The 72,089-nt window shown below is 44.8% G+C and overlaps 1 protein-coding gene across 2 annotated transcripts; it reads left to right on the top strand.

Moving 5' to 3' along the window:
• The first annotated feature begins 33,448 nt into the window (after positions 1-33,448).
• Positions 33,449-69,296, top strand: LOC136584914 (thiol S-methyltransferase TMT1A-like). Of its 2 annotated transcripts, XM_066584349.1 has the most exons (3): positions 33,449-33,976; positions 44,807-44,844; positions 66,586-69,296. In XM_066584349.1, the coding sequence occupies exons 1-3, from the start codon at positions 33,479-33,481 to the stop codon at positions 66,785-66,787; spliced, it is 738 nt and encodes a 245-aa protein (XP_066440446.1). In that variant the 5' UTR covers positions 33,449-33,478; the 3' UTR covers positions 66,788-69,296. The 2 variants fall into 2 exon arrangements, with proteins under 2 accessions (XP_066440446.1, XP_066440447.1); XM_066584350.1 differs by lacking the exon at positions 66,586-69,296 and having other exon boundaries at positions 44,807-45,124.
• The last annotated feature ends 2,793 nt before the right edge of the window (positions 69,297-72,089 follow it).

Raw genomic sequence — 72,089 nt, 5'->3', positions numbered from 1 at the left:
TTGAAGGAAGGGTCTAAGTTGTAAATACTTGTAAAATTCCTTAAACGGGATATGAAATATGTTGTGTATACGAGTGAATGACATAAGCGTTGAGTTTTCAAATATATCTCCTACTCGATGAATCCCCTTAGCTTGCCATGTAGCCAAGCAAATATCTGCAATTAGTGATTAAATCACTTCCAGAGGTACTTTAAGGATCCGCAGAGGGAGAAGACTATGGTTTGTGGACACTTTTTTCCAGACATATAGAGGAGCAGACATTGTAGGTAATGATTAGAGATGAGCGAGCACCAAAATGCTCGGGTGCTCGTTACTCGAGTCGAACTTCCCGCGATGCTCGAGGGTTCGTTTCGAGTAACGAACCCCATTGAAGTCAATGGGCGACCCGAGCATTTTTGTATATCGCCGATGCTCCGCTAAGGTTTTCATTTGTGAAAATCTGGGAAATTCAAGAAAGTGATGGGAACGACACAGAAACGGATAGGGCAGGCGAGGGGCTACATGTTGGGCTGCATCTCAAGTTCCCAGGTCCCACTATTAAGCCACAATAGCGGCAAGAGTGCCCCCCCCCCAACAATTTTTACTTCTGAAAAACCCTCATTAGCAAGGCATACCTTAGCTAAGCACCCCACTACCTCCAACAAAGCACAATCACTGCCTGCATGACACTCCGCTGCCACTTCTCCTGGGTTACATGCTGCCCAACCCCCCTGCACGACCCAGTGTCCACAGCGCACACCAAAGTGTCCCTGCGCAGCCTTCAGCTGCCCTCATGCCACACGCAAGTGCGTCTGCCATGAGGAGGAACCGGAGGCACACACTGCAGAGGGTTGGCAGGGCCAGGCAGCGACCCTCTTTAAAAGGGGCGGGGCGATAGCTCACAATGCTGTACAGAAGCAATGAGAACTCCAATCCTGTGCCACCTCCGTCAGGAGCTGCAAACGTGGGCATAGCAATGGGGAATCCATGTGCCACACAGTATTCATTCTGTCAAGGTTTCGCATAGCTCAATCCACACTGCAAGGGGAAAGCCATCAGCGCTCTGCCCCCTACCCAAGTCAGTCAGTGCCTTTGTGCCAGACAGGTCAAACACCGCAATGGGAACTAAGTCTGCACCAACAGCATAGGTGGGTCCTAGGAAACCCAAGACATGCACAAAAAAGTGATCTGAGCGGCCAAACATGGCAGACTTGCACCGCGCCCACGGCATAGGCCTCGGCCCACAGATTCAGCAATCCTAGGCTGGAAGCGGACTTTCACTGCACCCAGGACATAGGCCTCTGCACAAACCCTCAGCAATTGCGTGCCTACAGCGGACTCCAATGCTAGCGTGGCTGTGCACGTCTCATTAGCGCTGTATTGCTCCTGTAGTTTGTCTCAATGCACTGCCCCGGATAGTAGAGCTAACGTCAGATTAAATACAGGTGGGCTTCGGCCCACACTGCATGCCCCAGTCAGACTGGGGTTCTTTATAAGTAGACACAGGCAGGTACAACTCCGTGTGGACCGACAGCATGGGTGGGTCCCAGGAAGCCACCGGCGTTACATAAATAAATCCCATTGCATTGCCCAGCACGGCTGAGGTAACGTCAGATTAAACGCAGGTGGGCTTTGGCCCACACTGCATGCCCCAGTCAGACTGGGGTTCTTTATAAGTAGACAGGCAGGCACAACTCCGTGTGGACCCAAAGCATGGGTGGCTCCCTGGAACCCACCGGCGGTACATAAACAAGTCCCATTGCAGTGCCCAGCACAACTGAGGTAACGTCAGATTAAATGCAGGTGGGCTTCGACCCACACTGCATGCCCCAGTCTGACCGGGGTTTTTAATACATAGACACTGGCAGGTACAAATCCGTAATGTGAAGTCCCTGTTGACCCACAGCATGGGTGGCTCCCTGGAACCCATCGGCGGTACATAAATGTATCCCATTGCAGTGCCCTGCTCAGCAGAGCTAACGTCAGATACAATACAGGTGGGCTTCGGCCCACAGTGCATGCCCCAGTCAGACTGGTAATATGTACCTTAACAGTTACCGCGTTGGTGGGAATGTGGTCACGACTGCGGACCTAGTAGCACGGTTTTATTTAGTTGGTTTTCGGAATGTGGCCAGGATTAAGTGGGCCGTGGCGGGGGGATGGTGGGGGGGGCTCTCTTGTTGTGTCGTTAAAGGTGAAATTCTTGGACTGCCACCAGACGGACCAATGCAAAGGTATTTGCCAAGAATGTTTTCATTGTTGGAGGAGGAGGGGGATATTTTTGAGGCACTACATGTCCTCTCCACGTGTCCGTGGTTATATGCACCTTAACAGTAACCGCGTTGGTGGGAAATGGCCTCGCCGCCATCATGTCTTTGGGAAGCCTCCGTTTCCACACCCCAGTGACATTGCATTAGCAGCGGTATAGGCAGAGCCCAGAATTAGTAACATTTCAGCGGTAGCATTAGGGACAGGCCCCAGTAACATATCACTAGCAGCAGTATAGGGGGAGCACAGTATTAGTTCCATTTCAGTAGTAGTAGCAGTCAAGACAGGCCCCAGTAACATATCACTAGCAGCAGTATAGGGGGAACACAGTATTAGTTCCATTTCAGTAATAGTAGCAGTCACGACAGGCCCCAGTAACATATCACTAGCAGCAGTATAGGGGGAGCACAGTATTAGTTCCATTTCAGTAGTAGTAGCAGTCAAGACAGGCCCCAGTAACATATCACTAGCAGCAGTATAGGGGGAACACAGTATTAGTTCCATTTCAGTAATAGTAGCAGTCAAGACAGGCCTCAGTAACATATCACTAGCAGCAGTATAGGGGGAGCACAATATTAGTTCCATTTCAGTAATAGTAGCAGTCAAGACAGGCCCCAGTAACATATCACTAGCAGCAGTATAGGGGGAGCACAGTATTGGTTCCATTTCAGTAATAGTAGCAGTCAAGACAGGCCCCAGTAACATATCACTAGCAGCAGTATAGGGGGAGCACAGTATTAGTTCCATTTTAGTAGTAGTAGCAGTCTGGACAGGCCCCAGTAACATATCACTAGCAGCAGTATAGGGGGAGCACAGTATTAGTTCCATTTCAGTAGTAGTAGCAGTCAAGACACGCCCCAGTAACAATTCCGAAGCAGCAGTATAGGGGGAGCACAGTCTTAGTTCCATTTCAGTAGTAGTAGCAGTCAAGACAGGCCACAGTAACATTCCCGTTGCAGCAGTTTAGGGAGATAACTGTCTCTTTCACATTTCAGTAGTTGCAGTATAGACAAGGCCCCAGTTACATTTATGTAGCAAACGTGTAGGCCAACCCCACACATCTTGCTGTACCATGAGTGCAGGCGAAGCCCATAAAAAGTACTAGGATTACACTGTAGGCGAGGGCCCAAAAAAATTGGTGTACCAACAGTACTAAAGTACCTCAGAAAAATTGCCCATGCTCAACCAAGAGGGCAGGTGAAACCCATTAATCGCTTTGGTTACTGTCGCTTAATTTGTAACTAGGCCGGGAGGCAGCCCAGTTAAAATAAAAATTGGTACAGGTGCAAGTTTCAACGCTTTAATGAGAATTGAAACGTAAAAACATTGTTTACAAAAGTAATATGACTGAGCCTTGTGGGCCTAAGAAAAATTGCCCGTTCGGCGTGATTACGTGAGGTTTCAGGAGGAGGAGCAGGAGGAGGAGGATAAATATAATACACAGATTGATGAAGCTAAAAGGTCCCCGTTTTTTATGGTGATAGAGAACGATGCTTCCATCCGCGGGTGCAGCCTACGTATTGTTTAGGTACCGATTGCTGTCCGCTGGTGGAGAAGAGAAGTCTGGGGAAATCCAGGCTTTGTTCATCTTTATGAGTGTAAGCCTGTCAGCACTGTCAGTTGACAGGCGGGTACGCTTATCTGTGATGATTCCCCCAGCCGCACTAAACACCCTCTCTGACAAGACGCTAGCCGCAGGACAAGCAAGCACCTCCAGGGCATACAGCGCGAGTTCAGGCCACGTGTCCAGCTTCGACACCCAGTAGTTGTAGGGAGCAGAGGCGTCACGAAGAATGGTCATGCGATCGGCTACGTACTCCCTCACCATCCTTTTACAGTGCTCCCGCCGACTCAATCTTGACTGGGGAGCGGTGACACAGTCTTGCTGGGGAGCCATAAAGCTGGCAAAGGCCTTGGAGAGTGTTCCCCTGCCTGCGCTGTACAGGCTGCCTGATCTCCGCACCTCCCCTGCTACCTGGCCCTCGGAACTGTGCCTTCTGCCACTAGCGCTATCGGATAGGAATTTTACCATCAGTTTGTACACCAGGGTCCTGTGGTATAGCATCACTCTCGAACCCCTTTCCTCTTCGGGTATGAGAGTGGAAAGGTTCTCCTTATACCGTGGGTCGAGCAGTGTGTACACACAGTAATCCGTAGTGGCCAGAATGCGTGTAACGCGAGGGTCACGAGAAAGGCATCCTAACATGAAGTCCGCCATGTGTGCCAGGGTACCTGTACGCAACACATGGCTGACCTCACTAGGAAGATCACTTTCAGGATCCTCCTCCTCCTCCTCCTCAGGCCATACACGCTGAAAGGATGACAGGCAAGCAGCATGGGTACCCTCAGCAGTGGGCCAAGCTGTCTCTTCCCCCCTCCTCCTCATGCTCCTCCCCTCCTCCTCCTCCTCCAAAACGCGCTGAGATATAGACATGAGGGTGCTCTGACTATCCAGCGACATACTGTCTTCCCCCGCCTCCGTTTTCGAGCGCAAAGCGTCTGCCTTTATGCTTTGCAGGGAACTTCTCAAGAGGCATAGCAGAGGAATGGTGACGCTAATGATTGCAGCATCGCCTGGCCCACCAAATTAAAGACGTGGGCCAGGCATGGCACGTGCGTGAGGCTGCCGAGCTGCAGAGCCGCCACCAGGTTACGATCGTTGTCACACACGACCATGCCCGGTTGGAGGCTCAGCGGCGAAAGCCAGCGGTTGGTCTGCTCTGTCAGACCCTGCAGCAGTTCATGGGCCGTGTGCCTCTTCTCTCCTAAGCTGAGTAGTTTCAGCACGGCCTGCTGACGCTTGCCCACTGCTGTGCTGCCACGCCGCGCGACACCGACTGCTGGCGACGTGCTGCTGCTGACACATCTTGATTGCGAGACAGAGGTTGCGTAGGAGGAGGAGGAGGGTGGTTTAGTGGAGGGAGCATACACCGCCGCAGATACCACCACCGAGCTGGGGCCCGCAATTCCGGGGGGGGGGGGTAGGATGTGAGCGGTCTCAGGCTCTGACTCGGTCCCAGCCTCCACTAAATTCACCCAATGTGCCGTCAGGTAGATATAGTGGCCCTGCTCGCCTGTGCTTGTCCACGTGTCTGTTGTTAATTGGACCTTGGCAGTAACCGCGTTGGTGAGGGCGCGTACAATGTTGCGGGAGACGTGTTCGTGCAGGGCTGGGTCGGCACATTGGTAAAAGTAGTGGCTACTGGGAACCGAGTAGCGCGGGGCCGCTGCCGCCATCATGTTTTTGAAAGCCTCCGTTTCCACAAGCCTATACGGCAGCATCTCCAGGCTGATCAATTTGGCTATGTGCATGTTTAACGCTTGAGCGTGCGGGTGCGTGGTGGCGTACTTGCGCTTGCGCTCAAACAGTTGCGCTAGCAACGGCTGGACGCTGCGCTGACAGACATTGCTGGATGGGGCCGAGGACAGCGGAGGTGAGCGTGTGGGTGCAGGCCGGGAGACGGTCGTGCCTGTGTCCTGAGAGGGGGGTTGGATCTCAGTGGCAGGTTGGGGCACAGGGGGAGAGGCAGTGGTGCAAACCGGAGGTGGTGAATGGCCTTCGTCCCACCTTGTGGGGTGCTTGGCCATCATATGCCTGCGCATGCTGGTGGTGGTGAGGCTGGTGATGGTGGCTCCCTGGCTGATCTTGGCGCGACAAACCTTGCACACCACAGTTCGCCGGTCGTCTGCACTCTCAGTGAAAAACTGCCACACCTTTGAGCACCTCGGCCTCTGCAGAGTGGCATGGCGCGAGGGGGCGCTTTGGGAAACAGTTGGTGGATTATTCGTTCTGGCCCTGCCTCTACCCCTGGCCACCGCACTGCCTCTTCCAACCTGCCCTGCTGCTGCACTTGCCTCCCCCTCTGAAGACCTGTCCTCAGTAGGCGTAGCAAACTTGGTGGGGTCAGTCACCTCATCGTCCAGCTGCTCTTCCTCCGAATCCTCTGTGCGCTCCTCCCTCGGACTTACTACTACCTCACTGATAGACAACTGTGTCTCATCGTCATCGTCCTCCTCACCCACTGAAAGCTCTTGAGACAGTTGCCGGAGGTCCCCAGTCTCATCCCCCGGACCCCGGGAACTTTCCAAAGGTTGGGCATCGGTCACGACAAACTCCTCCGGTGGGAGAGGAACCATTGCTGCCCAATCTGGGCAGGGGCCCGAGAACAGTTCCTGGGAGTCTGCCTGCTCCTCAGAATGTGTCATTTTCATGGAGTGAGGAGGCTGGGAGGAAGGAGGAGCAGCAGCCAGAGGATTCAGAGTTGCAGCTGTGGACGGCATAGAAGACTGGGTGGTCAATAGATTGCTGGATGCACTTTCTGCCATCCACGACAGGACCTGCTCACACTGCTCAGTTTCTAATAAAGGTCTACCGCGTGGACCCATTAATTGTGAGATGAATCTGGGGACCCCAGAAACTTGCCTCTCTCCTAATCCCGCAGCAGTCGGCTGCGATACACCTGGACCAGGAGCTCGGCCTGTGCCCACACCCTGACTTGGGCCTCCGCGTCCTCGCCCCCGTCCACGTCCTCTAGGCCTACCCTTACCCCTCAGCATGGTGTATTACGAGTAGAGCAGAAACAGAACGCTGTAATTAAATGTGCCGCTTATTGGCCTGTGGTTGGAGGCTCACTTCGCTTACGGAACGCACAGCAGAGCCAGGAAACAATTATGCGCAAGCCTGTAGTGAGACCTAGGTGCGTATGACTGAGCTACTGGAATTCACAGGGCAGAACCAGTCAAGTGGCCAAAGGCCAGTGGTAGGCCTTAAGTATTTTGCTTCAATTTTTTCAAATGGTGAGGTGAAAAACCAGACAGACACCGTTTGCAGCGTATATATGTATACTCTTTCCCTCTGGCGGGATGACGGCGATCATGTAACGGACACAGCAGAGCCAGGAAACAATTATGCGCAAGGCTGGGTATTAATGAGCGACTACTACCCCCAGCACACACGCCGTAAACTGAAGACGGTCACAAGCAGGCCAAATATACTATTTTTTTCCACTTTTTGGGAAAAAGCCCACTGCCTGTGATATAGCCTGTATATGGATTTCCCTGTTGGAGGATGACTGTGGTTATTGAAAGCACAGTGCAGCCAGAAAAAATGATGCGCAAGGCTGGGTATTAATCAGCGACTACTACCCCCAGCACAAACGCCGTAAACTGAAGACGGTGACAGGCAGGCCAAATATAGTACTTTTTTCCACTTTTTGGGAAAAAGCCCACTGCCTGTGATATAGCCTGTATATGGATTTCCCTGTTGGAGGATGACTGTGGTTATTGAAAGCACAGTGCAGCCAGAAAAAATTATGCGCAAGGCTGGCTATTAATTAGCGACTACTACCCCCAGCACACACGCAGTAAACTGAAGATGGTCACAGGCAGCCCAAATATAGTATTTTTTCCCAATTTTTGGGAAAAAGCCCACTGCTGTGATATAGCCTGTATATGGATTTCCCTGTTGGAGGATGACTGTGGTTATTGAAAGCACACTGCAGCTAGAAAAAATTATGCGCAAGGCTGGGTATTAATAAGCGACTACTACCCCCAGCACACACGCCGTAAACTGAAGACGGTCACAGGCAGGCCAAATATAGTATTTTATTCCACTTTTTGGGAAAAAGCCCACTGCCTGTGATATAGCCTGTATATGGATTTCCCTGTTGGAGGATGACTGTGGTTATTGAGAGTACAGTGCAGCCAGAACAAAATTATGTGCAAGGCTGGGTATTAATCAGCGACTACTACCCCCAGCACACAAGCAGTAAACTGAAGATGGTCACAGGCAGCCCAAATATAGTATTTTTTTCCAATTATTTTTAAAAAGCCCACTGCCTATATAGCCAGTATATCTCTTTCCCTGTACCACTGTCCCTGCCTCAGCAGTACTGCCCCTATACTCTGTAAAATGACTGCAGACTGAGGACGCTATGGTCTGCGCGCCCGATATACCAAAAAAAAAATTGTGCACAACTGCTAAAAGCAGCCTCAACAGTACTGCACACGGTCAGATGTGGCCCTAAGATGGACCGTTGAGGTTCTTGAAGACTAAAATAACACCTAACACTTGTGTCTGTGGTGAGCCGTGGGCGGGGCAGATTTAAATACTCGGGTGTCATCTGATCTCCCCAGCCACTCACTGCAGGGGGCACGGATAGGGCTGGAATGTCACAGGAGGAAGTTGTAATGCCTTCCCTGTGTTTCTATTGGCCAGAAAAGCGCGCAAATTTCTCAGGGAAGGAAATGTAATGGAGTCGAGCACCGCGTGGTGCTCGTCTCGAGTAACGAGCATCTCGAACACCCTAATACTCGAACGAGCATCAAGGTCGGACGAGTACGCTCGCTCATCTCTAGTAATGATGCTTTTGGGAATGTCTTAGTTAATTTAAAAATCCATAATAGGTGTGATAAGCTAGGGCAATCTAAAGTACTAGCTTCTATGTCCACCCAGTGCTTAGATGAGTCATCTAGCAACCAGCTTTTTGATTGGTTCTGCTGCTTTTTTAAAGCATCTTGCTGCCCTGTACGTCCCTGTATTAGAGTGAGAGCAGCCCTGAGGGGCTGTGTAGCTGGCAGTGGTGTGATGGCAGGGCATCGGGCTGTGAAGCGCCAGAGCATGATCTCTCCTCACGAGTCTTCATTTCCCAGTCTACGTTCCTGGACTTTTCATGTATCTCCTGATGGCCTCCTGCAGCGTCTTCTCCATCCAGGCCCTCCCTTTGTCCACCAATGATGTCTGGATCTTGGTGATGACGGCTCCCATATTTTGCTGGATCTTCTTCCTTCCCAATTCTTCCTCTAGCCTAGACTCCTGAGTGACTTCCAGGTTCTATTCAGCTCCTCCTCTTCCTTTTTCTTCCTCCTCTGTTGGTCCCTCCTCTCTTCTTCCTCAGTTAACTCCTCCTCACCACTCTCGTTGACCCTGTCATGGACGGCCTCTGCCTATGGCCCTGTGGGCCTCAGCTATAGCCCTTCTATTCATCTTGCAGTATAAATAATGTTATATTTTAATAAACTGGACTTTTAAAGAAGTGGCAATACCAATTATGCTAGTTATTTATTGTAAATTTTTTATGTGTTTACTGCAAAAGGTGGGTTTGAACTTTTAATCTTTTTTTTTTTTTATAACTTTAAAATCAACTTTTTTAAACTTACTTGACCTGTTTTTTAGTCCCCACAGAGGACTTGAATTTCCAATGCAGCCAATATTAAATATTTGTTGACATCATATTAAGAGTATTTATTGATACCTCTAGATGATTACATTCGGGATCTAATGTTTCAAGAATGATTATTTTGAAAGTGTTAAGTTTTTGTTTTTTTTAAGTGTAAAGTTGAACTTGACAAAAAGTGATTTATGAGACATACCTCTTCTAGTGTAGGTCTTTGGACATCTCTATGTGATAAACAAGTTATGTTAATTGGAGGGGGTCAGATTACAGATAGTGCCAGCAGAGGTAAAGTTCACTTACTTACAGCACAACTTTCCCCTACATATTTACCTTTGTTCATTCTGTTGGAGCACAAAGTACATTTTAAACGTTGCTTCACATCCAACCACATTCCACGGCTTTTTCTGCCTATGGTGTAAAATATTAGGGCATTTCCAAATGGATGCTGTTTATTTTAACCATATGTGCATAAAATTTATTGTTCTGGTGCAAAAACAATGCAAAATGTGGTGGTATCACATTTATTAGTATCTTGTAGACCATGTGAGAAGGTACTGCCCAGTTGTCATCATTTGTAGGTGTGTTTTAAGGCGTTTTGTTACCTTCGTCAATCTGATAATATTATTTAATGATAATGAGACGTGAGACAATTGAAGTACTTCTGGGTGCCAGTGTAGAGCTACTGCTTGCCCTACATCAGGTAGATAAAAAGCTAAAGTCCCCTGGTGCAAGCACCGAGTCGTGACTGACTCCTAGGGTGACGTCACATCATGACGTTTTCCTGGCAGATTATTTTTGTGGGTTGATTTTGCAGGCCCACGGAACGATGAGTCAACCTTGAGCCAGCTACCTAACCCAAGTGGGGATTGAACCTGCAACTTTCAGTGAGAGCTGAGGACTGCATACTGATGCTGTAACACTCTGCACCACCAAGGCTCCCAAATGTGGAGTGTCCTTGGGTGGTATATCAGGTAGGAACGTATATGTTCCATCTAACCAGTGTTATTTGTTACTATGCACATATATTGTGGACCGATTTCTACGAACATGGTAAACGTGGGGAGCAATATAGTCCATTTACATATACTTACAGAGTGTTGCAAAAGACATGGCTCATATGCAACCGTGCCCTGTCAGCATACTAAACCATCAAATGTTTCCCCACAATTTGTATCATTATGTGTATAATTTCTACTATCAATCATGGAACCTTAAAATTTGGGTAGTCAATACGGATATGGGTATATAGGTAGACCAAAAATGAAAGTGAGAACTACATACATGCATATAAGGTAAGAAATCCTTATTGTAAAGTATACAAGTTGCCCCATGCAGTAGGTGTCCTGGCATTTCACAGTTTGTGGCCTGGCAGCTACATCATTGGGTTTACCATGCTTAAAAAATATTTCTCCACAGATGCTCATTATTGGTCATTAAGTTAAACTGATATCAAGATATGTTGAAAATATTTAATTTTAGCTTTGCTGCGCAATTTACATTGTTTGGTAGTGTTAGGAGATTTATTAATATATATATTAATAAATCTCCTAACACCACCAAAGACAGTTATTTTAGTCCCCGCTCTCTCTGGTTGGGGTAACTCATCTTTTGGTTCTGCAATTTCTTTCAGGATCTGGTCTAAATCACATGGCTTAAGCTTGTTTCTGTGGACTAGTTTTGTTCCTCCATTTTCTTGGGCTATGCAGTATAAGTCCTTGTCAGGGAATGGTAAGTCCAGAATAGTATACGGTTGATCTTCCCAACCGGTGCCGAGTTGGCCAGTTTTTTGCTCTTTTTTTAACCAAACTTTGGATCCTTTGTGTAGTGGCTTTGCTTTGGCATGATGGTTAAAGTCTGTTTCTTGTTTTTGTTGCACATCCTTTTTGTGATGGTCAACTATTTCTTGGGCTTCCAGCAAACATCTTTGGTGGTCATGATCCTAGTCTGTGGTTGGTAACAGGTAGATATCATCTTTTAGTTCTATTCCCAAAGATAAGTCTGCAGGTAATTTGCCTTGTCTCCTTACCATGAGGTAATAAGGAGTATATCCAGTTCAGCAATGTACTGTATTGTTATAGGTGTATATTAGCTCGGGCAGGATAATAGGCCAATCTGATTTCTTGTGTGCTGTTATGGTTCTGAGAAGCTTTAATATGGTTTGATTCATCTTTTCACACAATTCATTTCCTTGCGGGTGGTAAGCAGTTGTTTTTAATTTTGTACACTGATATAGATTGCATTGTTCATAAAAGAGTTGAGATTCAAAGGTTGGTCCTTAATCTGTTAAAATCTTCTCTGGGAATCCATATGGGAGTAAGACATTTTTCCATAATACATTAGCAGTGGTTTTAGCTGTCAGATCTCTTACTGGGACTGCCACAGTGAGTTTTGTATAATGATCGATTATGGTCAACACGTAGGTACAACCGGTCCTACTTAGCTCAATCCTAAGGTTCACCTAGAGCTATAAGTTCTAGAGGTTGCTTAGTCGCTATTGGATGTAGTAGAGCTTTTTGGTCAGGCTTGTTCAATCTTCCTTTTGTGTACATTTCACATTCTAGGCCCCATATTTCTATATCCTGGCTCCTTCCTATCCAGTAGAACCTTCTGTGAATAGTACATTCTGTTTTATGCACTCTAAAATGTATGGACTGATCATGATACGTTGTTATAATAAAGTGTGCATCTTTTCTAGGGATTAGGACCTGGTGCACTTTGTTTCCTGTCATAGGGTCTATTGGTCCTCAGTATTTAGGGCCTCTCTTTACAAATAACCTCTTCCGTTGTCTCCACAATCTATGGAATTCAGGATCAGTCTTTCCCTTTCTGGTCCTTGAGGAAAGGGTACCATGTACCAGGAATTCATGGGTTTCTCCCATTGTTCTGCTATCCATTTGAACGTCGATCCATTGTTTCTCTTAAACTGGCCGATTGTTGGTGGTGTTGGTGGCTCAGATGGTATTTTGTTGGACATCAGTGGGGCAGAAATTGGGCATTTCAATCTCTTCCCATTTATCTTCTCCTGGAAAAGAATCTGGATAAGGCATCAGCATTTCCATTTTCCTTTTTTCTTGCCTGATCTATATTTAATGGTGAAATTGAAATTGAACAGCCTTGAGGCCCACCTCTGCTCAAGTGGTCCCAACTTAGCAGAATTCAAGTGAGCCAAGGGGCTGTTATCTGTGAAAACCACAAAAGAAGAAGCAGCTAGATAGTCTTTACATTTTTCAGTGATAGCCCATATGAGGGTTAGGAATTCTAGCTGGAAGGAGCTGTATTTTTGTTAATTTCTCTCTGCTCCTTTGAGTGGGTGACTTGTGAAGGTAATGGCACTATTTTTGTCATCTTGTACTTGGCTTAAGACTGCTCCTAATCCCTTTAGGCTTGCATCCTTGTACAGCCGAAAAGGTTTACTATAATCTCGATATCTCAGTTTTGGAGGGCAAATGAGTTTACTCTTGAGTAGCTGAAATGCTTCCTGCTCTTGTTCCCAATTAACATAAATGGCTCTTTTCAAATTCTTTATTTATTTATTTTCACAGTAAAAATACAATTACATATTGTCCAAAGACAGTGCGAAGAACATGCTTCTGGGTTTCCATATACAAGTCTCTGTCAATCGACACGAGCTAATGCAGGTTATCTGATTAAAAGTTGTGCAATTTGAAAAAAAATGTTGAACACATAAGCTAAATTAATATTTATCCCAAGTATCCCATTAATCTTGGGAGTTGTCCTCTGGCTTCCAGAAGTCGTGAGAGAAGGGAATAGGTTATGACAGGAGGGAAGGGTGTAAAATCAAGGATAGATATGAGGGAGGGGGGTGGGAAACACAAAGGGAGAAGACAAAAAAAATCCCAAACCTACCCGCAAAATGTCATTATTTGGCACTAGGTGAAGGTTCTAATGGGCTCATTGAGTACACAGGTTCTTATATTCCTCTGAGTTTTTAAAATCAATCCAGTAGTACCATGTATTAGAGAACTTATCCTGTGTGCCTTTAATGGATGCTGTAAGGTCCTTCATCTCCATAATCTCCCAGATCTTATGTAACCTCATTGAATAGAGGGTGGTGATGATTGACGCCAAAGTTTGGAAATGCATGCCCTTGCTGCGTCCACCAGATGTCTTACCACAGAGCACTTATAGGAATACAAGGGAATCTCACTGAGATGTAGGAGAAAGAATGCAGGTGAATTTAGGAGTGCATACTCCATGAATTTGGAGGAGATACACCATACCTCTGACCAGAAACCTGCTAGCATCGGGTATTCCCAAAATACATGTAATAGGGTCCCTTGGCATGTGCTGAACCTCCAACTGAGAGGGGAAACAGCAGTTATCATTTTATGAAGTCGGGAGGGTGCCCTGTACCAACGTGAGAGGATTTTGAAGCCTGTTTCCTGAGTGTTGCTTGAAATTGAGGATTTATGTGTAAAGGTGTATATTTTATTTTGCTGTTCAGGTGAAAATGATATTGACATGTCCCTTTCCCAGGCAAGAACATACAATAGTGGTGGGGTCTCAGTTTGCATGGTTAATATCTTATATACTTGCGATAGAGTATGTTGAGAATGGCCCAACTCACTACAGAGTTGCTCAAATTGAGTTTTTGCTCTTGCGAACCCTGAGGCAGGGGGTAAAGAGAGAAGGAAATGTCTAATTCATAGGATTTGCCAGTATGTTAGTGTTCTGTAATGTTTGCTAGCACATCAACTGACAACCAATGGCCCTCTGACAGAAAGATCTGGCAGAAATTTCAGGAGAAGGTATAATGGATTATACCGTACTTTATTGCAACGCATTTCGGTGTATACCAACCTTTTTCAAGCAATACAACATGATGACACATAAAACAGAACCAACATATATAGTAAATGTAATGCACTCACACTTTGTGCTCCACGTAACTTCACATTGGAAAGCACGTTGCGGTCCATGGTATCATGTGACCTACGTTTATCCGTCAGTTGACTATCTCCTCCTCTGATGATGCCATGTGCTAATCAGCTTGGCATTCAGCGTGTTCATCAAGAGTGAGTGCATTAAATATATATGTTGGTTCTGTTTTATGCATCATGTTGTATTGCTTGAAAAAGGCGGTTGTTGTTATACGCCAAAACGCGTTGCAATAAAGTACGGTATAATCCATTACACCTTCTCCTGAAATTATTGCCCAACCTTCCTGGACCCGGTGAGCTCGGAGTTTATTTTTTCCAGCTTATATCTCTAATTGTGTTCTGAAGAGATAGCATCTTTAGCTCTCTTCTCAAATCCTCTGTCGCTGCCCCTTCAATAAATTGCTCGTGAAGCTCTTGGTCTACTCCAGCCGCTTCTCTGGGATCTGCTTGGATCACTGCCTTTATGCTTTCCTGTAATGACAGGGCATACTCTCTCAAGGATTCGCCTGCCTTCTGCTTCTTGTTAAGGAATTGTTTCTTCACTCCATTCTGATCTCAAAAATGTTCTGCAATCTCTCAAAGATCTGATCCACTGTTTTTTTCTGGTCAATGGGTCACGATTTCGGACATTTTGTTAGGCACTCACAGATTGACAAGTTTAATTTGCAGAGAAAATGGCAGTTGCAGATTTTTTTTTAAGTTGAAGTGGCAGTTACAAGATCACACAAACTCTATATCCTGTTCGTGATGCTACTTGTAAGAGGTGGCTGCTTGGGTGCTCTGAAGCAACTCATTGTCACGTGCGACAGAGCCACAGCAGCCTCTTTGTGACATTATTGCTATTTTATTTTTTTTAATAATTCGTGACGCCAGTGCTACATTAGCACAAGAATGTTAAATGTGATGTAATTAGGAAATCACAAGAACCAGGGTTTAAGAAAAAAACGTAATAACTTTCTTTTCCATTTCTTTGTTAATGTCAGTAGAGATGATTTATCAGTATACACTGCCTTTCATTAAAAGTGCTTTACCTCTTGTGTCTCGGCCACCTCGCAGGGACTCTCTTGTGACAGGCTGCAACTTGACTCTGGATCCAACAACTCTTCCAGTGGCGTGAACCGTGAGCAGTATACACCTTCATTTTGTCCCCGGTTATGAGGGTATTCCATAGCTCTAGTGTTCGCAATTATAACTCTGTTCTGTATTTGGTGCCCTCTCCTCACAGTAAAATGTATACTTCTGTGTTTTGCCTCTCGTGTCTCAGCCACCTTACAGTGACTCTCCTATGACAAGTCGCAACTCATCCCTGCATCTAACAACTCTTCCGGTAGCTTCCAGCAGCTCCCTGACTGCAATGCTGACAGGGATCTTTCTTCTCCTGGTAATCTTAACTCACTCTCTATACACACTAACACTGTCCATCTCTCTCTGATGGACACCCAAAGATTTTCACTCTCATTTGTCTGACTAACTCCTCTCAACTACACACATGATCACATTTACTAATTACACGATTCACTTCTTTAATAGCCAACTTACTAACAAACTCTCTGTGCACTTTACTGCTCTGATCTGACTGAAATCTCACTGACCGAGTATCTCCCCACTATTACTACGACACAACATGACTCCTCTTTCTCTCTTCACTCTCCAGACCTGCACGATCAACTGCCTCCAAACTGTCACTCCACGGGCTTTCAGTCAATCAGAGTTCAATCTGCCGGCAACCAATGAGAATCAACTGTCCACCTGGCAGATTATTATTAACTCTGTCATACGGCAAATTAAGTAGTGGTTAACCCCTGCTGGTTATACATGAACTGAGTGTAACGCCCCAAAGAACTTACTATAGCACATATGGCCAGAGGCCTAGTTTTGTCACGGTGATGCTAACACTCCATCTGGACTCCCAGGGTGGCATGCCGAAGAAATAACAGAGTTCAGTCCAGTAATAATTTAGAAATCTGGGAGTGTACAGATTTACTAACTTTGGTATTTGAAATACAACTTGAATTACAATACTGTGGATGAGCACTTGCAACAATTACATGCAGATACAGTACTAGGCAGGAAATTGCACACAATGAGAAGATACAGAGATACTGATTTGATAAACACCTGAGTTCAACACTCTTTACTTTCCTTTCTTCCTGAACTGGTTTGGTTAGACAATTTCCCCACTAAGTGTTCTAAATGAAGGATTGATTTGAATTCTAGTGAAGTGTAGATGAAGCAGAGGGACAAGTGGCTGAATGGCTAATCCTGGCTTTGAATTCACCAGGTAGCTATGACTCACTGTTTGATGAAGATGGACCTCAGAAAGGTGGTTCTTTCCTCCGCTGTGAGGTGCCAGGGGAACGGGTTTACACCTTGCTCGACCTTGGAAGAGAACGTGCTGAACTGCTGGCTTGCCCTAGTACTGGTAACTCGTCCTTTCCGACACGACTGAACTACAACCTCTACTCTCTTACACCTGACTGAGTCTGACTAACTGCTCACTGACAAATCTTATTAGTACCCAGTCACCTCTGTTTGCCCTAGATTTAGGAACTATCCATGGGAAAGTGATACTGTACAATATACAGCTCGTGTTACCTTCACACATCCAATTTTGGGTTTGCCGTGTACATACTGTGAGGGTACCTTCTCTCCCAGTTGTTTTAACTAACACTCCTCCTGGTCTCAATACATCTCCTTTCTTTGTTGCCTTTAATATCAGGGTAACCATTACGCTTATTTTACAAAGGATATAACTCCTTCAATGTTTTAGACCACCAGGAGCATAACCATTAACTCCTTCGCTAGTTAAGCATCGTATGGTGGTTAATTTGGGTAACTGAATGGCATAATTGTATAGTCAAGTATTATTTAGTTATCAGTATTACTGTATAGCAGTATTATTCGAGCATAGATTGGTAGTATTGTGTTGGCACTTCAGCACTTTGGGTTTTAATAAGTGTAAAAAGCACATAGATATGTGAAAAACTTAAAAGTCATCCACTGCATGTCAAGTGTAAGCAAGGCTGTCACACAAAGGGGCAATTGCAAGAGGTCCGACATTTGAGGTTCTTTCTGAATTTCAAGAGTCAATTGAAAAGCTACGTAGTTTCCAAAGCATCAATATTTTTGATTACTCCTTCCCAATTTTACATTTCAAAAGGATGTTTCCAACTTCTGGAAGGTACTATATATACAGTGAGACCTCCCAAGGACCACCTCTTTGAAAAGACCACACCCTTATCCAACCCAGGTATCCTATAACAGATTTGCAGTTGCACTATATATTATACATACTGGCCATCTTCTTTAGAAGACTACACCTCCAGAAGAGCTCTTTTCTTTCAACACAATTTTAGGTGGTTATTTCAAAGAGGTGTTACTGCACTCATGTATATCTGCCTATTTAGTCATGGGAAAAACTAAGTACACTCTATTTATATTCTATGGTTTTATGTATTAAGACATAGTAAAAAAAACATGGGTTCCTTAGAAGAATTTAAAATTAGGTAAATACAACCTCTGATTAACAACAATACATTGCATATTACACTATGTCATTATTTGTTTATCAAAAGCTAGACTAAAAATGTAGAAGCAACATGTGAAAAATAAAGTAGAGCCTTAGGGTGGCTTAGCACTGGCAAGGGAATCGCATGATTTCCCAGTACTGTGAGAGATCGCAAAAATATGAAGCCAATGGCTTCCAGTGGCTCCATGCACATTTACGATGTTTTAACACTTGGGATGCAACGTTAAAACTAAATCGCGGCACGTCCATTCTTTATGCGATCTTGGCCATTGTTTCCAATGGGGCCGACGGCAGCAGCGCCAGACCCAATGAAATCAATGGGTGAGGACCGCGATCCTCTATCACTGCTGTGACAGCAGTGGCAGGGGACTCTCCGCGACGAGGATTTTTGGTGGAGGGGGACGGCTTGAAATATAAGCGACCCCCTTCCCCCCGAAAATAATCAATAACTGTAGAAAAATTAAAAAGAAGAATACATCACCTTAGCAACGCTGTCATCTCCGGCGCGTCTGTTTGTAGGTCCCAGCACTCTTGTTCTGCTGCACTTCTGGCCGGGTATTGAAAATCGCCGCCTCCTGAAAACACTGCCTCTGATTGGCTGAGCGCTGTGACCAATAAGAGGCAGCGTTCAGCATTGAATGACAGCTGAGTGCTGTATCTGATTGGTCACAGTGCTCAGCTGAAAAGCCTCATCGCGGAGAGTCCCCTGCCACTGCTTTCACAGCAGTGGCAGAGGATCGCAACCATCACCCATTGATTTCAATGGGGCTGGCATTGCTGCCGCCAGCTGCATAGGAAGCAATGGGAAATGAATAGTAACTCCTACTGTGGCTTTGACAGCCACAGCAGGAGATTTCTTCAGCCCTGCAAGGATAGGAGGCTGTTTTCCTGCAGAAATGCCTCACATCCAGGGCTTTAGAAGGATTGCGAGAGCGATATTGGGACGTCAATCACATCCCGATATCGCTCTCGCCAGTGTGCAGGAACCCTTACTGCTTCCATAGGAATTAAGAGGGTAAATAGTAGACAGGTACTGATATCAAATGCTCTTGATTAATTGATGGCTGGCAAGTGTGATCACCTCTATATAAACAAAAGTTTTGGCAGTTTGCTGACCTGGAGCATTCAGGCATGTGTTAACACAATGCCAAGTAAGAAAGACATCAAAAATGATCTTAGAGAAGCAATTGTTGCTGCCATCAATCTGGGAAAGGTTATAAGGCTATTTCCAAACAATTTGAAGTCCATAACTTTACAGCGGAAAACTTGTCTATAGGGTTGTGACTGATATTGCAGCTCAGATCCATTGATGTGAATGCTCCATTACCATGCACAACCCATAAGCAAGGGTGATGCTATGTTTAGAAGAAAGCAGTCATGTTTTTCTAACCCTGGAGAACCTCTTTAAAACCACTTGTGATGTCACAGCATCTCACCAGACACAAGTACGGTTGTGATGTCACTTGGAGCTTACCTGATTGAAATACCTATGTGATATCACAGTAGTTTACCCAAACTACTGGAAGGAGGAAGACACCAACAAAGAAAGAAACTGGAAAAGTAGTAATACAGTCAAACCTCTAGTTTCGTTGGTAATCCGTCCGAAGGCACTTGGCTAAACTTGAAACCAATGGAACTAGAGGCAATTATTTCCTTAGGAATCAATGTAAATCCAATTCATTTGTTCTAGACATTCAAAAAAAAAAACACACCAAACCACATTTTTTCAATGGGGCTGTTCACACAAGTGTTTTCGGCCCTACATCACCCATTTAAATGAATGGGCACCGGTTTTACTGCTGCCGAAAATGGTACCGCATTTTTGGCAGCGCTAAACACCCTAGCTACATTGCGTGAAAGAAAAAAAGATTCAATACACTCACCTTGCAGGTGCCATCATTGTCCTGAGAGCCGCTCTCCAGGACCTTCGTGCAGGCTGCCAGGCACTAATGAAGCCGGCAGAGCATCTTGCTAGTGATGGAGATTGAAATCGCCTGCCTCCAGCAAGAGATTGGCTGAGTGACAGCCCGCTGAGCCAATCACAGCAAGCGCTGGATGCTCCAATGACAGCCATTCATCCATAAATGGCTGTAATTGGAGCAGTCCATGAATGGCTGTGATTGGACAGCGAGGTCACGTGGGCCAGCAAAACTGGAAGCAGGTGATGAAAGTGGGGGCGAAATCCTGCATTACTGGTGGCTCTCCATGATGAAGGATATCTGTGATTCCATGTCCTCCTGTACCTCCTGCGCCCAGTATAAACCACAGAAACTGAGACCTCCAGGGCTCTTCTGTCCATTACCCATACGTGAGGCTCCATGGCAGCATATTGCCATGGACTTTACCACAAATTTACCTCCATCCAGTGGCTGTACTGTTGTATGGGTAGTAGTGGACCGATTTTTTTAAATGGCCCATTTTGTGCCTCTGCCCGGTTTGCCGTCTGCCAGTCAACTTGCTGAGAAATTCATTGATCACATTTTCTGCCTCCATGGCTTTCCTAAGCATATTGTGTCAGATAGAGAGGTGCAATTTACATCTAAATTTTGGGGATCTCTTTGTAAATTGATGGATATATCATTAGACTTCTCTTCAGCTTATCATCCACAGTCTAATGGGTAGGTGGAGCATATCAACCAGATCCTGACTGGATATCTCCGCCATTTTACCAATGCTCACCAGGATGATTGGGTCAGTCTTCTGTCTGTGCAGAGTTTTCTCATAACCAGCATGTCAGTACCTCCACGAAGACTTCCCTCTTCTTCATAGTATATGGGCATCAACCCAGAGTTCCCCTGCCAGTCTCCACAACTTCTGAAGTTCCAGCAACAGCTTCTTCAGCAGAGAGTTTTGCAAAGATTTGGTAGGAGACCAAGGTTAATCTGGAGAGGTCAATCGCTTCCGTACGGAGGTTTGCTGATTGCAGGCATCAGTCCTCCACACAGTTTGTCCCAGGGAATAAAGTGTGGCTTTCCGCCAAACATATAAGGCTGAAAGTTTCATCTTATAAGCTCACCCCACGATTTTTGGGTCCGTTTGAAGTGTTGGAGTGAATTAATTCTGTTTGTTATAGGTTGCGACTCCCTCCCTGCATATCCCCAGCTCCTTCCATGTCTTTCTCCTCAAACCACTTGTGCTCAATAGATTTTCCAAAAATTCCAGACCAGATGCCACTTGCATTAATTCGGAGAACATCTTCGATTCGAAAAATATTCTTGATGTTAAGAAGGTCAGTAGAGATGAGCGAGTATACTCGTTTCGAGTATTTACTCGATCGAGCACCGCGATTTTCGAGTACTTCAGTACTCGGGTGTAAAGATTCGGCGGGGGGAGCCCTCTCTCTCTCCCTTTCCCCCCCACTCCCCGCTGCAACCTCCCACTCACCCACGGCGCCCCCAGAATCTTTTCGCCCGAGTACGGAAGTACTCGAAAATCGCGGTGCTCGGGTGAAAAAGGGGCGTGGCCGAGTACGCTCGCTCATCTCTAAAGGTCAGGAACAAAACCTTTTACCTAGTGGATTGGAAGGGTTACAGACCGGAGGAGAGGTCATGGGAGCCATCTGGGAACATCAAAGCTCCACGTCAAATTCAGGAATTTCTGCAGAGAACTGACAGGAGGAAGAGGGGGTGTAAGGGAGGAGATACTGTTAGGTGCACTGTTCAGACACAATCTTCTGCTTCTAAGTCTGTCAAATATGGGCATCGTCCCATTCTCTCTGTTCCCTGAGCTTATATTCGCTCTCTTCCAGGACTCTTAGGGTTAATACCTTCTGGCCTCCTGTTCAGCTGATGCTCCTTTTCTAATCACCATCCAATATAGCTGCCATGGGCCTTTCAGACTCTGCTGCAGTGTTGTTGAGAGTTTTGTTCCTATCACGCCCTGTCCAGCCGCTGCTTTGGCAGTTACCTTGCTACCTTGCATTCTGCTTGTGTTCTTTGTTTGGGTACTCTGTAGTCTGTTGTTCCTGTTGTAGGCAGGGGTCTCTCTCTCCTGGCTATCAGTTCAGGGCCAGATACCTTCCCTAGTTTCCATCTGTATATGGGGCTGTTCATCTGGTATCTTACCACCAATGCTGGGGTTGGCTGTCAGCCGTGCTTGATCGGGTCTTCAGCTACCCGGTAGGTTGACACAGTGGTTCCACATCCACAGTCCTTACAGTAATCTTGTAGATATGATACCTTTTAATGGCTAACAAAATACATGATATAGTTGTGAGCTTTTCAACCTCCTCAGGGTTCTTCCTCAGGGATAACGAAATAAATCCAAAGAGGTATGCATATATATTTATACATACTTATGACAAGGCACAGCTGTGTATGTGATTAGTTTGCACTTAACAGGATGCTACAACAGGATGGGTAGAGAAATAAAAACATACTTAAATAGTTTTGTGGTCCCTGAATTAGTGTTAAGGGGTCACCAGGCCAGAGTGTTATCTGTGCTATAGATGTCTCATACTTCCCAGTCACGCATAAATTCTTGAAGAATTTAGCCCTCTATTGAAAGTGTCAAAAGTTGTTATAAATTCATGCCCCCAGATTCTTCTGTGGCTTTGTGATTTGAAATTGCCTTTAAGTATAATAACTTTCATGTGTTCTATGTTGTGTAAATGACTAGAAATGTGCTTCTCAGCAGGGAATTCTGTCTTTCTTTTTTTAATTGTGTGGCGATGAGCTCTCATCCTCGCTTTCAATTTTTGCCCCGCTTCTCCAACATTAAGGCCCCCAACAGGACATTTACTGCACCGGATCAGGTGGACAACATCAGACGTGGAACATGTGAATTTCCCCAAGATCTTATAGTCCTGCTATATGTTGGGGATTTGTATCCTGACCGCGGTCAGTACATGTGAGCAGGTCCTGCAGCTCCTTACATCGCAAGGATAAGTTTCTTTTCGTGTGTCAGAGGGAAATGCACTCCTGATTATAAGGTTCCTCAAATTTCTGGGTTTCCTAACACAGAAGGGAAGGGTCCGGGAATATAGCTTTCAGATGTCATTCTTCAGTGCACAGCTCGAAGCCATATGCATGGGCCCGGAGGGCTCATGCACACGATTGTGATTTTGGCACGTCTTAGGGCCGCGTGACATGCAGTGAATGGAGTCAATGAAAGTAAATGGATTTTCATTGATCTATTCACATTAGCATATAAACACTGCGTGTCGATACGCACAAGAAATAGATTGTAGCATGCTCTATTTCTCGGCACACCACGCAGCGTGGACCCTATACCTTTGTATGGGCACGTATGCAAGCGCTGTCCATATGACATACAGTGCATATGGGTGGTGATTCATACACAACCCTGAATGGAAACAGAGCGGGGAATTAAAAAAAAAAAAGACAGTCACACTGTCTTTTGTGCGTGAGATATGCGGTCATGCACAGTACACTCGCTACCATACACAGTCTCTGCCAGCTCTCTCTCGGCATAGCTGGCATCACACAGACCCGTAAAATGCTTCAGGACACCCGTAGCGTTTTACTCATACGGTCGTGTTAATGAGGCCTTGTACAAAGACACGTTGCAACCCTACACAATGCTGTCACACTTCTTAGCAAAGTATTCCAGTTTAGTGAGACCCCTAGTGGATACATAAAATACTTCTTCAAATTACGAATAGAATTTACCTTTCTGAAATGTTCTTCTCCTGTAAACCTAAGGAAGTACACAAAGTGTTAGGGCTCATTCTCACGAGTGTAATTTCACGAATGGAGTCAATGAAAGTACATTAATTTTCATTGATCCATTAACATTACAGTGCGTGTCGTGCGCACGTGAAAAAAAATGTAGCATGTTCTATTTCACGTGTATTACGCACACACAGCCATGTGTATTATGCACACACAGCCCTATTGTTCTTTATGGGTTGCATGTTCAACACTGTCCATATGTAATAGATTGTGCTCTATGCGACAAAGCGGGGAATTGTGCAGGACAGCTTGCGCACATTCATAGCAATGTGCAGAGATAGCTGTCTCACAACCGGCTCCCCTGGCGGTAAAATGGTGTGCAATCCACATTGCATTTTATACATATGGCCATGCTTATGAGTCCTAAAATTGGTTTCTGGGACGTAAAAAAAAGTCAAATGGACTTTGAAAAAAAAAAGTGAATGCTCACCAGCGCTGCATCCCCGCCACACAGAACTCAGGCGGGTGGTCATATGCCATATACTGTGCGCGTCACCACAACCACTCACAGGCTTCAGCATTGATTCTTCTATGGCCACTGAAGTCTTCAAGTGGCTGAGCGCAGGACTGGACAGAAAGCAACCGGGATAGGTGAGTATTCAAACTTTATTTTAAGGCTATTTAACCTTCTTTCTTCATCCCCCTTAAGCAAACCCCCTTAAGCATGACACCTTATTGGACAGAAGATATAATTAATTAGTAATGTAAATTGATCATTAAGTGGATAGCACTACTATAAAGGCCAAGAAAGACATAGAATCAGTGTATTGTATGCAGCAAAACACATTTATTGAGAGGGGTATTGTGCTGTTCTTGGACTACAGAAAAAGAAAACTTCAGGTAGGTGCGTTTTATTCTTCCTGGACATCATATAGACAGCACATAAAGGGATTGGAAAAGCAGTACTTTAGTGGTGGGGGGAAGACTGGCATCAGCATTTTGTTGCACTGTTTTGCTAAAGGCTGAACCTTCTGCAGTGCGACGTCTTGCCTAGGGTCTTTAAGAGAGGTCAAGGCAGAGGAGTAGCTGCTGCTACCGCCGCTTGACCCACTGAAAACAATGGGCGATATCACAGATTCTTCTTTGCGATGCGAGGTTAGAGTGAAAACATCGCTAACGTGAACGAAACCATTGGTTTCATCATCATGTGTTTTCACTCACTCTCACATCGCAGGGAAGTCAGATTGCCAGTGGGTGTGAGCCCTAAGGCCGAGGTCAGACGAGCATTGTATTTCACCTAAACGGACCCTAAGGCCAGTAGCACACGACTGGATTTGAATTGCGGAAATCAGGATTGTCACCCACGCGGACGATTAGTGGCATTCCGCATCCATTACAAGAATAGAACATTCACATGGCTGCTCACATGAGTAGACAGCGATTGTGATTTCCGCTGGCAGAAACTAAATTGCAGCATGTTCTATTTTTGTCTGGATTCCGCGTAGACGGCTTCCAACCGACCTGCGCTCCATCTGCAATTAACATTGTGGATAGGTCGCGGATACCTGTGTCATCGCCTAATAACGGCGCAGGAAAAAACCATTTGTGGAAAAAAATATATTTGTACTCCGCATGTCCAATGGCAAGCCTTCCGTACCATTCGCAATACAGAAACAAACAAGGCAATTTAATTTAGAGCACTGATCTGTTTCCGTTGCATTCATGAAACACAAAATTCAACTAGATTTTTAATCTATAACAGCCTAATTAAATCACAAATATAAATAGATTTGTTGCTTTTTCCTAAGCATGAACTCTTTTTTTTTCCCTATGACACTGCCACCTGGTGGAGATAAATGGCAGTGTCAGACATAAAAAAAAATCACCCAAAGAAAAAGTGATCATTCATATAATTCAAGATCAAAATAACCATCTGATTATATTATTTTTGAAGCAAAGTAATAGACTTCTGCTTCCACAACCCCTCTGATCCATCTCAACAGCCCACAGAACCAGTTCGGCAGATTATACATCTGATCATAAGAATAGATGAGAGAGATATAACAAGCAAAATGAGCAAGAATTCTGGCACAAATAGTGGTGTACATGGCATCTACAAATATATGTGTTTTAGGCACATTTTGCTTTGGCTCCAACCTCTGTGTATTTTGAACGGAAGTCTCCACGCCGACCTCCCATGTAGTGGCCGGCGCTTATAACTGCAGGCACGGCTCTGATTGATTTCAATGGGAGCTGTACCTGCAGTTACAGGTGCCGGCCACTACACGGAGATCGGTGTGGAGACTTCTGCGTTATTGTGGCACTGACAGCATGAGCCTGCTCAGCTGAATAGTCAAAGCCCCAAGCGGCAGACCCCGAACAATCAACTATTGATGACCTATCCTGATGATAGGTCATCAATAGTATTCTCCCTGAAAAACCCCTTTAATTACTTTATTTGTATCTTGGGACTTCAGTCATGCCTTGTCTGAGTATCGATGCAGTTGATAAAGTTCTGGTTCTGTAAAACTGCTAAACCAGGACACCTTCTGTTATCCAGCATTGTCCAGCCAGCTACCTGCACAGCTCAACTGCTTCATCTTCTTACCTGAAAGGCTCTGCTACATCATCCTGCTACCTGCATGACTCTACATCATCATCATCAAGCCTCGTCTGACCATCTGTGCTGCTAGCCACACTGAGATTTGTAAACTGGAAAGTAAGTGAAGAAGAACTTTTGGAGCTTCCACACAATCACTTTCTTTATATATTGAATACATATTACATAGCACTTGATATTTTGAGTTCCTGTCCCTGTTGGGGCTCTGTAAATACGTATGTCATGGTTTCTGTTATAAATAGAAGGCCCACACAGTGCCAAATCCATTACACGAGTCCATCGCAGCGCTGTTTTTCCTGTCAACGGGAAAACGGAAACTGTGACAGATGTATAGAGTTTTGGATGGACTAAACAGATTCAAAGATTTCCACATTGCAGCCTATAAATATGAATCCGCTGCCCCAGATCATTGAAGGGATAGGGCTGAGCTTCAATAACAGACATGGGCTATGAGCAACGGAGGTGCTGTTTTTAGGAAACGTCTTGTTCCCTCTGTGGACTAAAAAAAAAATGTAAAAATTAATTTTAAAAAGTTTTATTAATTATTGAAATTGAAAGGTAATAAAAGAAGAAAAAAATGCCATTGTTATCAGAGCTTCAAAAGAACTCCGTGGAATGTTCCATTGTCTGGTCCAAATTATATGAGAGAAGTTATGTGCACACAAATCCCTGATACATGACACCAGCTAGTATCATATGACAAAGAAGCTCCTCTGCTCTATTAAAGGGGTTGTCCCGCGCCGAAACGGGTTTTTTTTTTTTTCAACCCCCCCCCCGTTCGGCGCGAGACAACCCCGATGCAGGGAGGTAAAGAAAGCTCACCGGAGCGCTTACCTTAATCCCCGCGCTCCGGTGACTTCTCTACTCACCGCTGAAGATGGCCTCTTCCTCCGTGGACCGCAGCTCTTCTGTGCGGTCCACTGCCGATTCCAGCCTCCTGATTGGCTGGAATCGGCACGTGACGGGGCGGAGCTACACGGAGCTACACGGAGCCCCATAGAAGACTGCAGAAGACCCGGACTGCGCAAGCGCGGCTAATTTGGCCATCGGAGGGCGAAAATTAGTCGGCTCCATGGAGACGAGGACGCCAGCAACGGAGCAGGTAAGTAAAAAACTTTTTATAACTTCTGTATGGCTCATAATTAATGCACAATGTACATTACAAAGTGCATTATTATGGCCATACAGAAGTGTATAGACCCACTTGCTGCCTCGGGACATCTCCTTTAAGAGGCAGACACATGTGTGTGTGTGTGTGTGTATATTTTATTGTTTTACTACATAAGCAAGGTTGAAGTGGTTACGATCTACACGATTGGTATAAGAGAAAAAGGGTGTGTTAGTTAAATGAAAATAAAACTAGTATAGTTCATGCTTTATTCTCCTATTTTCTAAAAACAACCTCTGCAGCTCTTAGGTGTGGTTTAGGGTGCATTCACACGAACGTATATCGGCTCCTCGGTTTTCACGCCGAGCCGATATACGTCATCCTCATGTGCAGGGGGGGCCAGGATGGAAGAGCTAGGAGCAGGAACTGAGCTCCCGCCCCCTCTCTGCCTCCTCTCCGCCCCTCTGCACTATTTGCAATGGGGAGAGGCGGGGCAGGGGGGGCGGGAGCTCAATAATCATGCACAAAGGAATGGCTAGGCTTATATTGGAAGTGTAATCACAAAAAAAGGTGGGGTCAGGACCAGGAGGCAGGAACTAGGTAACTGGGAAATACAGAACAAGGCAAGGTTTCAGCAATGTAACTGTCCAAGTCCTCGACTAGCATGCAAGAGGTAGTGGGTAGATTGTCTCCTGTGAAGTATGAAACAGTATCTTTGTCATATCTACAACAGTCCCTCCTTTTTGTTTCTACTGAACAGGAGGCAACCCTGTGTGACCTCCGAGTACTTCAAACAACTCTAGTACTACACGCCAGAACTTCCTACACGCTTTTACTGGATTCCCTGGAAGTCTTGGTTGTTCCCTATTTATTCAGGGGACTTCATGATGGATTTCAGATCTCCTTCTGAAGCACTAGAGGAATGTTCCTTTCTATAATGCCTGTAACTACTCGTCTGAGCAGTGGCAGGATGCAGTACCCACCAAATATAAGTACACAGAGAACAGTCGCAAAAGTAATAGCAACAGACAAAAGTCATCAGCTCCAATTTCCAAATGTGGAGGTCCACCAATCTCCGAAAGAGTCTTTTATGCCGTTAGTTGCCCATTCTTCAGAAAGACTGGTTAGGCCCTTCAGAGCCTTAGGCCTCCTATAGACGGCCGGGTTGGATCCCGCTGTGAGATTTCTCGCAGTGTAATGCGAGCCGTGCCACTGTAGTGACCACTGCGGCTCACTTGCTCCGCTGTCTCCTCCGCTCTGTTATGTGCCAGCTGCTGTCCAGCTGGCACATGCGCAGAGCGAAGCCGGTACGTCAGCCGTAATGTTTTTGTGCAGGCCTCTGCAAGGCTCGCACAGAAATAGGACATGCAGCGATTTGTTTAACATAGAGTTTTCACGTGGTCAAATCGCGTCGGTCTGCATAGGATTGCATTATCTAATGCAATCCTATGGCAGGGGGCTCGGGCGAATTTCCGTCCGTGTGCATTTAGACACAACGATTATCGTTCAAAATTCGCTCAAAAGCCGTCTTTTGAGCGATAATCGTGTGTAACTGCACTGACATTGTGCAGTTTTCGTTCTCCCGTCGCTCATCATCGTCTTTCAGCGTGCTAAAAGAGAATGATGAGCCTTATCAGGGATTCACAGTGGAATACAGCTGATACTATTGTTTCAGCTGTATCCCGTCCCTGATAACAGGCTGAGTCAAGACACCCCGCTTGTCTTCTGCATCCTCCACTCCGAACGCTCGACTATATAACAGCCGGGCGCTGGAGCGGGGGAACAGCTGTATGCAGAAGACAAGCGGGGACACCCCGCTTGTCTTCTACATCCTCCGCTCGCAGCGCAAGGTGATCGCTCTTCTTGAGCGATCATCTTGCGCTGTAAATGACACAACGATGATCGCTCAAAATTCGCTTGAGCGACATCTTTTGAGCGATTATCATTGTGTCTAAATGGGCCTTTAGTGATGGAACCATCTGGAATTGTATTGTTAGGGATAAAAATACAACAAGAGTCACCAATCATTTTACATGCCCCTCCCTTTTCAGCTAAAAGCATATTTAGTGCTAGTCAATTTTGGAAAGCCATCGTAGAGGTAGGACCAAGCTGTTCACTTGGGCCTTGAACAGCATCACATGTGTAGTTAACAAACCGCTGCTGATTGTAATATATGTAATTTATCCAATCTTCATTTTTGTTAAGAGTGAGCATAGGTATCAGAGACTCCCATCCTGCTGCCACTTGGTTCCTAGCCTTAAATTCATCAGGAACACCCCGAGGGACACCAAAGGAGTCTATGTAAACATGAGGATCAAAAGAGCCTCCAGGGAAGGTATCTCTTTTGTACCTATGCAGGTAGTTTACATGAGTTGATACCTGCTGAATGCCTTTCCAGTTTGTTTCGAACAAATGGAAGGGCAGAAGGATCTTGGTTAAGTCACATTGTTCTTTCCATGACAGGGAAAGGAGAGGATGTAGTTTACCATTCCCAAATAACCACCATATATCAGCCCTAGCCACAGTTTGATGAATTCAAGAAGGATACGTCTAATATCAAATCGGAAGGACGGAACAGGCACCCAAATTCTTGACCCCAGTTGTACCAGAGCTGGAGTGTAAAGACGTATAGTTACAAGGATATACAGCTACTCCAGGGGCTGCTAAGTTTTTATTTTTTATGGGTGGATATGGGTGGATACAATTCATGTATCAAGCGACATTTCATATGTATCCCTCATAAAGAGAAAAGAGACAGTATAGGGCTTCTGGTGGTGTAACATTGTCAATGGTAAATGGCACAGTACCCAAATAGGGCTTAGCCAATGCACATGCAAAACAGTCAGTCTTATTGTAGGTAGCCGCTATATATTTAACCGACTGAACCCAGTAGTTTAAGTCGGTGTAGTCTGTTTCCATGCCAACGACATCTTCATACTTTAATTTAGGAAGATACTGGACATTAGGGAAACTAAAAGCGTAAAGAAGGTTGGTAGACTCTAGAGAGTGATTAGGATGTGTCTTAGAGTCAACTAATCAGATCTGACCTAAATCCACTGACTGATGCTAAGTGGCCTGTCTACCCAAAACATATAAGCCCAGGTCTTTAGGGGATTTTGAATAGTCAACAGGAGGGGTTTGCAGGCTTTTATTTTTTCTTCACAAATTTCGTCACTAACATGCGACTTTATCAAGCACATGTGCTTGATAAAGTCGCATGTTAGCGACAAAACGCATTGCACTTGATAAAGGAGGATATATTTATCCATGGTAACTACTTTGAGGATGGTAGGGTGTGTGGAAAGCTTGTTCAATGCTTAACACCCCTGCCATCTCCTTCATAACCTTCGCAGTAAAAGTGATACCTCAGTCACTCTCAATGGTTTCAGGGATACCAAACTGACACACTACTTCTGAGAGTAATTTTTTAGCTGTATGGTGGGCCATAGCTTTAGCCACAGGAAAAGCCTCTGCCCAACCAAAGAACAGATCTATACAAACAAGGACGTGCTTGTAGGGGCCACTCTTTGGTAGCTGGATGTAGTCAATCTACAATCTCTGGAAAGGGAAAAATGCTTTGGGAGTGTCTTATAGGGGGATTTTCAGTGCAACCTGGATTATTCATGGCACAGATGAGACAGGCTCTGGAGTATGTGTTGGCCACCATAGAGAACCCTGGGGCATTTAATTTTGGGCTTCCAAATCAGTCATGGCTGTCTGGGACACATTGGTAGGTCCATCAGCATAAGAGGCCATGACTAGGTAAAAAGAGCGAGGAAGGCAAAGCTTCGAAGTGTGCTCCAAAAGGCATGTGAGTTCATTGTAGATAGCACCTCGACATTTCCATTTGTTGATCTCATTAGGGGTTACTTGTCATTGTAGGGTGTGCAGCACAGAAAAATCAACCGGTGGGGTCACTGCGGTCTAAGGATAGGGCAACTTCCAGAGTTAAAGATATAGCCACTTTCCTTGTGGTCTGGTCAGCGAGGTGGTTACCCTTAGCTTTTGGGGAGGTACTGGAGGTATGTGCCTTGACCTTTACCACTGCCATGGAGGTGAGCAAAAGTAAGGAGTTCATTAGTTCCATCACCTGCTGATGATGGTGTATTGGTTTACCCTCCTTAGTGAGAAACTGACGGGCTTGCCAGATTGGGCCGCAGTCATGGGCCACTCCGAAGGCATAGCATGAGTCCATATAAATGTTGGCAGTTTTACCTGAGGCAATTTTGCATGCCTCCAAGACAGCAACTAGCTCTGCTTCTTGTGCTGAACAGTGAGGAGAAAAAAAATCACAAAAGACATTGCAAGATAGAGATTTTGCGCAGGACACAGTAGAATCCTAGATTAGAGCATGGTGCAGTGTAAAAACAGTAGAATGCTACATAAACAGTACAAGTCATGAGATAAAACAGATTAACCTTGCAGGCTACTAGCCTAGCTAGGTAAAGGTAAAGTCCCCTGGTGCAAGCACCGAGTCATGACAGACTCCTAGGGTAACGTCACATCATGACATTTTCTAGACAAAATGTTTTTGTGGGGTGGTTTGCCATTGCCTTCCCCAGTCATCTTTTACCCACCCCACCCCCCAGCAAGCTGGGTACTGATTTTACCGACGTCAGAAGGATGGAAGGCTGAACCACATGGGGATTGAATCTGCAATCTCTTAGGTTGTACGTGAGAGCTTAGGAAAGCATTTTTGCTGCCTAAACACTCTGCGCCACACGAAACAACTAGCCTAGCTACTGTACACTAACTTCATCTTTATTAACTTCCCCTGGTATTAACGTAGTTGACTAAAAGATGTTTTTCTCTCTCTAACAAAAGTAGATACAGTCTGTTAAACTATGTATCTAATCCTCCTCTATGTGTTACTAGCTGTAGCTGATAACCAGATACTAGGAATTTAGTAGCAGTTGGAATTCACCCACTAACCCCCCCCCCCCCCCCCCCCCCATCCCTCTCCTCACCCTCTCTACTTCTCTCTTCCCGAAATGTACAAAGTGAAGGTAAACTATACTAATTGCTTCCTTTGTTCGATGTAAAAGATAATAAGCCTGCCTACTCAATATATAAAGCTATGTATGTGATGTAATAGCCACTCAGAGATTTGTGAACAAACGTGTCCCTCTGAGCAAATTGTGTTAACACAAATAAATCTTTGTTCACTTCCTATGTCCCGGGTGTCTTGGCAGATGTTGGATCATACACAAGTTACCTCAGTGAGCAGAAGACATTTGGATCCAGTCTTCATTAATTTTAAGAGATTTTCTTGAGGATGATACTGATAGTTGCTTAAAATGAAGCACGCCATTGTTTTTCAGGTGAAATTCTGTGCCCATATTGCGCTCACCATCCATGTGAAAGCCTGTGGATGCGAGTCGTCTTAATGTGATAACTGCCTCACATCACTTCGGGGATGAAGGGAATCCGCGCCGTGGCTGTCACAGAGTTCTCCCATTGCTTTCAATGCGGCCGGATTCTGTCAGCCCCATTGAAAACATTGGGGCTGCAATACGAGATCTCACAGCTAGATAGTACATGCTGTATTTTGTTTCCTGCATAGCATCACAGTGCCATGCAGGAAAGCATCGCTCATATGTATGACCTTATTCAAAAGAATGGCGTTCATGTTTGTGCGTCTTGCAACGCACAAATCTTGCACGATTTTTACGCCAGTGTGAAGGCAGTCTGTAGCAGGTGCAGAGATCGTTTCCTGGAGGGCATTGATCCTAGTGGAGAATAGTCTTGTATATGAAGCACCTGATGGCAGCACACATTATCTTGCACAGTTTCGTGGTAAAGAGCCATACAGGACTCTGTATCAGTACAGAGAATACCATGCTGCAGAATCTGCTACGGTATTGCATGCTGCTACACCAATCTATTGAAAATTGTAACTGTTGCATCATTATCCATCATTGTGCAGTAAGTTTCTTTTTTGTTTGTTTTAACAATATTGATGTGAAGTTATTGCTAATATTGATGACGTAGTTTTTTTTTTTTTAAGCTGAATCTAACTCGCTTTCCGGATTTCTGCTATTATCACAGCATATCTGTATGTCTATTGTGTGAATGACGGCCACCAAAAAGTCCAACGTTCACGTAGGTTGTGTTGGCTCTGCTGAGTAGAACTTTCTGTAAGCCCTGCATTGTGCAGCCTCCTCCCTCTTTGTAGAGATAGGGGTGGGTCTGGGTCTATGAATACAGAACTGAGCTTCTCTCAATTCACCTTCTCTGCTCATTCCAGGCAACACTTCACTCCAACATGTCTGTGACTATACTTGTGTTGCAGCTTGTAGCTGCTGTCATCATGCTGCCTGCTCACATTCTTAATTATCTTGGCCTTTGGGATCCATTCATTAGGAAAGTCTTTCCTTATTTCATGGCCAGCGTCACTGAAACGTACAACAGACTGATGAATGATCAGAAGAGAAGACTCTTCAGCAATATCTCTAACTTTTCTGGCCCTTCCAAAGAAGTCAGGCTCCTAGAGGTTGGCTGTGGCTCAGGTGCCAACTTCAAGTATTACCCCAGTGGCTGCAAAGTAACCTGCGTGGATGTCAACCCAAATTTTCAAAAATTCCTGAGCAAAAGCCAAGCAGAAAATGACCATCTTGTATACGAGCGCTTCGTGTTGGCTTCTGCTGACAACATGACGTCTGTGGCCGATGACTCTATGGATGTTGTTGTGTGCACCTTACTGGCCTGTTCTGTGCCCAACACGCCAGCGGTACTGAAAGAGGTCAAGAGGATTCTCAGGCCGGTGAGTTTTGGGCTATTTCTAAGGCCTCATGCACATGGGCATATTTGCACGGCGGGATCCGGAGCTCGGATCCTGCAGCAAATACGCTGTCTCTATAAGGGAAGCTGTGAGGGTATTCGGTCATAGGACCACTTGTCTACAGATAGGTTCCACTCTAGGCCCCTCCAGCAGGAAATCCTGTCGACAGGAGATAGAAGGTAATCGTCTTTAGACAAAAGCTTCAATTGTCCACCCAAACAGGGAAAAATCCCTGAAAATGGTAGCTGTCACCAGTAATCTTTAAAAATAAAATAGGGGGTCGAGTGGTCTCTGTCCTGATTTTTCAATAACCACCACTGCTAGTGAGTCTGGTTGGAAAGCACAGGTGACAGGGCACTGTAGGGTTCCTGTCCGGCTTATGTCTGCTCTAAATTCTTAAGCTATAGAGATCTCAGGACATTTTGGGAAACGTTGATTCTAGCTGAAGATATCATTTGTGGAAAACACGTAAAAATATTGTCTGGCAACAGCCTCTTTTAGTTATCACCAGGGGAGCACCAGACACTCCATCTTAAATGTTTATCAAAAAGAATATTCTCCTGGGTGGAGAACTAGATAGAGTCCTTAATGGCTAATCACCTGAAAGGCTATCAGAACATTATTGCAGAGTCGGAAAAGGTTAGATCCAGAGGAATGGTCCCTAAAATTGAAAGTATTCGATCTGCTGACACCTCAATGGGGTGAACCCCAGATAGACCTCTTTGTATCTAAGACAAATTTGAAATGCAAAAAATGTTCTCCTTCAATCCAGCAGACAATTTCCTGGTACAGGATGCACTCTCACAGGAATGGTACATGGATCTGGCATATGCCTTTTCTCCCCTTCCCTTAATTTCTCGGACTCTGCATAAAATCCAGAACTGCCGTACCACATTGCAGAGCGTGGCCAAAGAATGCCCTGGTTCTCATAAGTCTTTTCTAGGTGATACAGACTCCGATTCCACTGCCCCTCAGGCAGGACCTTCTGTCTCAAGGTAAAGTGTTCTGCCAGGAGACCCACTAGATAAAGCTGACAGCCTGGCTACTGAGCAGCAGAGAATGAGAGACCAAGAACAAAATGCTTGGGTGCTCGTTGCTCGAGTCGAGCTTTCCGCAATGCTGGAGAGTTCGTTTCGAGTAACGAACCCCATTGAAGTCAATGGGCAACTCGAGTGTTTTTGTATATCGCCGATGCTCGCTAAGGTTTTCATTTGTGCAAATCTGCAAAACCTACGAAAGTGATGGAAACAACACAGAAACGGATAGGGCAGACGAGGGGCTACATGCAGGGCTGCATTTCAGGTTCCCAGGTCTCACTATTAAGCCACAATAGCAGCAAGAGTGCCCCCCCCCCCAACAATTTTTACCTAGGACAAAACCTCATTAGCAAGTCACACCTTAGCTAAGCACCACACTACCTCCAACCAAGCACAATCACTGCCTGTGGGACACACCGCTGCCTCTTCTCCTGGGTTACATGCAGCCCAACCCCCCCGCACGACTCTGCATCCGCAGCACACACAAAAGTGTCCCTGCGCAGCCTTCAGCTGCCCTCATGCCACACGCTCGCCTCATAGCCACACCACCCTCATGTCTATTTATAAGTGCTTCTGCCATGAGGAGGAACCGGAGGCACACACTGCAGAGGGTTGGCAGAGCCAGGTAGCGACCCTCTTTAAAGGGGGGAGGGCGATAGCCCACAATGCTGTAGAAAATCGATGAGAAATTGACGTTCGATCTTCATTCCAATCCTTTGCCACCTCCGTCAGGAGCTGCAAACGTGGGCATAAAGGGGACTCAGCTGCCAGCCCAGCACTTCTACACATCTCCACAATGCAGCAATACTCGGTGTGGGAAGTATGTGAGCAGGCCCTGGGTCAGCCTCTGTCCCAGCAAACACCTTGTGTGGCCCAAGGTGCTGCGAGTGACATAGCAATATGGACTCCATGTGTCCACACACTACTCATTCTGTTTGGGGGTCGGATATCTCATCGACAACGCAAGGGGTAAACCATCTGCACTCTGCACCCTACCCAAGTCTATCAGTGTTTTGGGGACAGACAGGAAAACACCTCTATGGGAAGTCTGTGTGCACCCGCAGCATGGGTGGCTAGCAGGAACCCACAGACGGTACATAAAGAAATCCCATTGCAGTCCCCTGGATAGCTGAGGTTACGTGAGAGGAAATACATGTTGGCTGCGGCCCACACGCCATGCCCTAGACATTCTGGGTTTTTTTTTTAAAACTGCTAGGCAGGTACAACTCCTCTATGGCAAGTCTGTGTGCACCCGCAGCATGGGTGGCTAGCAGGAACACACAGACGGTACATGAAGAAATCCTATTGCAGTGCCCCGGATAGCTGAGGTTACGTGAGAGGAAATACATGTTGGCTGCAGCCCACACGCCATGCCCTAGACATTCTTGTTTTTTTTTAAACTGCCAGGCAGGTACAACTCCGCTATGGCATGTCTGTGTGCACCCACAGCATGGGTGGCTAGCAGGAACACACAGACGGTACAGAAAGAAATCCCATTGCAGTGCCCCGGATAGCTGAGGTTACGTGAGAGGAAATACATGTTGTCCTCGGCCCACAATCCATGCCGTAGTCAGTCAGGGTTTTTTTGGGGCCAGATAGGGAAGACTTAGTGCACCCATAGTATACACAGACCCCTGTAATATTCCTGTAGCAAAGGTATAAGCTGAACCCAGTAACAATTATGTGGCAGAAGTCTAGGGAGGCCCCAGTAACATTTCTGTAGTAACAGTATAGACAGACCCCAGTAACATTTCATTAGCAGAAGTATAGGCAGACCCCTGTAACCTTTATGTAGCAGCAGTATTGGCAGACCCCTGTAACATTTGTGTAGCAGAAGTATATGCAGACCCCTGTAACATTTCAGTAGCAGCAGTACAGGCAGAGCCCAGTATTTGTAACATTTCAGTAGTAACAGTATAGACAGAGTCTAGTAACATTTCTGTAGTAACAGTATAGGCAGACCCCAGTAACATTTGTGTAGCAGCACTATAGGCAGACCCCTGTAAGATTTCTGTTGCAGCAGTATAAGCAGACCCCTGTAACATTTATGTAGCAGAAGCATAGACAGACCCCAGTACCATTTTTGTAGCAGAAGTTTACGCAGACCCCAGTAACATTATCGTGGCAGAAGTATGGACAGACCCTACTAACATTTCTGTTGTAACGGTATACACAGAGCCGAGTAACATTTCTGTAGTAACAGTATAGGCAGATCCCAGTAACATTTCTGTAGCAGAAGTATAGGCAGACCCCCTGTAAAATTAACGTGGCAGCAGTATTGGCAGACCCCAGTAACATCCTTGTGGCAGCAGTATAGGCGGACCCCAGTAACAACCTTGTGGCAGCAGTATAGGAAGACCCCTGTAACTTTCTTGTAGCAGAAGTATAGGCAGGCAGACCCCAGTAAAATTTCTCTAGTAATAGTATAGGCCAACCTCTGAAACACTGGGATACCATGAGCGTAGGCGAAGGCCGGAAAAATAAGTTGGATAAGAGTGTAGGCGTGGGCCCCAAAAAGTAGTGTACCAAGAGTACAAGTGTACCTCTGAAAAATTTATCAACCGAGAGGGCAGGTGAAACCCATAAACATTTTTTTTAAAGATACAGCTCATTGTTGCTTAATTTGTAACAGAGCCTGGAGGCAGCCCTGTCGAAAAAATTGGTTCATGTTACAGTCTTAATACTTTTGAAACTTACAAAACTTGTTAAAAAAATTGGTAGGTGTAGATGAGCCTTTTGGGCCGCAGAAAAATTGGCCGTTCAGCGAATTGACATGTTGTTTCTGGAGGAGGAGTAGCAGGAGGAGGACTAATGTCAGAGACAGATTGGCAAAGCTAAATGCCCCGTTTTACCGGTGACAGAGAAGAGTGCTTTTATCTGCGGTTGCAGCGAAAAGAACCTTTAGGTTCCACTGCTCTCCGCCGGTGGAGAACAGAAGTCTGGGGAAATCCAGGCTTTGTTCATCTTTATGAGTGTAAGCATATCAGCACTGGCAGTTGACAGGTGGGTACGCTTGTCCGTGATGATTTTCCCAGCTGCACTAAACACCCTCTCTGACAAGACGCTAGCGGCAGGGCAAGCAAGCACCTCCAGGGCATACAGCGCAAGTTCGTGCCACGTGTCCAGCTTTGACACCCAGTAGTTGTATGGAGCAGAGGCATCACGGAAAACGGTGGTACGATCGGCTACGGACTCCCTCACCATCTTTTTACAGTGCTCCCTCCGACTCAGCCTTGACTGGGGAGTGGTGACGGAGTCTTGCTGGGGAGCCATAAAGTTGGCAAAGGCCTTAGACAGTGTTCCCCTGCCTGCGCTGAACATGCTGCCTGATCTCCATGTGTCCCCTGCTACTTGGCCCTCGGAACTGCGCCGCTAGCGCTGTCAGATGGGAAGTTTACCATCACTTTGTCCACCAGGGCCCTGTGGTATTGCATCACTCTCGAACCCCTCTCCTCTTCGGGAATGAGAGTGGAAAGGTTCTCCTTATACCAGGGGTAGAAAAGGGTGTACACCCAGTAATCCGTAGTAGACAGAATGCATCTAATGCGAGGGTCACGAGAAAGGCAGCCTAACATGAAGTCAGCCATGTGTGCCAGGGTACCAGTACACAAGACATGGCTGTCCTCACTAGGAAGATCACTTTCCGGATCCTCCTCCTCCTCGTCCACAGGCCATACACGCTGAACAGATGAGAGGCAAGCAGCATGGGTACCCTCAGCAGTGGGCCCAGCTGTCTCTTCCCCCTCCTCTTCCTGCTCCTCCCCCTCCTCCTCCTCCTCCCTCTCCAAAACGCGCTGAGATATAGACATGAGGGTGCTCTGACTATCAAGCGACATACTCTCTTCTCCCGTCTCCTGTTCCGACCGCAAAGCGTCAGCCTTTATGCTTTGCAGCGAACTTCTCAGCAGGCATAGCAGAGGAATGGTGATGCTAATGATTGCAGCATCGCCGCTCACCATCTGGGTAGACTCCTCAAAGTTTCCGAGGACCTGGCAGATGTCTGCCATCCAGGCCCACTCCTCGGTAAAGAATTGGGGAGGCTGACTCCCACTACGCCGCCTATGTTGGAGTTGGTATTCCACTATTGCTCTACGCTGCTCATACAGCCTGGCCAACATGTGGAGCGTTGAATTCCACCATGTGGGCACGTCGCACAGCAGCCAGTGCTCTGGCAGATTAAACCGATGTTGCAGGGTCCTCAGGGTGGCAGCGTCCGTGGTGGACTTGCGGAAATGTGCGCAGACACGGCGCACCTTCACAAGCAGGTCTGACAAGTGCAAGTAGTTTTTCAGAAACCGCTGAACCACCAGATTGAAGACGTGGGTCAGGCATGGCACGTGTGTGAGGCTGCCAAGCTGCAGAGCCGCCACCAGGTTACAGCCGTTGTCACACACGACCACGCCCGGTTGCAGGCTCAGCGTCGAAAGCCAGAGGTCGGTCTGCTCAGTCAGACCCTGCAACAGCTCGGGGGTCATGTGCCTCTTGTCACCTAGGCTGAGTAGTTTCAGCACGGCCTGCTGACGCTTGCCCATCGCTGTGCTGCCGCACCGCGCCACACCGACTGCTGGCAACACGCTGCTCACATTTCCTAATTGAGAGGTAGAGGTTGAGTAGGAGGAGGAGGGTTTAGAGGAGGTGGCATAGACCGCCGCAGATACCAGAACCGAGGAAGGACCCGCAATTCTGGGTGTGGGTAGGACGTGTGCGGTCCCAGGCTTTTACTCGGTCCCAGCCTCCACCAAATTCACCCAATGTGCCGTCAGGGAGATATAGTGGCCCTGCCCGCCAGTACTTGTCCACGTGTCCGTGGTTAAGTGGACCTTCCCAGTAACCGCGTTGGTGAGGGCACGATTGATTTTGCGGGAGACGTGCTGGTGTAGGGCTGGGACGGCACACCGGGAAAAATAGTGGCGACTGGGGACTGAGTAGCGTGGGACTGCCGCCGCCATCATGTTTTTGAAAGCCTCTGTTTCCACAAGCCTGTACGGCAGCATCTCCAGGCTGATCAATTTGCTGCGCTGAGAGACATTGCTGGATGTGGCCGAGGACAGCGGAGGTGAGGGTGTGGGTGCAGGCCGCGAGGCGCTCGTGCCTGTGTCCTGAGAGGGGGGTTGGATCTCAGTGGCAGGTTGGGGCACAGGGGGAGAGGCAGTGGTGCAAACCGGAGGCGGTGAACGGCCTTCGTCCCACCTTGTGGGGTGCTTGGCCATCATATGCATGCGCATGCTGGTGGTGGTGAGGCTGGTGGCTCCCCGGCTGATCTTGGCGCGACAAACCTTGCAAACCTTGCCTTCCCTGTGTTTCTATTGGCCAGAAAACGGCGCAAACTTTTCTGGGAAGAAAATGGAAGTGACTCGAACACCGCGTGGTGCTCGTCTCGAGTAACGAGCATCTCGAGTACCCTAATACTCGAACGAGCATCAAGCTCGGACGATTACGCTCGCTCATCTCTAATCGCCAAACAGATTGTAGGGAAGAGAGGGCAAAAAGCAAAGTTTCCCTCTCATTAACCATCTTACAGTCAGGCAATCAGAGACTCTGGAAAAATTTATCTGTGAACATTTGTTTATCTGTGTTTTAAAAGACAACTGTGACTAAGAGAATTCTGACTACGTGCCTACAGTACCTTTTTGCAATACTTGGATGGGCGGGCCTCAATTTTTATTTATCTTATTCAAGCATATCTACTTGTTAGTAGTTGTAATAAAAAGATAGATTTTTGCACTCTGGTGTCTAACTTGTATCCAGAACCTGTGTTGCACCACTATTAGCGACACCGGCTAGGATAGAAAGATGTTAGGATGCACAGTCCATTGCAGCTTGCTACATATGAAGTTGAGTAGCCACATACTGGTCACAATGCCCATGCTGACACCTGCAATGGGCATGTGAGCTTCAGGACTGGTCCATGGAGCAATAGAAAGTGGCCTGTTGGTATGAAACAAGTTTTATTTTTCATTTTGTGTACAGCATTTTGTGTCACTTACCAATGTATCCAGGTTTAATGTGACTCTTAATGGATTGTAAAAGTTTAGTACTGTGTTAGCCAGTAAAGCAAAAAGTGTTCTCAGTAAACGAAACCAAGTTATCTTGTAGATATGATACATTTTTAATGGCTAAAGAGGCATTTATATAAATGCATATACACATGATATTTATATAAATGCGTCTTCAGATCTGTTCCATTATGTCTGAGGAAGAACCCTGAGAGGTTCAAAAGCTCGCTATAACATTATGTATTTTTGTTAGCCATTAAAAGGTATCATATCTACAATATTACTTGGTTTCTCTTACTAAGAGCAATCACCTCTTAATGGACTATAGCTGTCTGTGCTAGAATTTATTTGCTGTGCTAAGATGTCTCCAGATGTCAATCTGATGGAGCATCTTCGGAATGTTGTTGAAAATGACCTTCAACCTGTAGAGATCACACCTCGCAATTTGAAGGACTTAAAAGACCTGTTGCTAACGTCTTGATGTCAGAAAACACAGGATACCTTCAGAGGGCTTTTAGAATTCATGCCTTGATGGATCACAGCTATTCTGGTAGAAAAAGGGAGACCTGTACAATATAAGTCAGGTGGTTTTTATTAGTAGTACCAGGTTAGTATTACATAGTCTTACTTTAAATATCACTATGAGTGGCATTTAAAGGAGTATTTCCTCTGCTTTTCACAACCGAGATATAAAACTACTGCTATAGTTACCGGCCATCAAGCTGGTAGTTACAAAAACTGAGTGCTTCAGCCCAGCGCTGTTTCCATAGCCCCATCGAAGTGAATGGGAGCTACGGAAACAGCATAGCACAGAGCGCTACGCTGTTTCCGCAATCCAGGAAGTTATGATACAACACACCGCACTTTGCTACACTGTTTCCATAGCTCTTAATCACTTGAATAAGAGCTACACAAACCGTGCCGTGCAGAAGCTCTCAACTATTTCTAACACGTGGTTAGAAACAGAGGATCGGGTTCTCCCATCTTGGCCATGAAAAGCTGAGATGGAAATACCCCTTTAATTTTACAGAATGCGACCAATAATGATAATGCAATGATAATGACTGTTCTTTTCTGCATTCATGGGGCTGAATTAGACTGTGTTCACACAATGCGGATTAACTGTTGTTGAGGTCTTCCTGCGATGCAATTGGAACTGTGCCAACATAAAGGTCGATGTTAATTTGTAGGTGATTCTAGCTAAAAGCAGTTTGCTTTTTAATGGTCGAGCAGTAAACTGCTGTTTTACTGAATGAACACTAAAAATATTGGATTTAGCTGTAATCAATTTAAAAACCTGTTGATTTGCATGTTGGTGCAGTTACTGCAAAGGTGCGATTGCACACGGCCGGGTCGGATTCTGCATGCATGATCCCGCAGCAGAATCTGACCTGGTGCCCAGCCGGTGACTCCTGCGTATGTTGTGGCTCAGCAGGTCCTACAGAACACTCACAGCAACATCTGTCCTGTCACACCTGTCTATGTGCCGTCCTTGGACATAGAAGGTTCTGTCTGTAGGAGAGATCCTTTTTCTCCCCTTCCTCCTGTAAGCCTAGAGCTTAGTCCTGATGTCAGCTGGTGCCCTATTGGCTGATAGTCAGCTTCAAACTCACTGGTGCAGAGTCCAAGGGCGGGAAAACAGCAATTCAAGTCCCTATGCAGAGTGGGAGGAGTAGAGAAAGTGCAGGAAGGAGAAGAGGAGATATAAGGAGGAGTGGCTTGTCGTGGCTTGTTGATCGTGACAACGTTGTAGCATAGTGGCTTCACCACAGGATAATACCTGTTGCCTTGTTAAGCAGGTCAAGGGTTAATGCACTATGTGCAAAGTCTGCTGGTGCTGTCTGCCTTTGCTGCATGGATGCATGCTGGATTAGCCATGCCTGGGAGTAGGGTGGAGGTGTGGTTTTCTTTTTTCTTTTTGCAGATAAGTAGCTGCGGGTTTCTTTCCAGTTTGTTTTGTGGCTTTTCATTTCTGTTTTTGCTTTCATATAGGGACCATCAGGGCCCAGAAAGAAGACCGTGGGGCTGCCTTTTATCGAGGCGATGACTCTCCTTTAGGCAGGGACCTGCCACCTCCCTGCTAGGTTAGGGCCAGGCTTCCTTCCCTCTCCCTGAAGTGGTGCTACCATCCCACATAATGTGGTGTGTTGCTTTTTCTAACTGTGTACGTTCCCTGTTGCAGTGCTGAGTGTAGTAGTATTGTGTCGCATGGACTTTACATCTGGGCTACGTATTTCAGCGTCCGTGCTGAGCATGGTGCTTGTGAGCCGCACGGATGTGTCATCAGTGAGCAGTTAGGCAGTTGCAGCCAGGAGTGAGAGAGTGGTGGTTGTAGTCATGTGTTGAATGAGAGAGGTTGTGTCAGAAAGGAGGAGGTACTCGTGCCATAGAGAAAGCAGGATCAACACATTCTTCCCAAGGTTGAGCGAAGTCTCATTCCACTCCCTGGGTGATCCACAGCAGAGTTCGGTCTTCCACTAAAACAGTGAGTCTAAAACTACCCGGTAAACTCAAAGCCAGGATTAGTCTAGTGACCACTCTGCTTCATCTACACTTTGTTAAACCTAAATCATCCCTTCAGCTAGAGCAACTAGTGGGTAAATTGTCTTACAAATCAATTTCAGAGAAAGGAAAGGAGAGAGCGTCAAGTCAATATTGCTGTATTCTTCATCATGTTCAAATCACTGCATACTGCTGTATCTATTTGGACCATTAACAAGATTGTATTTTCACCATTGCAAATATTAGCTTAGTAAATCTGAGTACTACCAGATTACTGTCACAAGCCACCGGACTCGTCTCAATTATTTCATCGCCATTCCATCCCGAGGGCCCCGGTTGGAATACTGGCATCACTCGTGACAAAACAGGCCTTCCTGTTAAGCGTACCATGGTACATTCTTTGGGCCACTGCACAGCCCCGAGAAGAGCACCCTTAGTGCCCCTGTTGGGAGGGCCCACAGAGCCACCCGTGACAACCCTTCCAGTGCGTATTGTGCATGAAAATAGCACATATCAAACTTAATTGCCCCATGACATCAATCACAGGTATCAGAGGGCGCAAGGTGTTCCAAAAACATTCCCCACTCCATTACTGCACCTCCACTAGCATGAACTGTTGACACTTCTCAAGAAGGGTTGATTGATTCATGCTGCATTCATTTTTACTCTCCTGTCATATGGTGCAACAGAAATCTGGATTCATCTGATCAGGCAGTGTTTTCCCGCTGCTCAGTGATCCCATTTTTGTGCTCATTTGCCCACTGGAGTTTTGCCTCTTTGTTTTCTCTGACAGCAATATCCTTCAAACTAGTTGTCTGCTGTTATAGCCCATTTGAGCTTATGAATGATGACTGTGTACCGCCTGTCCATCAAAACAATTCTTGAAATCCTTCTCCGACCCCTTTTGTCAACGAGTTGTTTACATCCACAGAATCCCTTTTTGCCGGATGTTTTGCCTCAATCACACCATTCTCATATATTCTCAAAAACCCACAAGGTTTGCAGTTGTGTAAATACTGTCCCCAGCTAGTTTGGTACTATTGACCAGGTCTTGTTAGACTTTGATCAGATTGTTTGTTTGATTTTCTCATTCTAATGTGAAACCGATCCACTAATTTTATGCTGCACTCTGAGATTCTGGGACTAATTTCCATACCATGAAGCTCCAAATGTGAAGGGGCAGGTGTCTAAAAAAAAAGTGGCCATGTACATTGAGTTTGCATTTAATGCCATACGATCTACCATTAAAGTATTTATCTTTTATTTTTTTATTGTAGGGTGGAGCTTACTACTTCATAGAACATGTGGCTGCCGTGAATGAATTCAGTTGGATTAGTTTTTTTCAGATGGTCCTGAATCCCTCCTGGAAGTTGATTTTTGCTGGATGTAGCATGAGAAAGGCCACTTGGAATGACCTGGAAAATGCTAAATTTTCAGAGTTAAACCTTCGCCACATAACAGCCCCTCTGCCTTTAAAGTTCGTTGGTCCTCATATTATTGGATATGCTGTGAAATAAATACATATATTGTATCACTCTAGTGCAAATGTTACTCATTCACAAGATTTCCCCATTGTTAAAAATAAATTTTACTAAAGCCTTCTTTGTATATTGGTATATTTTGTATTCTCCGAGTATTATAGCGGCCATAATGTATAAGGTGATTCAAAAGGGCCACCCACACATGGTATTGCCCATTGGGAAGCATAGCATAAGATATTCCTGTGTTGGTACCTGACACCAGTGAGACTTGCTAAAATGGATAAAGAATCTGTCCCCGAGACTTGCTGGAGGGAATGTGGCACAAAGGGCACATACTTCCCCATGTGGTGCCCATGCCCAATTATTCACTCCTTCTGGAATGTGGTCTTTGATTTTATCTACTTGGGGTCATGTCAATTTGTGTCCTCGGATCCAGTGCTGGCTCTTTGTATTTTAAATACGAATGGAAACCTGTTTAAACCTAATGAAGTGCACTCATTTTTTTCAATATCTAAACCCATTTTTGAGTTGTGGTGATGTCATGTTGAGTATTAGTAAAGTGGTTTTGTTGAATTATGTGGTATGGAAAACGCTAATCTCATGTATTTTCAACTACCGGAAGATGCCGTTAACAAATCAGGACAGAATTGAAATCATCCTGATTGTCGTTAACAGAAGACCTGGAGAACCTGACTCACACCACGTCTCTTGTTGCTTTTCTGTGGACTCTTCGTGAAAACGGCTAGCACAGTTGTTGACACCTGGGGATCGGAAACACTGATCAGATGACCAGTTGTTCATTTGTTCTGAACGCTGAACTTCTGAATCAGTTTCCTGACAGCTCCTGCACTCACTGGCTGTCTTTCTGTGTGTTCTTGAGTGAAATCCTTGGCCACCTGTTGGAAACTTCTGTTACTGACCATCAGGAGGATCTTAATTCTGTTCTGTATTATTAACGGCATCTTCTGGTACCTGAAAAGACATGCAAAGTCAAATGGAATGGAAACAAACAAAATAAATCCCATTGAAATCAATTAGGAATTTAATGGATCTGGGAGTTTTTTTCCCTCTCTTTTTTTGCTCTTGGGACGGAACAGAAAAGCAGAAAGCAAAACACTAAGAACCTGTTCAGATTCATGGCTTCCATTCAGGGGTCCTGTTAAAGTACCCTTAGTGATGGAGCTTGCTTTGGACCTGAGGATGCAATGATTTTTTGGGGAGATTTTCATCACTACTTTTAATCACTTTTTAACTTTTTTTTAATTTTTCTCTCAACATGGCCATATGAGGGCTTGTTTTTAGCGTGGTGAGCTGTAGTTTTTCTTGGTCCCATTTTTTGTGTTCATATAATGTATTGTATAACTTTTGTGCATTGTTTTCTTAGGGCAGGAAGAAAAAAATAAAACACATTCAGCCATTAATTCTAGTTTCAATTTTTACAGCGCCAGGCCACGCTCACACACCATGGGTAAAATGCTGCGTTTCAAACATTTTACCATGGTTTTGAGCTGCATTTTTGGATGCATTGTACAGCGTTCAACAGCGTTTTTTAACACACCTCATCAAGCGCTTAAACACAGGAAAATGCAGCAAACGCTAGTTTGCAAGGCCCCATTGAAATCAATTGAGGCATTGTACAGCATGATAGGGAAATTTCCCTTAGTATGTCATTCGGCGTCCAAATTGAGAAGAAGTAATAAGTACCAATTGGTAGAGAGAAAATCACATACACCCTCTGGCGATAGTCTACAAATTATCTCCGAGTTTAATGCACTTAATACAGCTCTTTTATAAGCATAACACATAATTACAGTGACATTGATTTTGTGCCAAACATTACATACATGTTTACATTTCAGCATTTTCTTGCCGGACATCTGTCAGGTCAAAGTCCATTCTTAATACGTAATTCCTATCATATCAAACATAGTCATTCGATTATCAGCTGTCATTTATTAATATATGAGGTTGTCTTGACCAGTTAGTACAAGATAAGGTCACAGTATCCTACGCCTATCATTATATTAGTTTTACTAGAAATGAACATAATTCTAAAAGACACTAGAAGTTAACTGCATTGTGTGTGAGTGGCCTTAATTATACAGCATAAATGAAATGATAATTATGGGTATATAATATATATTTTGTTTTTGCACAAAAAAAAACTTTGGGGGGGAAAATACTTTTTTTTAGGACCAACTTCAGCTGCCAGAAGGAGCAGAAAACAGCTGACAGAGCAGAAGCGCTCCAAAGGGGCAAGAGCAGGTCCTCTTAAAGAATAAAATGGTTAGGTACCGTGTCATGTAGTAGAACAAAATGTATTGCTCTTGAGAGTTTTAACATCTTAATAAAACATCCCAAACATCATATTAATAATGAAATTATCAACTGCTGTTGGAGAAATGTTATTATTAATAAACATTGAGATGCCAATGCAGCATCCTGTAGGGTAACCCCGGACACATGACATACATTGAGGAGCTGGGAGGGTAAAGTGTTGGCTTGTCACCGCGGCACTTACCAGGCTCCCTACCAGAGGGACACACGTAGCCAAGGCCAGGGCAGCACTGGGCCTCTTCCGGACACTCCCGGCATAGGGATGCCCAATAAACAGGGTAACAGGTGCAGAGACATTTGTCATGTGATGGTACTGTTCCGATACCCGCTGGCATGACCATCGGCGGGGTGAATAAATGAGCCACAGACAATTTAAGTACCTCAGGTGCACGGGAACAGTCAGAGGCTGGAAATAACTTTACTGAAAACTTCTCTTTAGTAGTACAAGGCATAAATTCACAAGATACACTAGTGCAGATAAAACAGGATATTTGTGATCAGGGAGGAAACTCTGGATGATACCAGTCCTGCAGTCCACGTTATCTGTCAGGCAATGCTCCTGGAAGGGGAACAATCCAGAGGAGGAAAGGGGTAGGGTCACTCCATAGACTCTCCAGCAGACAAGTTCCTCCACTCAGCGGGACTCAGACTTCAAGACGTTTGAGTATGCAAACACAGACTAATGAGTACCTTTTCACTAGGCCTTGACCAACTGCACTTGCGCTCTGCTCACTCTCTCTCTTTGGGGCTCACATACAGTTTGAACTGAAGACACACATTCTGGGAAAACCTCTCCTCTTCTTCCATCTTCAACACGTGAGGGCTGAAGGTGCGCCCATGTGCCTCTGTGTTAGGTGGACTCAGTTGGTAGCCAAGATGGAAGACCATTTCCCACTCTCAAGCACTCACATTTATATCTTCACTCATACCACGTGCCAGGATAGAATTGTTACATTCACAGGCAGATAGCTCATATTTTGTAGATATTAATAACCCATTACTCACTGCATCTGTGCAATACACATAACAGAATGAGAAGACAGTTTGCACAGAGCATCAAGACAAGACATTACATGTATGACATTATGGAGAATGCCAGGAAAGCTTCTACTGGGCCACTACACCAATATATGACTGTGGAAAGCCTTTGTTAGGGCTTGCCTGCCATGAATGGGGATTGGGACAGAGATGATGTCACAGCGTCAGCCCTGGCACACGTAATCCTCACGCTGGCACATGCTCATTGTCATTTCAGCACTTGATGGGGACACAGCTCTGCTGGTGTATGGATTGATTGGCTGGCTCCCAGCAAACCAATCGGCCTTACTTTTTGTACATTTATTCTGGCTCCTCCTCATGGTTATTTTTGTAACAATTGTTTTTAACATCTATGTCCCCCATGACGTCATATAAGACTTATGGGGTTCATTTACATTGTCTTTTTTTTTTACTTTAATACTTTTTCACTGTAGTCGAGGCATCCATAGGAGCCCCAGTTACAGTGGAAAACATCCCCCTGTAGTGACAATAGTCACTAACAGAGCTGATCAGGGTGAGCTAGGACCCTGCAGCTCTCCTGTGACAGGTTGCGCCTGGCTTTCTATCTTCACTACATAGCGTTCATGGAGCGCTATGTATCCTGTAAAGGAGAAGGTTTTAACCTACACCATCTAGATACAACTTTTTATTTCATTTTTGGGTCGAGACTAGGTAACCAAAACAGGACAATTCATCTTGCGGTATAAATAATGTTATATTTTAATAAACTGGACTTTTAAAGATGTGGCGATACCAATTATACTAGTTATCTATTGTGTTAAATTTTTTATGTGTTTACTGCGAAAGGTGGGTTTGTAATCTGTTTTTACATTTTTTTTTTAAATACTTAAAGGAGATGTCTCGAGGAAGCAGTTAAATTTTTTTTTTGCCCAGTCCCCCCCATTAAGTACACATTACTAAGCCCCCCTGTAAATGACATTTCTAGCTGGTTCGTACTTACCGTTCCAGCGTTTCAGCAACTTATAAAAGTTTCCTCAAGATGGCCGCCGGCTCTTTCCCCGTCGCTCGCTGCAGCCCGACGTGCGCGCTCCCGAGACGCCGCCAGCTGTGTCTCCATGGCAACCGGACGCATCGCAGCCGCCGACCAGACGCTCCGCAGCCGCCGACCAGACGCCCACCGCCAGGCAGCAGGTAACCGGCGCTAGCCCCCGGCTCCCCAGCGCTAGACCCTCAGCCCAGGTGAAGGCCCCGGAGCCCAGCGCTAGGTTCCGGAGCCCAGCGCTAGTTCCCCCGGCCTAGCGGCAGCCCCCCCCGGCCTAGCGTCAGCCCCCCCATCACAGCGACAGCCCCCCCGGCCTAGCGCTAGTTCCCCCATCACAGCGGCAGCCCCCCCCGGCGCAGCGACAGCCCCCCCGGCGCAGCGGCAGCCCGGCGCAGCGGCAGCCCCCCCCCGGCGCAGCGACAGCCCCCCCCGGCGCAGCCCGGCGCAGCGGCAGCCCCCCCCCCCGACAAATCACTTACCTGGGAGGCTTCTCGGGGCTGCTGGGCTGGGCTGGGCTTCTCCGCTGGGCAGCTCCAGTTTCTGCACCTTCCTCTAACAGAGGAAGGTACAGAATGGCCGCTGTAGCGCGCTCCCGAGCAGTGACAGCTCGTCTGCGCATGCGCAGAAGAGCTGTAGCGGGGAGCACACTGAAGCGGCTCGTGCTGAATGGAGAAGACCGGACTGCGCAAGCGCGTCTAAAAAAGCAAGCTGCCAGCGAATTTAGACGGAACCATGGAGACGAGGACGCTAGCAACGGAGCAGGTAAGTGGAATAACTTCTGTATGGCTCATATTTAATGCACAATGTTCATTACAAAGTGCATTAATATGGCCATACGGAAGTGTATAACCCCACTTGGTTTCGCGAGACCACCCCTTTAAGTCAACTTTATTAAACTTACTTAACCTGTTTTTTAGTCCGCATGGGGGACTTGAATTCCCAATCCAGCCAATATTAGATATTTGTTGGCATCCTATTAAAAGTATTCATTTATACCTCTAGATGATTACATTTGGGATATAATGTTTCAAAAGTGATTATTCTGAAAATGTTACGTTTTTCTAAAACTTTACTGAACATATTTACCTTTGTTCCTTCTGTTGGAGCGCGCAGTACATTTTAAACGTTGCTTCACGGCCGACCAGATGCCACAGCTTGTCCTGCCTATGTTGTAAAATAGTAGAGCATTTCCAAATGGATACTGTTTATTTTAACCATATGTGCATGAAAATTTATTGTTCTGGTGCAAAAACAAGGCAAGTGTGGTGGAATCACATTAGTTAGTATCTTGTACTCATGACCACGTGGGAAGGTATGGCCCAGTTGTCATGGTTAGAAAATGAGAGGGACACCAAACTATCAGGGCAACGTGGGGATGTGACACAAGAGCGCTGCATGTCTAACGAGTTACTGGAAATAGTTTATATTAGGAGTCCTGTTTCTGTCTCTGATTTGGAGCGCAGTAGTGTGACATGCTGAGAAAGCTTAGTATAAGTGTGGTGCATTAGTCTGTGGGCTGGGCTTCAGGGGTCAGTCCTAATGAAGATAACCACATGGAGGAGACATCTGTGGAGATCTCAAGATGTCAGTTGTGCAAACAGAGAAGGAGGGACATAGAGACAATATAAATTTCCACATCAATGCAGGTTGCCATATGGCCATTGTGCAACTTTTCACCAGGTTAGATACCACTTCTGACCACTTTGACCATATGGCTTTGTAATGTTGAAGACTCTGCCTTACTATGTGGCCATATGTCCAGTTTATAAAGTCAATAAAGAACCATATTTTGGAACTTTCCAGGCCTTCATGGTGAGCTTACTCGGGGAAACTCCAGGCACACTCCATTTGTTGAATCAAGTAGACTCTCACAATATTTTATTCTGTCTCTCTCAATTAGTTAAATGTTCCTCTCACCACTCTGGAATAACGGAGTTAAAATTACAAATTATGATGAACCATGCTACTTGACCACACCCCTTTACATTGGATGGTATTTTTGGTGACAAAGGTGGCAATCCTGCTCACTGGCTTACATGGTAGAGAAAGACTCCTTCTGCTCCTGCACTCTCTACAGGCTAATCCCATTGCACTAGTTATCTTCTGGCCACCACAGCCAGGAAATCTATGCAGTCCTGGTCTGATATGCTAAACATCAGGCTACTTTCCACAGGTTCTCCTGCTTAGCTCTATACAGGCGGCCCAACATACATGTGTCCCTGCTCAACCATCCCAAGATTAATTCCTTTATGAGTCCGTCATAGGGTATCGAGGGAATGCCCTTAAGAGGGCATGAATCTCCTGTGGAATATTGATGGGAGGTGAGGCATGAAATTCAGGATCCCCAAGTTGTTTAGATGTAGTTGTCAAACCTAGGTCTCCTTAGGAATGGGTATTGGGGCATATTTTTTCAGTGAGGAAGTAACTTTGGTGCAACAGCTAAAAAAGTTCTACTTTTATTTCTCAGGTCACTCAAAGAAATAGGCTATTACCAACAAGAAGGTCAAGAATTAACAACTAATAACATAGTAACATAGTAAGCTAGGCTGAAAATGACAAATTTCAATCCAGTTCAGCCTGTTTCCACCCCCATCTAATTGATCCAGAGGAAGACAAAAAACCCTAATGAGACAGAAGCCAATTTACTCCATTTGGGGGAAAAAATTCCTTCCCGACTCCATAATAGCAGTCAAAATAATCCCTGGATTAACATTTGAAAACTTTCTACCTGACTCGAAGATTGGCAGTCAGCGGATACCGCTCTGCTGTCTGAGCCTCTTTGGTGCACACACACTGGCCTTAGCCAGCAGATAGCACCGTTGTGTAACAGCAAAAAGAGAAAGCTTTTTAGGACACTCTGAATTCAAATTGGATTGGAAAGGGTTAATGTCTATATCCTGTAATGTCATAGTGCTCTAAAAAGACATCTAGTCCCCTCTTAAACTTCTCCATTGATTTTGCCATAACCACGTCTTCAGGCAGAGAGTTCCATAGTCTCACAGCTCTTACAGTAGAGAGCCCCCTTCTGTGTTGGTGATGAAACCTTCTTTCCTCTAACCATAGGGGAAGCCCTCTTGTTACCATCGCAGTCCTGGGTATAAACAGGGAGAGATCCTTGTATTGCCCCCTAATGTATTTATACATAGTTATTTGGTCGCCCCTTAACCGCCATTTTTCCAGGGTGAATAATCCCAATATTGATAACCTCTCCGGGTATTCCAGTCCTCTCATTCCATTTATTAATTTAGCTGCCCTTCTCTGAACTCCCTCAAGCAATGCAACATCTTTCCTGAGCACCGGAGAACTGTACACAATATTTCATATGAGGCCTGACAAGTGCCTTATATAGTGGAAGAATAATATCTTCGTCCGTCGCCCTTATACCTCTTTTAATGCACCAACAAACTTTACTTGCCCTTGTAGCAGCTGACTGGCATTAATTGCTCCAGTTAAGTCTACAGTTAACTAGTACCCCCAGGTCTTTTTCCATATCACTTTTCCCTAGCAGTACCCCATTTAGTGTATATTGGTGACATCCGTTTCTCCTGCCCATGTGCATAACCTTACATTTATCAATGTTGAACTTAATTTGCCATTTTTCTGCCCAAGCCCCCAGCTTATCTACGTCCATGTGTAGCCGCACATTGTCCTCCGTTGTATTAATTATCTTGTATAATTTTGTGTCATCTGCAAATATTGATATTTTACTGTGCAGTCCCTCTGTCAGGTCATTGATAAATATATTGAATAGAACGGGGCCTAATACTGAACCTTGTAGCACCCCACTAGCAACAGTAGCCCAATCAGACTACAAACCATTTATTACCACCCTCTGCTTTCTATCTCCAAGGCAGTTTTTTAAGAAACTTCACACGTTTTCGCCCAGACCAAGCTGTCTCATGTTATATATTAACTAGAAATGAGCGAACCTACTCGCCACGCCTCTTTTTCGCCCGAGCGCCGCGATTTTCGAGTACTTCCATACTCGGGCGAAAAGATTCGGGGGGCGCCGTGGGTGAGTGGGGGTTTGCAGCGGGAAGTGGGGGGGAAGAGGGAGAGAGGGCTCCCCCCTGTTCCCCGCTGCTACCCTCCGCTCCGCCACGCCTCCCCCCCCCGCCCCCCGGCGCCCCCCGAATCTTTTCACCCGAGTACGGAAGTATTCGAAAATCGCGGTGCTCGATCGAGTAATTACTCGAAACGAGTAGGTTCGCTCATCTCTAATATTAACCTATTATGCTGCACTGTATCAAATGCTTTAGAAATATTTAGATATACAAGATCAATAGACTCTTAGGTTCAGCCTAGAACTTACTTCATTGCAGAAGCTGATAAAATTGTCCGTCACATTCAGTTTGGTGTAATCAGAATGATCTCTCATTCATTTTATCATACAGCAAACCTTTATCATTCTAAATCAAAGGGTGTGCCTATCTTCTTAGACAATAAAAAAAGTGTGCATCTTTTTTACAAAAACGTGCTCATAGAACATTAGTTCTGCTTTTTTATCTTATTTTTCCTATTCGAGCATACGGTATGGCGTCAATCGTTTCTTATCAAGGGTATTTCTACTGACTGTGTCACCACCAAATGAATGTCTAAAGCAGTTATGCTAGACCATGCCCATATCTAGAAACTACTTAAAGGGGTTGTCTCGCGAAATCAAGTGGGTTATACACTTCTGTATGGCCATATTAATGCACTTTGTAATATACATCGTGCATTAAATATGAGCCATACAGAAGTTATTCACTTACCTGCTCCGTTGCTAGCGTCCCCGTCGCCATGGTTCCGTCTAATTTCGGTGTCTTCTTGCTTCTTTAGACACGCTTGCGCAGATCCGTCTTCTCCCTTCGGCTCCGCTCGGCAGCATCGGCGTTTTGTCTCCGCCCCCTTGTACGCATCATCGCGTAGCTCCGCCCCATGACGTGTGCCGGTTCCATCCTCCTGATTGGCTGGAATCGGCACGTGACGGGGCGGAGCTACGCGATGACGCGTACAAGGGGGCGGAGCCAAAACGCTGATGCTGCCGAGCGGAGCCGAAGGGAGAAGACCCATCTGCGCAAGCGCGTTTAAAGAAGCAAGAAGACACTGAAATTAGACGGAACCATGGCGACGGGGACGCCAGCAACGGAGCAGGTAAGTGAATAACTTCTGTATGGCTCATATTTAATGCACGATGTATATTACAAAGTGCATTAATATGGCCATACAGAAGTGTATAACCCCACTTGATTTCGCGAGACAACCCCTTTAATATAAGATATCTATGTGTAGCTGAAATACAAGTTTGTTCATATAAGCACATACAAAGATGGAGTCAGCCCTGTTACATAATTATATATATTCTCTAACATTTCCCCATTTTGTGACTGCTTCTGCTTTGTCTCATTATCCCATGCAAGCTATCTATTCTCCTCCCAAAACCATCTCTGTTCTACAGGGGCAGGTTGCCCTACCTAGCACTGAGAGATGGGTGTAAATGTTCTCCGGGTACTTTTAAAGATGTTCCCACCTCTCCGCCCATACATGTTAGTGATTCATGCGGAATGCACACTTTAGTAAGTGATCATCACTTTCTGCTTTGTTTTATTCAGCTCCATAGAGTATGATATGCATCATGGTGTTTCCTTCTTGGAGACGAAAATGGAGGATTGCCTTTCACTTAGGGGTCTTACAAATTCTGTATGTAAGAAAACAATTCCACAATGTTAAAAAAAACACAAAGTAGAAGTAAAATTAACATAGAATGTAATAGCCAATCCAGCATTTTCTTTGCCGAGGGTGACCATCCTACAAAAATGGTGACCAATATCGGTCTGTATTTTTGTTGCTATGGATATTAGACCTTTTGAAGTTATAATTGTCTGTTTCTCAGTTCAATCAATGTGTGGTTCATCATTTGTAGGTGTTTTCAAGGTGTTTTGTTACCTTCATCAATTTGATAATATTTAATGATAATGAGATGTGAGACAATTGAAATACATCTGGGTGTTGGTGCAGAGCTACTCCTCGCTCTACATCAGGTAGGAACGTATATGTTCCATCTAACCAGTGTAAAAGAGGAACATTTTTAAGACATTCGGAAAAGGGAAGGGTCAAGTCGTACATCTCTGTAGTGTTTGCGTTATTTGTTACTATGCACACATATTGTGGACCGATTTCTACAAACATGGTAAATGCGGGTGGCAATACGGTCCATTTACATATACTTACAGAGTGCTGCAAAAGACATGTCTTGTATGCAACTGTGCCCTGTCTGCATACTAAACCATCCAATGCCTCCTCCCAATTTGCATCATTATGTGTATATTTTCTACTATCAATCAAGGACCCTTAAAATTTGGGTAGGCAATATGGATATGGGTATATAGAAGGAACAAAAAATGTAAGGGAGAACTACTTACTTGCATATAAGGTAGGAATTCCCTATTGCAAAGTATACAAGTTGCAGTAGGTGTCCTGGCATTTCACAGTTTGTGGTTTGGGGGCTACATCGATGGGTTTAACATGTTTAAAAGATATTTCTCCACAGATGCTCATTATTGGTCATTAAGTTAGACTGAGCTTATATTAATAGATCTACTAACACTACCAAACAATTTAAATTGCACAGCAAACCTAAAATTAAATATTTTTAACATATCTTTATCATAGTCCAACATTAAATATTGAGGGGAAAATATATATGGCATCTGCACTGGGCCTTTAGATTTACTGCCTGAGCCAGATCTACTTCTGTCTGAGATACATTATTCTTCATTACCTCCATATCAATGGTGGTGTTGTATATGTAAGAAGTGACTGCTTAGGTGCTCTGAAGCAACTCCCTGTTGTGTGCGGCAGAGCCACAATGGCCTCTTCGTGGCACTATTGCTATTTTTTTTTTCTTTTTAGAATTCGTGACGCCAGTGCTACATTAGCACAAGAATATTAAATGTTATGCAATTAAGAAATCACAAGAACCAGGGTTTAAGAAGAAATTTCTATAACTTTCTTTTCCATCTCCTTGTTGATGTCAGTAGTGATCATATATCAGTGGACACATACAAGCCTTTCAGTAAAAGTCGTTATTCTCTTTACATGTTAGTAGTATCATTACCAGGAATAATGTACATGGGATTCTTCAGGTTACAGACAGAGGTGATGCTCAGGGTAACATACGGCAGTGCTGGTAGTTTTCCTTGGGCCGGTTTAATGGCTCTTCAGTGATGTGGGCTGGGAGCAGTATACACCTTCGTTTTGGCCCAGGTTGGGGGGGTATTCCGTGGCTCAGGTGTCCGCAATTATAACTCTGCTCTGTATTTGAGGCCCTCTCCTCACTGTAAAAAGTTTACTTCTGTGTTTTGCCTATCGTGTCTTAGCCACCTCGCAGGGTCGATAGGGAAACATGGGCTACAAAACAACACAAATTGCGTTAATATTTGCGTTTATATTTAGCAACCCCCATTTTTGTTTTCCATATACATGCGATTTATAGCACTTTTGCATCAAGAAAATCACGCAATTTTGTCGCCCATGTGAAAATGGTCTTAATCCCGCACCATACATTTATTGCCCGGAATTAAAGCCCAGGACCAAGCACCGTATATTTACCACGCTTATTGGATCAGAGACCGTGGCGGACATTGGAAATCTCTGTACCCCCATCACCATGAAGAGGGCACTGAAGTCCATAAATGAGGAATGTACCTCAGCAAAAACAAAGTATGCGCATGCAAACAGACACAGATAAGTAAGCAGGCCTGCTAGGTGACGATTTCTATACATTATTCCTATCATCATTGGGGCTTTGCTGTAAGAGGAACTTTTATCTTTTCTCTTGTTGCGCACAAACTTTTCAGAACCTCTTTGTAAATACAGACCGTGAGAGGAGAGTCGCTGTTTTTTTGGTTGAATCATGCCTTTCCCTAGATACGTTACTTTCCTGTTGTACGGGTATTCTTCTAGATAAGTGTGCACCGACTGTATATTACTTACCATGTATGGCAAATAATGTGATCATTAGATAGCGATAGACCTTATTTCTAAATGTTAAAGGGCTGCATAACAGTTACCTATCTTTCATTTATCTCGTTCAAGCATATCTACTTATTAGTAGTTGTAATAAAAAGATGTATTCCCCTTTAAGTGGCAACAAGAGGCCATAAAGTACTTGGGGGTGCTTGTTCCCACAAATCAATCAAGATTGTATACCCTAAATTATCAGGCACTACTGGAACGCACATTAAAGGACCTCTCTTCATACGCGAAACGAGGCTTATCATGGTTCGAGCGGATAAATGTGCTTAAAATGGATGTGCTGCCCAAGCACTTATATATCTTTCAAACTGTCCCTATAGTACCTCCTACATTTTCTTTTCAAATCACTGTGGTCGGCTATGATTAAATTTGTATAGGGTCGTCAGAGACCAAGGCTGGGGATTCCAAACCTTATTCTGCCCCAAAACAAATGGGGGGGGGGGGGTAGGCCTGCCGAACTTTAGACTCTATCATGCAGCTGCAATTTTAACACACCTGATAGGCTGGCACCATCACGCTGCCCAAAAACAATGGGTGAATATAGAACAGGTAGAGTGCTCAATTCAATTAAAACTTCTCCTCTGAATTAGACCGTGTGACAGGGCCCAGGTCCTCACCCCCAACGACCTTTTGAAGGGGATACTTAGGTTATGGGACTTAAAAATAAGACAGCAGATATTATCACAGGTTAATGGTCCCCTTACACTGTTATTTTCTAACCCAGCATTCCCACCAGGCAATACACGGGAACACTTTTTGGGATGGGAGGCAAGTGAAAACACGCAGGTGCACCAGGTACAGAACGGCTCTCTGTTCCCGTTATTCCAAGAATTAAGGAGTAGATTCAGTGAGTGTGGCCTGTCTTGGTTGAAAATGAAAAGAGAGAAAAATGGCCCCAGCGCTCGCTGGAGAAAAATATTCCAATGTATATGGAAATAACTAGTTTATTTTGCAACGCGTTTCAGCCACTAATCGTGGCCTTTTTCAAGCATAAAAATCATTCATACACAAACAGTAAATATAAGTAAAACAAAACTTACAATCAAGAGGTTCATAGGTGCCTGCTGTCTTGGTTGAAGTTTTACCAATTCCGCTCCTTTCTCACCACTCAGGGGGAGGGAAGTCTGTTTGGGGCAGTGCTCACTCCCTTGAATGTCTGTTTTCATGCCGGACTCAGCCAACACATACAGTATCCCTGGTTTATGGTTTGTTGATAAGTAAGACCTATACCACAAAACCTAGCTTTAAATGGCCCTGGGAACAGGAACTGGGAGCTACAATACTGCAGAAGGACTGGCAGAATGCATTCATCTTTACCCATAAATGATCTATCGCCTGTGCTGCCCAAAAAAAAAACCTACAAGATTATGACGAGATGGTAGAGATACCCAGTCTGCCTTCATGCCATGTTCCCTTTGGTGTCCGAGATGTGTTGGCGCTGTGGAACAGATAGGGGTACCATGGTGCATGTGGGGTGGAGCTGTAACCTGCTGTATCCCTTTTGGGAAAAGGTAATCTATACATACAACAGAGTTAGTCTGCAAAAAATTGCCAATAGCCCCCAAATTGCCCTACTATCAATATTGCCTGGAACAATCGGCTCACGAAAAAGAGCCTACTTTGCTTCTGCCTGGCAGCTGCTAGGACGGTTGTTCCGCACCATTGGCGCTCTACACGAGTCCCCTCCTTATCTGAATGGCATCAGAAGATGTCGCACCTATGTCACATGGAAGAACTTTGCACAGAACACTCAGGGGACAGCGAGAAATTTATATCAGTATTGCAGTCTTGTTTGTCGTTCGAGAGCACTGCAGAGTTTCTGAACACTCTCGTGTAGAGGCCACTGGGTGGGCTACGGGGGTGCATCAGGATCCGGTCGAGTGGAGGAGCCAGATAAATACTACCATTCCCACTATGATTCTAAGGCACAAAATTTCCCTTCTCCTACTTTCCCTTTGTTTACCATGTCCCCCCACCTCCCTTTTTTGTTTTGTACTTCAATTGTCATTATTTGGGTGCCTTTCCCACCCTCCCTTTACTCCCTACTTTGTTTTTCTTTGTTGTCTAGAATTATCTTTTTCTGCATACAAAGACCACTGGGACCTTTTGCAGTGGATCAATTTTATGCTGAAACAGGTATACTACAACATTTTCCATGCTCACAGGTTTTCATAGTTCTCAGCATTGGTAACTAAGAGCACAACCTAATAATCCAACAATTTAAGGAGGTAGGAAGAATAAGAGTTAAAAGTATACTTCGGCTTATTGCCTGTTCAAATTGTTATTGTTTTAGTAATAATAATATAAATGTGTTTCTTAAATAAGTCTATGCAAACATATATATATATATATATATATATATATATTCATATATCCACCTTCATAGAAAACAGCTAGCAGTGAAATGGTTAACTAGTTCAATAATGTACACTATGTGTGTGTTGCATTCTTGTGCTGGTATCTCCAACACACTGCTACACACAGTTCCCAGGACTTGGCACTATCTACAGATGTGTTTCTTTTGAGAAAGACCTGCAATGCCCACCGCTCATAAGAGGGGGTTTGCTCCTTATCCCCTCCCTTTGATTCCTTGGTTGCAGATTGGAATATTAATAAAATCTATGCTACATGGGTATATAGGAATTACATGTTCACATAGCAACATACATCTGGGGGCTAAACATATGTTAATCATCAGCGTCATTACATACTAGGCCAATCATGAGTTGTTATAATGTTGAGAGGGGTATGCATGTAATTGTTGCGTCATATTCAGTATAACTGTATTTTACTTCCTTTCAATAAACCAGAAGGGTATAGGGGTTGATGGACAGCATCTGTGAGTTCGAATACATATATTCATGCATGAAGCTTCTCATTATAACTAGAGATGAGCAAGCATACTCGTTAAAGACAAATACTCGAGCAAGTATTGTCCTTTTCGAGTACCTGCCCGCTAGTGAGAAAAGATTTGGGGGGCGGCGGGGGAGAGCGGGGGGAACGGGGGGGAGATCTCTCTCTCTACCCCCACTCCTTCCTGCTCACTCCCGCAACACAGCGCTCACCGCCGCCGGCACCTGAATCTTTTCTCACGAGCGGGCAGGTACTCGAAAAGGACAATACTCACTCAAGTATTTGTCCTTAACGAGTATACTTGCTCATCTCTAATTATAACCAATCTGAAGCAAACCAGTGAAATCTTCTAGAATATGATTTATTCCCATAACATTATATTTCTGAGTTATATACGTATTATTAGGTCCTGCGTGACCCTTGATGGAGAATTTGTACTGCATTTTTGAAAAAATTGTACCTAATAAAAACAGATTAAACATAAAAAGATAGATTTTTGTAGTCTGGTGTCCAACTCGTATCCAGAACCTGTGTTGCACCACCATCAGCGACACTGGCTAGGATAGAAAGGTGTTAGGATACACAGTCCATTGCAGCTTGCTACATATGAAGTTCTGTAGCCACATACTGGTCACAGTGCCCATGCTGAGATCTACAATGGGCATGTGAGCTTCAGGACTGGTCCATGGAGCAATAGAAAGTGGCCTGTTGGGATGAAACAAGTTTTATTTTTCATCTTGTGTAAAGCAGGGTGCATCTGTATCACTTACCAATGTATCCAGGTATAATGTGCCTCTTAATGGACTGTAAAAGTTTAGTACCGTGTTACCTAGTAGAGCAAAATGTGATTGTTCTCAGTAAAAGAAACCAAGTTATCTTGTAGATATGATACCTGTTTAATGGCTAAAGACGCATTTGTATAAATGCATATACACATAATATTAATATAAATGCTTCTGCAGATCTGTTCCATTATGCCTGAGGAAGAACCCTGAGTAGGTTCGAAAGCTCGCTATAACATCATGAATTTTTGTTTAGCCATTTAAAGGTATCATATCTACAAGATTACTTGGTTTCTCTTACTGAGAGCAATCACCTCTTAATGGACTATAACTGTCTGTGCTACAATTTATTTGCTTATTTATTTTTAATAGCTAAAGATTATTGTCAAAGTTATTACACTCATTAAATCTGGCTGCATTGGTGCCTCGGGAGAGAGTTGGCTCCAGGATGCACTATGGAATGAAGGTGAGCCAGCAGAAGCAGTTTGTTACTTGGTCTCCAAATTTCCCAGATGTCAATCTGATGGAGCATCTTCAGAATGTTGTGGAAAATCATGTCCAACCTGTAGAGGTCACACCTTGCAATTTGAAGGCCTTCAAAGACCTGTTGCTAACGTCTTGATGTCGGATAACACAGGATACCTTCAAAGGGCTTTTAGAATTCATGCCTGGATGGATCACAGCTATTTTGGTAGAACAAGGTACATCTATACAATATTAGTCAGGTGGTTTTTATTATCAGTACCGGGTTAGTATTACATAGTCCTACTTTAAGAATCACTATGAGTGGCATTTAAAGGAGTATTTCCCCCTCGGCTTTTCACAACCGAGATATAAAGCCACTGCTATAGTTACCGGCTACCAAGCTGGTAGTTACAAAAACAACAGAGTGCTCCAGCCCAGCGCTGTTTCCATAGCCCGATTGCAGTGAATGGGAGCTACGGAAACAGCATCACATGGAGCGCTACACTGTTTCCGCAATCCGGGACGTTATGAAATAGCATAGCGCACTTTGCTACACTGTTTCCATAACTCTTATTCACTAGTTAACGCAATGATAATGACTGTTCTCTTCTGCATTCATGGGGCTGAATTAGACTGTGTTCACACAATGCAGCTGAACTGTTGTTGAGGTCTTCCTGCGATGCCATTGGAACTGTGCCAACATACAGGTTGATGTGAATTTGTAGGTGATTCTAGCTAAAAGCAGTTTGATTTTTAATGGTCGAGCAGTAAACTGCTGTTTTACTGAATGAACACTAACAATATTGGATTTAGCTGTAATTAATTTAAAACCCTGTTGATTTGCATGTTGGTGCAGTTACTGCAAAGGTGCGATTGCAATATGTGAACCCAGCTTCAATTTAGTCTTAGTTTAATGACACTTCATTCTGTTAATTATGGAACATTACAGCTGCCATAAAGCACGCATATCCTGCTTTAGGCTGCCTGCAGACGGGCGGAAATTCCGCGGCGGGATTTCCCGCGGAATTTCCGCCCCTGGAAGCTGCCATAGGATTGCATTAACAAACGCAATCCTATGCAGACGGACGTGATTTGGCCGCACGAAATCTCACGTGACAAACAAATCGCGGCACCGGTCTCCGGCTCCGCTCTGCGCATGCGTCGGCTGCCCGGCAGCTGGCACATGAAAGAGCCTGGGCCGCGGGTGCAGGTGAGTGCCACGCTGCTCTCTGCAGACGTTCGGGTCGGGTCCCGCTGCGAGAATTCTCGCAGCCGGATTCAACCAGGCCGTCTGCAGGTGGCCTTAATGAGTATACAGGAAGGATCAGTGTATCTCCAATATGGCCGTAGCTAGGAAAGTTTTTAAAAAATGGCTACAACATTTAGCAAAACATATACATTTTTCTGTTCTACAGACTTGCATCTATTTAATAAAACTAAGGCTGAATGCACACGGTGGGTCAGATTCCACAGCAGAATCTGAGCCAATGCCCAGCCAGTGACCCCTGCGTACCTGTCCGGGTTCCTCATAATCTGTATTGTGGATGTGCCAACGAGCGCACATAGTTTAGTGCAGTATAGTTTATGCCGCTCCATCGCTAGAGCATGACGCGGATTCCGTGGTCCGCCCGCAGTGTCAGCTACGGACAAGCTGCAGATCAAACGGCTTCCATTGACATCAATGGAAGCCGTCTGAGCGGAATCTGTGCTGAAATAGAAAATACTGCGATCTTCTCTCAGCAAGCTGAAAATCGCAATTGATTTCTGCTCATGGACAGGGAAAAGCAACTTTCAATAGCATGTTAATGGGTAGTATTTGCTGTGGAATCCGGAGGCGGACGTCCACTCCAGATTCCGCAATGCAAATCCGGCTGTGTGCACCCGGCCTAAAATGAAATACATGAGATTGTCATTAAGACGTGAGTATTCATAAGAATGCCCTGTCAGCAGGATTGTCCTTTCACTGTATAAACCAATGTGAATAAGAAACATGGCACAGAATAGGCAGACGAGTTTAGTCTTGTTAAACACACATTTTATGTTTCAAAGGTCTGTTGAGCAACAATTTGGGGTGTTTTCAGAGAGCGCAACTCAACATGAAGTTGTACTTATAGATTCTACAACTAAATTACTCCACCCCTGGTGCTCTGATACTTTCTGTATCTTGGTGACCAAGGCTGTTGGTGAATATTCATGCACTTTCACTATACAATATCACTCTTTTCATGATAAATTTCCATTATTCTATATCACACATTCCTTGGTAAGGAACCACCAGTAGTATATCAATGGGGGTTTTGCCACTGATGAGCTGTTTGCCGAGCTGGTGTGTTCATGCAGGAAGCAGACAACTCCGTTCCAACAAAAGTGGTCAGGTTTGGTATTGCAGCCAAAGTTCCCATTGAAGTGAATGGAAACTATGCCTGTAATACCAAGCCTGGTCACTGCAGGCATAACAAAGCTGCCTGCTTCCTTGATAAATCAGCTGAGTGAATGTGCACATCGACCTGGTGAACAGCTAATTAACAGGGGTCCCGGGTGGTGGACCGCCACCAATTTACTATTGATTGCCTGTCCCAAGAATAGGCCATCAATCGTTTACAACTAGACAATCCCTTTAATGCAGATCCTAAGGATAGGTGGAAATTTATAATCATGCATCTAAGGGAAAATTTAATTTTCACAATGTTTTTAACCCCTTCCCGCTCCAGGACGTACATTTTCGCGGGGCGACCTCTCTGCATACAGTGCGGGCGTCAGCTGTTTACTACAACTGACACCCGCGGGCAATATCTAACAGCAGCATTTAAATTCCCCGAACAATGTTTGGGGGTCCCGCACCCCCCCCCCCCCCCCCCAGCGGTGAGATTGGAGGAGCCGTGCAGGTGTCATGGCAGCCTTTGGAAAGGCCCCTAGGGCTGCCTTAGCAGACTGCCTATCAAATGGCAGTATGACGTAATGCTCTAGCATTACGTCATACTGCAGGAGCGATCAAAGCATCGCTGGTTGTAGTCCCCCAGGGGGACTTTAAAGTAAAGTTTTAAAAAAATCAATAAAGTTTTATTAATTGTAAAAAAAAACAAAATGTTATAAAAGTTTGAATCACCCCCCTTTTGCCATATCGATTATTAAAAAATCTAAATCATAAAAAAAAGTACATGTTTGGTATCGCCGCGTCCGTAAAAGTCAGATCTATCAAAGTAGCACATTATTTTTCCCGCACAGTAAAAGTCGTCCGAAAAAAAAGAACGCCAGAAATGCACTTTTTCAGTCACCCTGTCTCCCATAAAAAATGCAATAAAAAGCGATTAAAAAGTCGTATATATTCCAAATTGGTACTATCGGAAACTACAGGGTATCCCACAAAAAATGAGCCCTTGCAGAACTACGTCAATGGAAAAATAAAAAAGTTATTGTGCGCACAAGATGACGGCAGAAAATAATTGAAAAAAATTAAATGTCTTTGAAAAAAAAAGTGCAGTATAGTAAAAAAAAAACTATACAAGTTTGGTATCGTAGCAATCGTACCCGACCCATAGAATAAAGTTATCATGTCGCTTTTGTTTTAGTTTGTGCGCCGTAAAAACAAGATGCACTGAAAGATGTCGTAATGTTGTTTTTGAAAAATTTTACTCCACTTATAATTTTTTAACGTTTTTCGGTACATTATATGGTACTTTAAATAGCCCCATTAAAAACTACAACTCGTCCCACAAAAAACAAGCCCTCATACAGCGATGACGATGGATAAATAAAGGAGTTATGATTTTTTTAAAGGGGGGAGGAAAAAACGAAAACGAAAAAAAAAAGGTCCGCATCATGAAGGGGTTAAAGGTCTTCAAGTCTGGATTTTATATTATCTTATGCACAAAGGGGCCCTTTAAACCAGAGACAGAAACAGAAGTACACTGTACTCCAGTGCTGCACAGCTTGTGTCTTTAGGGCTACATGCAGCCTGCAATGCCGTTCTGTGTGGCTCCTAACCATCTGATCGCAGACATGACAGGATGAGGGTAAATCCTGCAGCTTCGAGCCCATCCTGTTCTTTCTTTTTTTATATGCAAATGAATCACGCCATTTTTTTGGTTTTTATATGTATGTATACTTGTGTGTGTGTGTGTATATATATATATATATATATATATATATATATATAATACCGCAACGCCCGTGGACAGGGGGCCTAAAAGGGGCACAGTTTTTTAACAGAATAGATTATACTGGATCATAATAGTTACATTCATATACACTGAATGGCCACTTGATATATCCTTTTACCTTCAGGACTGCAGCAATTTGTTGTGGCATCCACCACAGGTATCAGAGGGCCCAAGGTGTTCCAAAAACATTGCCCACTCCATTACTGCACCTCCACTAGCATGAACTGTTGATACTTCTCAGAAAGGGTTGATTGATTCATGCTGCATTCATTTTACTCTATCATATAGTACAACAGAAATCTGGATTCATCTGATCGGGCAGTGTTTTCCTGCTGCTCAGTGATCCAGTTTCTGTGCTCATTTGCCCACTGGAGTTTTGGCTCTTTGTTTTCTCTGACAGCAATATCCTTCATACTAGTTATCTACTGTTATGGCCCATTTGAGCTTATGAATGATGACTGTGTACCTCCTGTCCATCAGAACAATTCTTGAAATCCTTCTCCGACCCCTTTTGTCAACGAGTTGTTTACATCCACAGAATCCCTTTTTGCCGGATGTTTTGCCTCGATCACACCATTCTCATATACTCTCAAACCCGCAAGGTTTGCAGTTGTGTAAATACTGTCCCCAGCTAGTTTGGTACTATTGACCAGGTCTTGTTAGACTTTGATCAGATTGTTTGTTTGATTTTCTCATTCTAATGTGAAACCGATCCACTGGTTTTATGCTGCACTCTGAGGTCCTGGGACTAATTTCCATACCTCGAAGCTCCAAATGTGAAGGGGCAGGTGTCTCAAATAAAGTGGCCATGTACATTGGGTTTGCATTTAATGCCATACGATCTACCATTAAGATATTAATCTTTTATTTTTTATTGTAAGGTGGAGCTTTCTACTTCATAGAACATGTGGCTGCCGTAGATGACTCCAGTTGGATTAGTTTTTTTCAGAAAGCCCTGAATCCCTCTTGGAAGTTGATTTTTGATGGATGTAGCATAAGAAAATCCACTTGGAATGACCTGGAAAATGCTAAATTCTCAGAGTTAAACCTTCGGCACATAACAGCTCCCGTGCCTTTAAAGCTCATTGGTCCTCATATTATTGGATATGCTGTGAAATAAATACATATATTGTATCACTCTGGGGAAAATGTTACTCATTCACAAGATTTCCCCATTGTTACCATTGTGAAAAATAAATTTTAGTAAAGTCTTCTTTGTATATTGGTATATTTTGTCTTCTCAGAGTATTATAGCGGACATAATATACAAGGCGATTCAAAAGGGGCCACCCAGAATATGTACCGAACAAAGAAAAGATACAAGTAGAAAACTTTGTAGAACACATAGATGGGGGAAACTTTTTAGCACTATGGTGGTGTCGGTCGGCTACTTCATCAGCAATTGATTGGTGCACTCATTTTTTTCAACATCTGCAATCATTTTTGACTTGTGGTGATGTCATGTTGAGTATTGTGGTTTTTTAAATTCTGTGGTATTGAAAACACTAACCGCATGTGTTTTCAGGTAGATGCCGTTAAAAAACCAGGACAGAATTGAGATCATCCTGATGGTCGATAACAGAAGAAGTAGAGATCCTGACTCACACCACGTCTCTTGGTGCTTTTCTGTGGACTTTCCATGAAAACAGCTAGCACAGCTGTTGACATCTGGGGATCGGAAACACGGATCAGACTACCAGTTCTCGATTTATCTTAAAAGTTTCCCTGAACTTCTGAATCTGTTCAGTTCCTGCCCACACTGGCGGTCTTCCTGGCTCTTCTTGAATGAAATCCTTGGCCACCTGTTGTGAACTTCTGTCACCCACCATCAGGAGGATCTCAATTCTGTCCTGTATTAATAGCATCTTCTGGTACCTGAAAAGACATACAAAACCAAATCGAACGGAAGCAGACAGAAACAAAAGAAATCAATAATGATTTTAATGGACCTGTCTTCTTTTCTGTTTTTCTGCTCTTGGGACGGAATAGAAAAACAGAAAGCAAAACACTGAATTGAACTCGCCCAAAGGGCCTGTTGAGATTCATTATGGCCTCCATTCAGGGGTCCTGTCAAGGTACTCTTAGTGATGCAGCCTGTTTTGGACCTGAAGAAGCAATGATTTTTTAGGGGCTTTTCATCACCGTTTTTCAAAAACCAGAATTTTTTTATTTTTCTATACAACAGAAATCAAAAAGTGGGCAACAGCACTCAAAATACATTTGCCATCAGAAATATAACGTAAATACCAGGTGGTTTAATCTTATAGGTAGGTACCTATTTTTCCCAGGTTAAGAATAAACCACCTGGTATTAGTATTGGGACCCATCTGAGAGCTTGGTCACTTGGACATTGGTAGATGGGCCAATATGATTTCATCAAATTATATACCACGAAACTTGCATTATTTAATGTGGTTAGTGTCTTTATTATTATTATGTATACTTCTAATAGTAAATGTATTTTGAGTGCTGTTGCCACTTTTTGGTTTCTGCTTCAATTGTATGTTGCAGCCATGGTTTAACATGCACCTATAGATGTCTATTGGGAAGTGTATACCTATTTTTTAGCTTTTTTATTTTTCTGTCAACATGGCTGTATGAGGGCTTGTTTTTGCATGGTCAGCTGTAGTTTTTCTTGGTACTAACTTTTGAGTGCATGTAATGTATTGTAAAACTTTTGTTCATTGTTTTTTTTAGGGCAGGGATAAAAAAAAATATACAAATTCTGCCATTGCTTTTTGTTTGTATTTTTACAGCGTCAAGCCACGCTCACACACACCATTGGTAAAATGCTGCGTTTCAAACGTGATTTCCAGATGCATTTTTTAACGTATTGTACACTGTTCGACAGCGTTTAACGCACCTCATCAAGCGCACGTTATTCTGTGAGGCCCAACTGAAATCACTGGAGGCGTTGTACAGCGTTAACAGCGTTGTGTGTAGAAAAAAAAGGATAAAGTAGCTCAACACTGCCCAATAGAAATCTATAGGTGCACATTAAACCATGGCTGCAACATGCAATAAAAGCAGAAACCAAAAAGCGGCAACAGCACTCAAAATAAATTTACTATCATAGGTATACATACCTATAGTCAATACTCTAACCATATTAAATAATGCAAGATTCTTGGTATATAATTTGATCAAATTACATTGGCCCATCTACCAATGTCCAGGTGACCGAGCTCTCAGATGGGTCCTAACGCTAATATCAGGTGGTTTAATCTTAACCTAGTATTAAGGGGAACATTCTGAGAGGTAGGTACCCATCTTTCCCAGGTTAAGATTAAACCACCTGGCATTAGCGTTAGGACCCATCTGAAAGCTTGGTCACCTGGACGTTGGTAGATGGGCCAGTATGATTTGATCAAATTATATACCAAAAACCTTGCCATATTTAATGTGGTTAGAGTATTGATTATAGATATTAATACCTCTGATAGTAAACGTATTTTGAGTGCTATTGCCGCTTTTTGGTTTCTGCTTCAACCGCGGTGTGTGTGTGTGTGACTTTAATCAGACAGCAAAAACGATATGATTTTTTTCTGTGGGTTGGTATAATTACAACAATACAGAATTTTGTATATATACTTTTCTTTTTGCACAATAAAAGCCTTTTTTGGAAAATACTTTATTTATTTGCATTACTGCGCCAGAAGGAGCAGAAAATACCCGACGCAGCAGAAGCACTCTGACGGTGAAAGTGTAGGTTCTCTTAAAGAAGAAAATGGTTAGGTACTGTGTGGGGTAGTAGAACAAAATGTATTGCGCCGTCTGCTGGCTAGATCCAGTACTGTGATAAGGGACATGCTGGAGGGGCCCCCGACAACAGAGCAGCCAGTAATATACAGTAAGAATACCCTGCGGGACGTCTTCCAACATCGGAGCTGTACAGCCTTCAATCAGACGTCAGACAGTGGATTGGAAAGGGTTAACATCCTAATAGAACATCCCAAACAGTGCATTAATAATTAAATTATCAACTGCTGCTGGTTAAAGTTATAGTTAACAAACAATATGATCCAATGTGTAACTGTCTAAAGCTTTTGTAAGGCTGGGTTCCCAAGGGCTGGAAATCTCGCAGAATGTCCGCAGAAGGCCACATGGAAATTCCACGAGATTTCCGCAGCGGAAAGGCTGCTTCAAAACTCGTGCAATTTGGTGCGGGTTTAAAGTGGTTTTTCAGCCTGGATTCCACTGCGGAAATCTCTTACCATAGAGAGAAGTGAGCCTGTCGAAACAGCGCCAAAATTGACATGAGCGGACTGTCAGCAGCGTGTGAACGAAATTTTTGCAAATCTCGTCCACTCTGCTGCTTAGTCTCTGGTTTAAAAAGACATGCGGAATTTCCGAGCGGAAAGTCCACACAGAAATTCTGCTGCAATTCCCCCCCCCCCCCCCCCCCTTGTGAACTCAGCCTTAGGGTGGGATCGGGACAGGCGTCATGTCACAGTGTCAGCCCTGGCACACGTAATCCTCATGCTGGCACATGCGCATTTTTATTTCAGCACTTGATGGGGACACATGTCTGCTGGTGTATGGACTGATTGGCTGGCTGGGATACCCACCTAGCAGACAAACAATCCGTCTTACATTTTGTATATTTATTCTGGCTTTTTCTCATAGTTTATTTTTTTAATGTTTTTCCTGGTCGTCATCCTGACGGACCCATTTGTTGCCCTCTGACCTTGGTAGGGACAGGAAGAGCTCTTAAAGCACCTCCCCTCCACCATCTCTTCAGTGTCTTCCTGTCCCTATTGTGGCTAGATGGAGCAAGCTCCGCGAGTTACTCACCAAGGGCATGCTGTGCTGAAGATCCCCTGGAGGGAAGAGGCCGGGTCTGCATACCGCTTCGGTCCCTGCGTCCCCGGCCTGTGCTGCCCTGGAGCCGTCAGTTGCCTTGTAGCACAGGTCTTCATGTGCGGGTCGGCTTCCGCATGCAGTGATGCTGCTGTCTGTGTCCCGTGTAGTTCCTCTTGGCAGTGGCATTCCTCCCAGCACCAGGGGGGGCGCAGATCGATGACGCTGTCCGCATGACACGGGGGGCGTGGCTATTGGGGAAATTCTGGAATTAGCGCCAAATTCAAATCCCTGCCTCTATATCAGGTTCTACTCCTGCTGGAGGTTATCCTGCAACGTTGAGAGTGCTCCAGCATGTCAGCATGCGACAGCACAGGAGGGAAGAGGCAGACCCCCTGCAAACCGTGAGTGGCTATACGCCAGGAAAGGAATATGCAATTGTCAGTGTGGTTAATTTGAAAGCATATATTTTCCCTTTTTTGTCCCCCCCCCCCCCCCCCCCCCCCTCCACACACACACACGCACACTCTTTGGCTTTTTTTCAGACTGATAAGGAAGATCCAAAGAGCAAAACAGACCGTAGGAAACGGGCTAGGAAATGCGTTATCTGCAATAAGGAATTGGAAGATAACTATAAAAAAAATCGAGACAAAGTTTTCCTCCTGGATGGGAGCTCCCTGAAAATCATCTTCCCAATAAACCAAACCCTGCAGCAAGTTATCTCGGATGAATGGCAGGAGCCAGAAAATAGACTCTCAGTCTCAAGAGATCAAAAACCGGCTGGCATTTGTGCCAGAATATGTCTGCATTTATAGAGAAACCCCAAAGGTGGATATGCAGATAGCCCAGGTGACTAAGAAAACCCTGCTACCCTTTGAGGTTGCATTGCAACTTTCAGACACCATGGACAAGAAGGTTGACTGACTGATAAAAGCATGGGAAGCGACTTCCTTTATCATTGAAGCCAACATTGTGGCGACATCAGTAGCAAGGTCTATTGTCCTGTGGCTGAACCAGATGGAGACCTCAATAAAGGAACAGGCTCCTAGAGAGGAGTTAGCTACCTGCCTTCCCCTTCTAAAGATTTCTACAGGATTCCTAGCGGATACGTGAGTGGAATCGGTTAGATATGGTGCAAAAAATGCAGTAACACTGCAAGATGAGCGCTATGGCTAAAATTGTAGTCGGCAGACATGACTTCGAAGAACAAGCTCTGCGCAGTTCCTTTCCAGGGAGAGTACATGTTTGGTCCTGTCCTGGATAAAACCCTCAAGAAAGCGGAAGGCAAGAATAAAATCCTTCTGGATAGGAAGTCATATAAGAAACCATCCTTCTCAAGAAGGACGTGGCAGCCACCTCCAGAGACCAAAGGAAAAGGGAAAACAGGGAGGTGGTCGTACCCCAAAGGAGGCCAGGGTAAGGAAATTCAGCAGGTTTCTGATCCAACGGTGGGGATAGACTGTCACGATATCTGGGCCAGTGGCGGCGGGTAACATCCAGCCCCTGGGTACTACAAATAATTGAGACTGGATATCAAATTGTGTTTAACTCCCTAGCCCCAAGAGATTTTTCCTAACCTCCCCGGAATCCCCGCAAGAACAGAAAAATTTGGTAAAGGGGAT

Source organism: Eleutherodactylus coqui, chromosome 1 (assembly GCF_035609145.1).
Source record: "Eleutherodactylus coqui strain aEleCoq1 chromosome 1, aEleCoq1.hap1, whole genome shotgun sequence".
In the NCBI taxonomy this organism is placed as follows: Eukaryota; Metazoa; Chordata; class Amphibia; order Anura; family Eleutherodactylidae; genus Eleutherodactylus; species Eleutherodactylus coqui.
This window is presented reverse-complemented; position numbering and strand designations above follow the sequence as displayed.

Coding starts and splice junctions, on each gene's coding strand:
- LOC136584914 (XM_066584349.1), top strand. CDS start 33,479: ATGTCTGTGACTATACTTGTGTTGCAGCTTGTAGCTGCTGTCATCATG. Junction 33,977..44,806: donor TCAAGAGGATTCTCAGGCCG/GTGAGTTTTGGG, acceptor TTTTTATTGTAG/GGTGGAGCTTACTACTTCAT. Junction 44,845..66,585: donor ATAGAACATGTGGCTGCCGT/GAATGAATTCAG, acceptor TGTGGCTGCCGT/AGATGACTCCAGTTGGATTA.